This window comes from Leguminivora glycinivorella, chromosome 15 (assembly GCF_023078275.1).
Source record: "Leguminivora glycinivorella isolate SPB_JAAS2020 chromosome 15, LegGlyc_1.1, whole genome shotgun sequence".
Taxonomy (NCBI): Eukaryota; Metazoa; Arthropoda; class Insecta; order Lepidoptera; family Tortricidae; genus Leguminivora; species Leguminivora glycinivorella.
Window position 1 is genome coordinate 15,177,591 of NC_062985.1, and position 72,089 is coordinate 15,249,679.

At 37.6% G+C, this 72,089-nt stretch overlaps 2 protein-coding genes across 4 annotated transcripts; one reads left to right on the top strand and one right to left on the bottom strand.

Moving 5' to 3' along the window:
* Positions 1-6,708: 6,708 nt before the first annotated feature.
* LOC125233829 (pancreatic triacylglycerol lipase-like) lies at positions 6,709-18,604 on the bottom strand. 3 transcript variants are annotated; one of them, XM_048139959.1, is made up of 8 exons: positions 17,823-18,002; positions 14,063-14,132; positions 13,406-13,586; positions 12,851-12,999; positions 11,601-11,846; positions 10,724-11,066; positions 10,316-10,400; positions 6,709-6,727 (listed from the first exon to the last, which is right to left on the bottom strand). In XM_048139959.1, exons 1-7 carry the CDS (start codon positions 17,985-17,987, stop codon positions 10,355-10,357), a joined length of 1,200 nt encoding a protein of 399 aa, XP_047995916.1. In that variant the 5' UTR covers positions 17,988-18,002; the 3' UTR covers positions 6,709-6,727; positions 10,316-10,354. The 3 variants fall into 3 exon arrangements, with proteins under 3 accessions (XP_047995916.1, XP_047995917.1, XP_047995915.1); XM_048139960.1 differs by lacking the exon at positions 6,709-6,727 and adding an exon at positions 8,036-8,054; XM_048139958.1 differs by lacking the exon at positions 6,709-6,727 and adding an exon at positions 18,586-18,604 and having other exon boundaries at positions 10,266-10,400; positions 17,823-18,004.
* Positions 18,605-25,365: 6,761 nt separating this feature from the next.
* LOC125234219 (pancreatic triacylglycerol lipase-like) lies at positions 25,366-32,347 on the top strand. Its single transcript, XM_048140427.1, has 7 exons — positions 25,366-25,402; positions 25,789-25,921; positions 30,514-30,662; positions 30,892-31,068; positions 31,150-31,395; positions 31,554-31,896; positions 32,228-32,347. The coding sequence occupies exons 1-7, from the start codon at positions 25,366-25,368 to the stop codon at positions 32,271-32,273; spliced, it is 1,131 nt and encodes a 376-aa protein (XP_047996384.1). The 3' UTR covers positions 32,274-32,347.
* Positions 32,348-72,089: the final 39,742 nt, after the last annotated feature.

Sequence of the window (72,089 nt, forward strand, 5' to 3'; positions counted from 1 at the left end):
GCATTTGTAGCGGCCGCTCGAATTTGGGGATCAGTTATACCACGAATCACAATAGCAGCAGTTAATTCGTCGCTTAATCCAACTACAACCCGCAGGCGGAGCAACGAACGCCGTGCATAGTCAGCATATGTATCATACTGGTCGGAATCGGTTTTCATTACTTCAAAGAGAATATTGGCCGCGTTAGGCTTTTTAGGACAAAGGTTTAAATTCCCTTTTAAAATTGCTCCAGCTGCGGTCGTTTGTAACCCATTCGTTCAGCCAAACCCGAGCGTCCCCTTTTAGACAATTGCCGATACGAGATAAACATTCATTGTCAGACCAGTTGTTTGTTACCTTAGCTCGATCTACCTCCTCGCACCAGCTTTCTATGTCGTGTATGCTAGGGTCAAAGTTCGAGATATAATAAGAATGGTTAGATCTCACCGCGTTATTGATAGAAAGTATTGCGTTCACCAATGCTTCAGTTGTAGCTTGCTCCTCGCAGACTGCGCCCGTGCATTGGCGCTGTCCGCCACGTCGGCTGCCCTAAGCAGAAATCAAGTATCTGGGTTTTGTCAAATTTTACAGTAGAGCGAAAAAACGATTTTTTTTTATTTTTCCTGATTATATGCTTATTAATTAATTGATAGCCTTTAAAACAGTCGAACTTTATTATACTAGATATCATTAATAGTGTACTATAATTATTTTTTCAAAATTATTAACACAATCATTTTAAAATACAAAAACAGCTTTCTGCGTAGAATGCGATAAGAAAATTTTAAAGCTTTTCTACAAGAAAGCAAGTATCTTGAACTGTTTTCATTTAGTTTTGGTATGCTTGTTATTTTTAACTGTATCTAAAACACAAACTACAGAACGGATTTTCACGCGATTTTCACCAATGAATATAATGATTCTTGGGAAAGGTTTTGGTATATAATTTGTTGAGATCTTGTTTGAATTGGTTGAAATACGTCAATTTTTGCTAATCAAGTCGGTCAAAATTCTGCTGGCTGAGAGCTTTAATCGAAAACGCTGCCCAAACTGTTTGAGATATATTAAAACAATGTATGGCGAAATTGTGTATCTTTCATAGACATACAAAAAAGTCCGTAATAGCATATGTTTATCTTTTCAGGATAAATTACTATAACCATTTTTATGATAGCCCCGTGCGCAGCCGGGGCGGACCGCTAGTATATGTTTACAATGTATACATTTTAGATAGATGCCTTCAATGTAGTGTATGTCATGCTTGTGTAAATTAGGTTTTAATATAAATGCAATATTGGAGAAATCCACGGAAAAGAAGCTCTAGTTGTGTTTGAATGCAAGTTGTCTTAAGATTATGGGTTTAAGAGGTTTTTCTGTCACGAAGAGTTCAAAAATACTCATTAAACTTAATCAATTACTCACGTTATAGGAGACTATTTAAATAATAAAAAAATCCTCGAAAGGGATTTCTTGTGGAACGCACAATATTAATTAAGTACAGTAGGTAGGTGCCTAAATACTCGAAGACAGAAAAAAATAATGAAAGTTACCTATAGTCTTCCTTAATTATAATAATAGGGAACTGTAGTTAAAATAAAATATTTTGTACCATGTACGAAATAAAGCATTATGAGCAAATAAGTATGAGAAAACATGGACAGCAGTTATTTTTAAATCCAATTTCTACTTAATAAGTCATGTATAAATATATAAAGTAACTGAGTTGACCGTGACGTCACTCAATTCAATTTCATATAAATTCCATATTAGCAAGCCGTTCAAATTCGTTTTGACAGTTCTTAAAACGAAGCTGATTTGATTAGGAGGCAAGTAGCCTATTGATCAACTAACCAACATGCAATAATTATGTATTGTAAGTATGATCGTTATATGTATTTTCGTATTTTTGATAAAATAAGTTTCATATTAAATAAGACAAGATCCTCGTGCTTTTCCTGTTTACATCTGGTTGTTTTAATACTAAGGCAATTTCTACCTGAAAACCCAAGTTAATACATGTATAAGCAATTACAAGCTTTTGACATCATAACATAATGATAGACGCCGAAGTCAAGTAACTTCACAATCAATATCAATAGTTCTACGCTGAAGTCAAGTAACTTATCAATAAATATCAATATTTCTACGCTGAAGTCAAGTAACTTCGCAATCAGTATCAATATTTCAACTCTGAAGTCAAGTAACTTAGCCATCTAATATGAATTGCAAGTATCTTTCGTAAGATACTCGATTTCAAGATAGAAATAGGGTAGATACTTGACTTTAGCGTAGAATACCCCGTTAAAAAAAGATACTTGAATTTTTTAAAGTTCTGTATTTTGAAAAATATACATTATAAAAATTTCAAAAAAATACTGAAAGACGTATTTTGAAAAAATGAATCGAATGATGTAAAAAACCATTTTTTGGAAAATTTTGAGATACTTGATTTCTGCGTAGGGCAGCCGACGTGGTCAGGCGCGCGCGCCATAGAATGGCTGCGTCTATGCAGTGGCGTGCCCGACGGCGTGCGCCCGATGTCCCGGTGACCTAGGGCTGGCAGCGACACTGATTGCGGCAAGGGTGGTTGCCTTTCTAATGCATTCAAACGTTTACACAGTTTTCGCATTTTTTTTTGAAAATCAACATTTTACATCTACGGTCATCGCGGTACCGACTTTCACTACGATAACGACTTCTACTTCGATGACGACTCCTACTACGCGTACGTGATCGCCTACCACTCATTGTAAAAAAATAAGAAGTAACACTACAGCTGTTATTCGAAAATTTAAAATTGTAATCAAGACGGCTTGTGCAATATTACTGTAAGGCTAGGCGTTAGTTCTTAATATCCCGCTTTCTGATTTTAGCAAGGAGATCAGAAAAAACACATAAATTACGAAAGTAGTTTAAATTTATTGACGAAAGTACAAAAATCGATGCTTTAAATCAAATTCAACAGAAATAAAAGCGCGAACAAAATAGAGACGAATTTCGGAACAACCACACCGCACCAGTGTCGAGCTAAAAGTGTCGTCCGCCCGGGGAAAGCAATATGGCCTCCATCATTGGCGTGAAGTTCTTACGGGCCGAAGTTGCAGCGAATCGGAAGGTAGCTAAGCGCCATCTATTGGTTCAGCTCGAAATAACCATGCCCATAGCTGGTCTTGGACATATTAGCGCCATCTAGTAAGGCTTCTCTCCAATAATACATTATTTAATTCATAAAGAAGTCAAGGATGAGTATATGCATTTCACAAGCTTTGTTATTAGGGAGGCTTGGTCTGACTGTCAAGTGTCACTGTCAACCAATGGTGAATGACTAATTGACTACGAACCATAGACTAAGCCATGAAATTTTTAATATCTTTGCTACGAACTGTGATAAGTGTCACTGTCAAACTCAAGTGACATCCCAACTGGAAGATTTTTCAGCTATTTGACGTCACTTCCCCTTTAAACTATTTTTAAGATTTTTTACACTAAAAATACGGAAAAAAAATTAAAAAAATTATTTATGTGATCTACAAGCGTATATCTCGAAATGGTTTTCGATTTAGGGACATTGAAAATTTTGAAACGTTGTCAATTTTCGAAGTGTGGTCACTCATTGTGACGTCATGGCATGTCTTGCTATGAGTCAGTTGTAGGTGTCTTATCAGTTATCAAGGTGTTGATTATTGTGACAGGTAACATGACAGAATGCATATTATTCATAAAATTCAAAACTATTCGAACTATTTTCTCTTAACAATCCTGGTAGATGTTGTGACCAACATAACAGGATTAAGGAAAACGTTCAAAATTGTGCTGCTGCAATTTGATCCATTGAAATCGTACATTCAGCCTTGCATTAAATGAGGTAGTTCTAATTTTTTATACATATTGTTAGGGATGAAATAGTGATGTCAAATCCGAGTTTTCCACCTCGAAAGCCCACCGGGTCATTATTAAATACTTGAAAAACCATGACTTTTTTTGGTTTTTCTCATATTTCACCATCAAAAACTTTCTTAAGGGCTAAAGTCATTATGAACAATTTTAAGAATAATAAATTACCAATAAAATAATATAAAAAGGATCATTGTGGCCCCAGTAGTTTCTGAGATACGCTTAGTTAAAGTTTTCACAATTTCATAAAAACACAGTGTATAGTCATATACTGAGGGTGAGTTAATGTTATGTCCTTAAACTACTTAATAGGACATGGGCATGTCCTTAAACTACGACAACCAACGTTAGTAGGTCACGCAAGGGGCCATCTGATCTGCTACCACCCTCTCGCCGAAATCCAGGCACCAAACAGCCTTGCTGCGTTTCATCTATGTACAGTGCCAGTGCCTTTGGACGATGATTGGGTATCAGTTATGTTGCTTACAGCTAGTCATTTTGGATCCTAAAGTTTACCGGACCCAGTAGCTCACGCTGGAAGGTAGCGAGATCCGAGGCACGGTCTTGTCGGTGGCCGACCGCAGGAAGTTGGGGGCCAAAGCAGTAAACGCATGCAGCACCTTGACAACTAGTTTTCACCCACCCCGTAGCCTTCAACAACATGAAACGAAAAAGAAAAAAGAATACAAGTAAGTGTAAACACCAGCGGCACTTCCTCTTATTGAAAGTGCACCTCACCAACGTGCACTATATCGATCTGTTTCTCCACCATCCTGAAATCGAAAAGCTCATCAAAACATCATCCTCCTGGCTCTGCAATGTATCCAAAGCGGCGAGTTGGTATTTAGCTGAGCCGTCCCGCAGGTGGCTGCAATACTACGTATATGATCGGAGTTGAGCTTTGTAGAGCATGGAGAGTGGATCGACATGGATTTCACCAGACAGTGGCCGGATCCCAGTGGAGCTGAGACCGAAACCGTGTGCCTGTTTGGATCAGTTGTTAGCAGAAGGTCACTTTCCTGGTTTCCGCTGTACGTCGGTAGACACAGGCATGCGATCGCTTTCTCAGAGCCCAAGTAAATAAAAGGTCACCTCAAAGAAACAGAGGCGTTGTAGAAAATGCCGTCGCGGATGTACACACAGACCCCAGCATCTGCTCTGAACTTGTCCTCCAGTGAGTAGCCTGGGTAGTTGATGTATGCCGCGTCCGCTGGGTTTTTAATTTGCGTATTCGTCAAAAAGAATATGCGCGGCTTTTCGATTTCAGGATGGTGGAGAACCGGATCGATATAGTGCACGTTGGTGAGGTGCACTTTCAATGAGAGGAAGTGCCGTTGGTGTTTACACTTACTCGTATTCTTTTTTCTTTTTCGTTTCATGTTGTTGAAGGGTACGGGGTGGGTGAAAACTGGTTGTCAAGGTGTCGCGTTTACTGCTTGGATCACTTGAACTAATCAGGACAATGAGGAGCTCACTTAGAGATTGCCTCCTCCTCCCATCCAGTCACCATATCTATACGGTGGAGCTATTCGCGGATTTTTCACTAGGTGGCGGGGCAGCCTTTTGCATGTGGCTGCCGTACAACTGGACCTCAACTTCCTGCGGTCGGCCACCGAAAAGACCGTGCCTCGGATCTCACTACCTTCCAGCGTGAGCTACTAGGTCCGGTAAACTTTAGGATCCAAAATGACTAGCTGTAAGCAACATAACTGATACCCAATCATCGTCCAAAGGCACTGGCACTGTATACATAGATGAAACGCAGCAAGGCTGTTTGGTGCCTGGATTTCGGCGGGAGGGTGGTAGCAGACCAGATCGCCCCTTGCGGGACCTACTAACGTTGGTTGTCGTAGTTTAAGGACATGCCCATGTCCTATTAAGTAGTTTAAGTACATAACATTAACCCACCCTCCAGTATATCACTATACACTGTGTTTTTATGAAATTGTGAAAACTTTAACTAAGCGTATCTCAGAAACTACTGGGGCCACAATGATACTTTAAATATTATTTTATTGGTAATTTATTATTCTTAAAATTGTTCATAATGACTTTAGCCCTTAAGAAAGTTTTTGATGGTGAAATATGAGAAAAACCAAAAAAAGTCATGGTTTTTCAAGTATTTAATAATGACCCGGTGGGCTTTCGAGGTGGAAAACTCGGATTTGATAACACTATTTCATCCTTAACAATATGTATAAAAAATTAAAACTACCTCATTTGATGCAAACCAACCCCCCCTGAAACATACGATTTCAATGGATCAATTTATAATAATATATTGTATCACCTGTTACAAGTTAAAAGGTGAATATGCTGCTATAAGAAGCAATAATAAATTTAATTAATAGGCGTTGCCTCAATTGTTTCACTTTTAGGGTAAAAGTGAGATGATTTTTGTATTTTTCCCCTTTAGAAATTATTTCCGGTATCAAAATTATCCATTGTCCTTCTCCAAGCCTCAGACTATCTGTAGGTAGGTTATAAATAATATTATGTGCCAAACTTCAATAAAGTCGAATTACGTTTTAAACGTGAAGGGGTTATCTACACAGACAACATACCTTCTCATTTATTACGAATTATACTTTACGGAATTACGAACTCGGCGCCCGATAAAGATCGAAGGAAAATATTCTTTACGAGCAAAATATTGGGTTGGCACAAAAGTAATGACTAATGAGACACTTGGTTTACGTTTTATATTTTTTATTATTATTACAATACAAAAAGCTTAGTCGATGATGTAATCACCATTAGCATCTATGACTTCTTGCCAACGATCCGGCAAAGTTTGGATGCCTTTCGCCCAGAACTCTGATGGCTGTGCCTCGAAAAAGTTGTTCAACTCCACCTGTACATCATGGAAATCATTGAATTGTTTACCCCGCAAATGTCGTTTCAGGGCTCTAAACAAATGAAAGTCTGATGGTGCGAGGTCTGGAGAATAAGGTGGGTGGGGTATCGTCTCCCAGCCCAAGTTCTGCAGCTGTTAGCGAACGGTAGATGCGACATGAGGTCGAGCGTTATCATGTAGTAAAATTACAGTGGCTCGTCTTCGTCGTTTTTTCTTGATAGCAGAAGATAGTTCGGTGAGCTGTGTTGAATATTTGTTAGCGTTTACAGTTTCATTGTGTAATAGTTCATGAAACAGCATGCCTTGAGAGTCCCAGAAACAACAAAGCAAAACTTTTAAGCGGTTCTTTTGACTCAGCTTCGGTTGAGTTGGTGGCGTTTCTTTTCGAGGCAGCCAAAAAGCACGACGTGTATCGTTCTCATAATAAATCCATGATTCATCTCCCGTAACCAGATCAGTCAAAAACTCTTTACGTCGGGGTCGCAGCAAAAGTGATTGACAGATGGCGACACGGACTGGCGTCGGTAAGGATGTGCGGTACCCATCGAGCCAAAACTTTTCGATACCCAAGCTCATGCAGATGGTATTCCACAGCGTGGTGACTGCAGTTAAGTGCTTCCGCTAATTCACGAGTAGTAGCATCAGGATTCGACTGTAGTTCGCGGCGTAAATCGTCATCATTGAATGCAGGTGGTCGCCCTGAGCGTGACTGACTTTCAAAATTCAAATTCAAAATTCAAAATTCAAAATATCTTTATTCATGTAGGCCTAGTTACAAGCTCTTATGAATAGTTCATTACATATATATTATGATCTTAATCTAACCTAATTATCAGAGCAATGTATTGTTGTAAATTATTGTTCATAATAATATTGAGTCTATAATATACAATTTCATATAAAAATAATCGTTAAACAAAAAATATATAATTAGGTATATGTATATATAAAAATACATGTCTAGAATATTTCTAGGAAAAATCCAATGTCCAAAAAAATACAATATTAATTTCATCAACAATAATAATAATAATAAAAAACGTAAAAATAAGAAACCATTTCGAATAACAATTAATCCCACGTTGTTTTATCATTCATGTAGTCTTGTGTTGTATAATAAGCTTTGGAAATGAGTACACGCTTTACATGATTCTTAAATTTATTAATTGACAAGTCAGTAATATGATTCGGAAGTTTATTATAAAATCAAGGCTCCTGTCTCCTGATTTAACACGGTCAAACCATCTGGACACCGTGGCATGGCTTTTACTTCCAGCGCCCAATGCAGTGTTGATATTGTCAGCCGCAGCCCGCGCACTGTGGCCTAACAAGTACTCGTATAAGTAAAGTGTTCTATAAAGTATGAAACAAGATAGAATTGTTTTATGAAATTATCATGCATGAAATTCACAGCTGTGTATTCTTTTCAATACATAAACTCAATGTTATAATAAGTTTGTAAATTTTATAAATACTTGCAGAGATTCAGAAGATATCATTGAGTTTATGTATTGAAAAGAATACACAGCTGTGAATTTCATGCATGATAATTTCATAAAACAATTCTATCTTGTTTCATACTTTTAGAGCACATTTTATAGTAGTCGGGTTTTAGTTTTTGAACTTATTTTTTATTTAACTTGCCAGTGTCAATGTGCATGCTCTTCTCGAGCCCCCGGTATTTTAAGAGATGATGGTAAGAGACCGGACGGAATGACACTAATTCCGTGGAAGCTGGGACGGGTACTGGTGTGGGACGCCACATGTGTAGACACCCTAGCCCCGTCTCATCTCCACGGCACATCTTTTAAGGTCGGCGCAGCGGCTGAAGCGGCCGAAAAATTAAAGAAAACGAAATACAAGGGTCTTGGCGCCGAATACAATTTTGTACCTTTTGGGGTTGAGACCCTTGGCCCGTGGGGTCCGAACGCCTTAAATTTATTTAAGGAACTATCCAAAAAACTGTCAGAGGTCAGCGGTGACCGTAGGGCTGGCAGCTTCCTCGCCCAAAGAATAAGCCTAGCGATTCAGCGAGGAAATGCTGCCAGTGTCTACGGCACCATGCCTAAGGAGTTCCCCTAGTTTTTAATATTTTTAGTTTAGTTAGATATTTATTTTTAGATTAAGGCTTAAATTATGATTAGTATTATTGTTTTTATTTATAATTTTGTACCCAATAAAAATTTAACTTACTTTGGGGTTACTATTTTATTTATTAAATATGAGGGCGCCGAAGGCGCCCGGCTTAGGAAAGCCTGCCCGACACATTAAAGGGCGCCGAAGGCGCCGGGCTTATTACAGCGTGCGACACTTTTTTTTTATTTTATTTTTTATTATAAATGGGCTTACTCTTGACCACAGACTAGCCAAAGGCAAAGACGTGGCCTACGATGGAGTGAGCTCGCCCAGAAGATGCCTGTTCACTCTTGATTTGAAGGTTGCCGGGTTATATGAGCTCGGAAATATAGCCGCCGGCAAGGAATTCCACTCCTTGGCAGTGCGCATAAGAAAAGAAGAAGCAAAGCGCTTCGTGCGGATTCGTGGAATATCCACCAAGTAAGGATGGAGACCGGCCGTGCGTCTACGAGTCCGATGGTAGAATGGGGACGGTGGAATAAGTTCGTGTAGCTCTTGAGCACACTCCCCGAAGTGCAACCTGTAAAACACCGACAGGCGCCCGGCTTAGAACCGCGTGCGTCGGGCGTCGCCCGACACTTTAAGTTAGAGGGCGCCGAAGGCGCCCGGCTTAGGGCCGCGTGCGTCGGGCTTCGCCCGGCTTAGGGCCGCGTGCGTAGATGATTAACTGGCTTTCAATAATATATTTTCGTAGTGGAAACTCATTATGCCATGATGACGTAACATACCCTTCATCTAGGGTTTCCTACAATCTATGATACACGTCAGAATGTCAAAACAGTGTCAAACTACATCTAGTTGTTATTATGACAATTTGCTGTACGAAATTGAACTTTAGGTCGAAAAAATATTGCAAGTCTTTAATAAAATAATTAGTTCATGCAAATTAGTTCCTTTGGCAAATTCTTGTTTAACCGCAGTCGGAGAATGCATGGAACTATGGCAGAGCGCTTGCGGATTTGCAAATAGTCAATTTTTCCGAGAAATTAATGAATTATCCGGTGTAATCAAGTAAAGCTGGAAATAAAAGCTAACAATATATACATATTTGAAATGTGCTAATTAAGCCCTTTCAAATGATATACAACATGTCATCCTAACTTCATTTTATTGTTTTGCTTCGTTACTTTATGACCTCTAGAGGGCGCCATGTTTCGTTTGCGGTGACGTCATGTAGCCTATAACCAGCGGACGATTAAGACGATTCGAATGACATATCGTTTGTCAAATTCTAACGAGTAGGTACTTTAGAAGTTATGAGGGAACAGATGAACATACATACATACATACATACATACATACATACATACATACATACATACATACATGCATACATGCATACATACATACATACATACATACATACCCACATACATACCGGTCAAAATCATAACCCTCCTTTTGCGTTGCCGTAGTCGGGTAAAAAAACATTTATTTATCATTATTTACATTGCAGATCTTGTTTATCCTCAATTCTGTATGACAGTTTTAGAAGGGATAGCTTCGTCCAGTATCCAGGCGGTATTTTCCAGTCCTGTAGAAAAAAATAAAGATTCATTAACTTATGTGAAATATGCTGCAAATTGGGCTTTTTCGTGGCTTTCCCAGAAGGTGCTTGTTCACCCTTGATTTGAAACAGCTTGATGTGAAAGTTGCTGGGATAACTCATATGAATGAGCTGGTAAATACTATTCAACCACTGTCCATTCCATGTCTTTTATGGCATGTGCCTACTATGTGTCTCATATAATTAATTGTTTTAAATAAAACTCAATCTATTCTTTCATCAGTAAAAAACGAAAATATTAATTAACAATTTCATTGAGTCAAGATTAGTTGAAAAATATTTAAACCTACCCCCACTTTCTCAAATCATCATTGCCCATATGAAGAGCAGATCCTCTGCAGTTGTTCAAAGTGATCTGCAGATTGGATGAGCACTGTTGCCCGATGAGGTGGTTGTACGACACAGTCACAGCGAACAGTTCCCACGCCCTGTTGTGGTTGCAGATGTTGGTGAGGCATCGAGGCTGAGATATGCCGCCATTGGGGAAGAAATCTGCGTTGGCGATGGCTATCCCAATCCCAAGGCCACCAACGGTGTACCCGCCATCGGTATGGATCGCCTCGACGTAAACTCCGTCGTTGGGACTCAGACGGTTTCTGTTCGTATTCCATAGGGGGCCGGCAGGGTCTAGACCTAATGAACAAAAGTGTATTAGAGTTAGAGTAATAACGCAAAGTCCCTAAAGGTTGAAGTACAAGTTGTAATTCACTTACGTTGGGCTCTAGTGATTTCTATTAGTGTAAAAATTTGAGTCAATTCATTATTTGTGTCGCTTAATTTCAAACTTGTGTAAATCCATTCTGCTTTAAGGTTGATTATATGAAAAATATAATATTGATCTGAAAGATAATCAACCTTATAGCAGAATGGATTTACCTAAGTTTGAAGTTAAACGACACAATATTTAAGGAATAATCTGGAATGAATACTAAGTGTTCAGTTTTATACTGGCAAATTGAATCTTCGTTCAAGCATATAAATTATTATAATTTTGGGAGCCTAGCAATTTGAACCAAGAAAATGACAATAAATATTTGTTTGATAGTTTCGTGCGTTCGTTCCCCAAAAAATATAATAAACTCCTTACCAAGGGTAATGCAAATCAAAATAATCTGTGCAATTCAATCAAATTTAACTATACTTTCAATCAAACTCAATATTTCTTACCAGTAATACGGGCAACAGCTCCTCCTAGCGCTCTGCCGGCGTTACCGACCAGATGAGCACCCAAGCTGAATCCCACAAGATGCATAGAACTGTACCGGGCTCCAGTGACTTCATGGACGAACCGCAGGAACTGGCCAAGGCCCCAACCGACTGCAGGGATCCCGTTCACCGCCGTCACATAACCGCTGGTGGCGAGGCGGCGCCAGTCCAATACGATGACATTAGCTTCGCCTTTCCGGTGGAAAGCTGGAAAGCAATAATCATTTTCTGTATTTCTTTTTTTTTCGCGTTGGAGTCTGATAATCCAGATACCGCTGGAGTGCCATGGTGAAAACAATTGGCAAGAAGTAGTGCAAGACCGACAAAAATCGCAGTGTCTTGGACCAGAGGCCAAGTCTCATTTAGGTTCGCTTAGCCAACAGAGTAAAAACATAAATAGGTATAATATTGTCTTCGGTTACCGCGAAAGTGACTCATGAAATAAAAAACTATGGAAACGTATTATATCGCGTATAATGAATTTACTATTCATCCCGACGTTTCGAACACTTTACAGCGTCCGTGGTCAACGGGTGACTGAGGAAAATTACAATGTGAGAAAACTACCCACATACAAGAAATATTAATGAGCCATAAATAATATAGATTTTTAAGGATTTGTAAATTCATTATAAGCGATATTATCCGTTTCCATAGTTTTAATTCATAATTAATAGGTATGTGAGTTTAGTTTTCAAAAAAAAAAAACAGTTCAGGCAACACAATTTTACTCTGTTGGTTAAGCGAATATAAATGAAACTTGGCCCCGGATCCAACACACTGCGATTTTTCCGATCCTGCACTACTTCTCGCTAATCTATACACCGTGTTGTTTTTGTTTTCCGTTAAATTCGACACGTAGCTAGGTTCATTATCAGGAACCATCCTGTATATCACTTTTAGTTAAATTCGCAAAAAAAAATCATCATTTTCATATATAATAAATGAATTTATTAGTGTGAGAGACCCTTAAGAATACCATTCAACTTAGTGTCAAGTGATTGACGGCACATGTCAAAACAAATAACATTAGGAGTTGGTAAAGGTTGTCACACACGTGTTCAGTAATTATCTTTATTTTTTTAATAACTCGATAACCGTAAGAGTTAAGACGCTAGTTTCTTAGAGAAATTAATTGTATTTGATCTAAAGAACCTTCCCTTAAAGTTAACGGAAAATAAAAACAAGTTGTATTATAGTTCAAAACCTACCATTTCTGATGACGGGGTTGAGGTCTGTGTTCTGGTTGCTGAGCCATCCATGCGCGATGACTACCGTGGGGTGATTCGGGTTGAAATTGGAGTTCAGAATAGAGTTCTTGTCGTTGATGATTAGCCTCTGTGAGTTCGTCGGGTTCCGTCTGGGTTACAAAATATATAAGACATAAGTATTAATGTCTAATAAAATTGTCTATGTCTAAGAGTTAGCAATAAGGTCTACTATGAATTTATTCGGAACCCTAACTTAAGTATCCAATCCTCTTTGCATCGTAACTTGGAACCGATGATGGTACCAAGCACTACATGCTAGTAAATAGCAATGATGTTTATGTCTGTCCAAATGTACTAGCCACCAAAGTGTGCGATAATTCAGATAAATTTTGTGTGAACCATTGTTGTCTAAAGATAAATACTTGATTCAAAAATTAAATAAAGAGACTTGATTTGTAACATTGTCTTGTAGATGATCCAAACACGAAACACGCAACTTATCGTACAGTACAGGTTAGAAACAAAAATCTCTTTACGTATAAAATGCCAAGTTACCTAGTGTACAGTAGGTACAGGTTATTAGCCGGGTTCCTCTGGATCTCTTCAAGGAGATTGTGATCGACCTCTTCCTGGAAGTCCACAGTGTGAGGGACACCATTGCCATCCGGGAACTGGATGTACCGTGGGTAGTCGAAATCAGCCTGGTCTTCTGGCACGGGCACTGATGCAGCGAACGCTGAAAATAGAAAATCAATTTTGAAACCTGGTGTGTCATTAAACTATGTCCAAAGAGAGGTATTGTAATTGTGAATTTCTTCGCGATTTGTGTGGTAGTGTACCATATCACGAACAGCAAATGTCATTCCAGAACTAGGCCCGAGCCTATAATAAACTTGAGTATCTGTAGTACAAGAAGGTAAGGTAAGGTACCTTCACCTCTAAGAAATACTTGACAGCCTTTAGAAGGGTTTGGCGCGTGGCCTTGTTTCGGAGGCTAAGATACTCTGTGGGTTACTGAGCCAAACCAGATCGTTTATTTTTTTAGGCTACTAAATTAACTAAGGTCAGGTAGGAAAGAAAAGGTTGTAGGATTCCTTAGTACAAAACTGTAAAGAATCTCTTTATCCGACTATAATTTTCAAAGTTTTAACAATCAGCCGTTTATTTTTTATGAAAACCATATTTATTAAAAACATAGGTATGACAACGTACCCGCAAAAGTAAGAAGCACTATGGCGGAACGCATTCTGAGGTTTTTCGGCAGTGCGACTGAAGCTACCACCTGCAACAATTCTTTATATATAGGTACGGCTTTCTGATTTCTTATCTTATCCTGTATATATTATTTTTGTTGCAGTGTGAAATGGATTATAAGATTAAATTTGGCTGGAAAATTGGTAGTCGACATGACAAAGGCATTTAAAAGTTTGTTTATCTGTTTTAAAACCCCCCGGTCTTTCAAGTCTGGTCATTTATCGGTATGGCGATAAGCATGGAGCCAAACTCAGTAGCTCAGAGGTTCTCTAAGACAGTTTAATTTAAAAAGGTAAAATGAAACCAACCGACGATGTTATACATGTATGCACTAAAGTTGGACACCTAAAGACAATCTCGGTATGTAGTGGCGTTCGAGATTGGTAAGAGAAGCCATTGAGATTCACAAATATAAAAATTTCAATCGTGAGGATGGCTTCAAACTATCTAATGTATGGAATCCAGTGATTTGTTTGTGTAAAAAACCGGTGAAGTCAGAATTGAACAAACGTAGTGACACTGTGAGTGTAGTGTGTTTGGACAGACCATCGAGTGTGAATGCGACCGGTGGTAATGCTGAAGCCTGAAAGTGAACGCAGCCGACGCGCGCGAAGGAGGGTAGATCGCGCGCTGTCTATGCAACTTTAACATCCACCCGCCTTCGTCAGTTTTCCGTGATCATGATGCATGCAACTGCGTCGAAATATCAGGAGCTCGACAAAAATCAAAAAGGTAATCACGGTCTATATCCCGGTCAATATAAGTCTAATGAAAATAACCGTGAATCATTCAAAACTCCAATTAAGGCAAATCAAAAAGAGGGGCCTGACCGACTCACGGGGGCAGCCTCGGGCCCGGCTCCCTTAAGTTTTCCACTGATAGGTTCAGAGTCGTGTTCGAACGCTTTTTCCAAAAGAACGTCCTCACATAAATTAAAACATAAAAAGTCAATTTAAACTTGTATAATATAATCCATTGAAAGGACTCTTGCACCTGTAATAAAACATCCCCGATAGATGATACAATTTAAACTTTTTACTGACGGTAAACAATTGTCATCTTAGATAGCCCCCTGGTTGAACACACTGTTATTTAGGTACCATCGTTTTGCTAAAAACATATTCTGGAACTATCTACGACTAAAGGCTTAGCCAAGTGGTATCTTATCCATGCATTTTGCCGTGATTATGAACATAATAGGATAATAATCAAATGCTTGTCTCAAAAGGACCTGGCGCGTCTCTTGTTTGCGTATACGTACTTACGTAGCCACATGAACAAATGCTTACGATAATGTCGTTATCGTAAATAGCTATCTCTATTGGTCTTCCGACTAAACGACAACCGATGAAGTCAACGTATCTTGCACTGGTTCACCAGACGAGCAGAGGACAAACGGAAAGCAGGACATCCTCTCACTCGCTGGAAAGACGACATAGTTTCGGTTGCTGGAAACCACTGGCCCCGTCTGGCTCAAAATAGAAGCGACTGGCACGAGATGGAGGAGGCCTTCGTCCAGAAATGGCTGATCCCCAATTAAAATTAGGTTTAGGTTTACTTATATTCTAAGTCTTGAATTAATATAAATTTTCTTTCTTTATATGATAATTTGTAATGTGCATACTTTTTGGGGAATAAAGGCTATTTTTTTTTATCTGTCTTCCGTATTAGCGTGACAGAGCCAGGCTGCGTTTCGATCGGCGTCTAGCGGCAACGATTGCCTTTTCGGCTAGGCCGACTGATAGTTTATCTTAGGTCATAATCGTAAGCTAATAGTTATTTGTTATACAAGAGTGCAAAGTTGTATTTTAACGCCGAGTGTGGAATTGAAAAACGAGCAAGCGAAAGGATTCTATAGTTGAACCACGAGCAAAGCGAGTGGTTCGAGAATAGAATCCTGAACTTGCGAGTTTTTCAACACACGAGAAGTAAAATACATTTGCACTCGAGTGTAACACAAATCTTTTCCCCTCACTATAGCGAGGAAAGTACGACGCAAAAAACGCGTTTATCACTGCTTCCAGTAGTTCCACAGGTGGTAAATCATCTTTATTACTAGATTCACCTACTTTTATCAATTTTTAAGCAGAAAATCTGCCTCTATTCAAGGTCAAATTACTTTGTCCACTAGTGAATAAAATGCGTTTTTACCCGCTGGTATTAAAGGACAAAACACGTGTTTCCGAGCTAGTGAGGGGAAAATAAATTTAATTAATCTTTATATTATTATGGATTAAATATGATTAATTATTGACGGGTGTGAGAATAATCAGACCCAAAGACGGATCTAAAGTACAAATAAACATTATTATTATTTGTTTCTTCATTCCATAACTTGGGACAATGAGTTCTGGATCTTGGGGGTCGTACTCGGAGCTGAAGCCAACATTTACAGCGTTAAATGATTTTAGATCTAAAATCTATACATACGGAGACGGTGTCCACTAGATGCAAAGACTATTGTCGTGCAGCACTATTGTACCACTCGACTTTTTAGCCCCTAACGCATAAACGACAAGGTATTATAAGATGACTTGTCTGTCTGTTTGTTTGTGTGTGTGTCTGTCTGTGGCATCGTAACTCCCAAATGGATGAACATATTTAGATTTAGTTTTCTTTGTCTTTGAAAGCTGAATTAGTCGGGTGTTCTTAGCTTAGCCATGTTTCATGAAAATCGGTCCACTATATCGGGGGTTTTTCAAAATTAATTTAATATAATAATTTTGTGGTTATTATTGGTATATCGATTGTATGTTACTTCGTGTGTGTGTTATTTCGATTAAGAATAAAATTACGATCTCATTCGATCGTAATAGGTGGAAATCAATGTCCTATATCTTTATTTCCATGGCATGTCTTGTTTGTATTAACAAGTCCTACCGTGGAACTTAGTAAATTTGTGTAATACGCAATTTCTAATATTTTCTAGCTGCCAAACCGAATATCGCGCCAATTCGCTGTCCCAGACTAACAAACCGAAGAATTTAGATAACAAAAAACACTGCGTCTTCGTATTTCTTATATTTATCTGGGTTTACCATGAAGAGCTAAAGTCGTTCAGTTCAGGTTGACAGAGAGGGATGGAGCCATGTAACTGCTATAGCTGTGTCCCTTTCTCTCGACCTAAACTGAACGTCTCTAGTACTTCATGGTAACCCCCCTGTTCAATGAAATTACATTATTGGCTTTCTGAGTGCGTGTGCAGGGTTGTGTGTTATTTGGTTTACGAGTTCATTTTTTCCAATAACCAAATATATTTTGTATTTGGTCTCATTACGTGTGTGCTGTTGTTTTTTTTTTTTTCATTTATACCTACATACCTCTATTATGATTTGAACATCGAAAATGTCTTTTTTTTTGCTGTAAACGGGCTTACTCATGGCCACAGACTAGCCGAGGTGAAGACGTGGACTACGATGGAGCGAACTCACCCAGAAGGTGCCTGTTCTTCCTTGATTTGAATGTGGCCGGATTATACAGGTATGTATGAGCTGGGAAACAAAGACGGCAAACAATTCCACTCCTTGGCAGTGCACTTAATAAAAGATAAAGCAAAGTGATTCGTGCGATTGGTGGCATTGTTTAGATGACGATATAATATTTGACATTCCGAAGAATACCAATCACGTTTAAACTTAACGAAAAAATTACATTATTTTTCTGTAGCGTTTACGCTATCCAGTAAGTAATCTATTCACTATAAATATCAATAACTTACCGACCCAGGGCCAGTGTATGACTTTGTTCCGATTGCTGTCGAGACGGCTGGACCGTGGTGTGCCGAGGCCAAGAAGCTTGTTAGGGAGATAGGCCGTCGGCTGAGGGAAAAGGGCTGTGATCCCCGGGCTGGATCTTTCTTGGTCCAGCAAATATCCTTAGCCATTCAGCGAGGCAACGCGGCTGGAATTTTTGGGACTTTTGGGCCGGGCAGAGAACAGGTTGCGGTTTAAGTACATGGGGTTCACAATGGGTATTTAAATTTTTATGGGGTTAACATGTTTTTTATGTTATATACGGATTTTTAGTTTGATGCCTTTTTTTTGACGAAGCATGTTGCGGATTTTCTATATGTGATTTGCATTTGCATTTTTGTGAGTAGCTTGTTTGGTTTGTTTCAATAAAAAAATTATTCAATAACTTATGGTAGATGCATCTTATAGATACTTATCGACGAAGCTATGCGATACATAATCACTGTTGGTGGCTGGCTATATAATTGATTATTTTTATCACTTGAATCAATGCTTTTTATCTATATGCTACTGCCATGCAATAACAACGGGGGAGTAAATCAATCAAAATTAACCTTATTTTGCACAATATAGGACCCTAATTCATTATTTGTATTTTGTTTAGTGCGTTTAATTTAGTAAACGCATTGTGGCACACTTCTTGAGACGCTTTCATTAGGTAAGTAAAAAATAATATTAAAAAAGTTATTAGAACAATTATGCCTGTCCATATTATTTGATTTTATTCACCAATACCGATGAAACCAACGATAAAGTGCGCGTAGGTACTTTACTTATATGTAGGATATTTTCAATAACATTCTAAATTGAAAGATTATTTCCAAAGTACATTTAATAGAGAATGAATATTGAATGAATATTGGTTATTTTATTGAACTATTCATTTTATTATTTTCAATTCATAATGTAATTTTTGACGATCATGATGAGAAGATAAACATAACTTTGGCATGTAACAAATTTATAGTGTAATTTTTATCATGAAATAAAGAAATCTAATCTAATCTAATCTAATATTACTTAAAATTATTCAAAATGACCTCCATTATTTTTAATACAGGCCAATAAACGCCGCGGCCAGTCGTCTATCGCAGCGCGCACCATATTCATGTTTACCATTTTGCCATTTTATGCACACGCCAAAGTGGCGCCTCCAATAGTTTATCTCTCTTTACAAGTAGGTACCTAATTTGTATTATACATTATTTTTGACTGATTATTTTTTGGCGATTATCGTATACGATATATCGTATGATTAGGTTGATTGATGAGGTTGTTATTTAGTAAATAAATACGTATGTAATATCAAGGTATTATCTAAATGCAATTACACATTACAAGAACATTCTTATTTAAATAAAAAAAACAATCGTTTATGAACATAACCTACTTACAAAATAAAACTTAAAGAAATGAACTGAAACTACCTAAAAATAAAACTTAAAATAATAAACTAAAACTACCTAAAAATAAAACCTAAAATAATACTGTTAATAATACTGTGTGTTGTATAATTGTGTATTACTTGTAAACTATGTGAGGTGTGCAATAAAGAGTATTGTATTGTATTGTATTGTATTGTATAATAAACCTTGCCCACGTGGCAAGGTACCCATCACGCAGGCAGCATTCCCGCGCTGTATTGCGATTGCAATCTTTTGCGCGAGAAAACTGCCGGTTCGAAGGATATTCTTACACAAATGGTTTTAATTTGACTGTTAGATCTACCCTACTAACCCTACCGGGATTCGAACTAATAACTATCGGCTTCGCAGGCAGGGTTTACTATCCCCTTGGCCAGACTGGTCGTGACACAGGAAGGCAGTTTACCATAATAATAATAATGTTTTCACCACCCCAACTAGTAAAGGCTCTCTTTGCTAGTTATTCGAAAACAGATAGCAAAATTGCATTTATCCACAAGAGGGCAAAGTAATTTCATACAAATTTTAACTTGATGTCTTAATGTGGCTGGTAGAATTCAGCTATAAATGATGATTTTTATTTATAAATATTGATTTTTATTCATAAAAATTGAATAAATTTATGGATTTGATTTAGTTTGGTGTTTTATAGTCAGTATTTTGTTCGTGAGTGTGATGAAAAATTTTGTGTTTCACTCGGTGGCAAAAATTTTGCATATAATATTGGAATCTTTGTTGTTTACCTCTGTAATAAAATTTATTGTACCTAATGTGTGTGTTCCTATGTACATTTCTGAGGTTGTGCAATAAAGTGGATTTGCATTGTATTGTAATCTTTCGCTTGCTCGGGTATCAAAATTGGCACATGCGGTTAAACAAGAACTTTGCCCCCTTGTGAAACAAATAACTATTTCCGCTATAAGTATTTGGAGCTTTAGCTGTTACAATATTTTCGATGGTGACTGTACATTTAGGATTAGTACGAGTACAGCCAATAACAATTATAACTTTGTTAAAGATATAAATAGATAGATAATGTCTAAGAAAAAAACGTAGGTACCTCAGAACTGAAAATGTATGTTCGCTTAGATTACGCCTAGATTATATGGCGCTAATAATTAACAATTTGAATATTGTATCGCCGCGCTACAAGTACATGCCGGTGGCCGCGAGTTCGCGGCCCATTCACTGGTGACGACCTTTGCGCGGCGCAATAGAATTCAATGCGGCTACTCGCGTGCGGTCCCTTTGTTAATGTAGGTAAGAATTTATAATGGCGGCATTTTGTGAACATCAAAGGAGTGAGTGAGCCTTTAACTTTTAAGTCTTTACTAACTTCTTAACGTAACTTCTTTTTTACTTTTGAGTCCCATAGTTAAAAAAAATACCCTGAATAATAATGCTATCGATTAGCATAATAAAATAGCGAAGGTTTTCTAAATTTTAGTTAGTTGGAGTCCTGGCCGAGGCAAGTAAGTTTTAGAAAAAATAGAAAATCTTCAAGGCCCGACTTATCTTTCCACCTTGTATACTCTTTTTGGTACTACTGTTTCTAAAGAACTGTGCCGCGGGGGTTCGCTAGCAACGTTTTTCACCGGCAGCTTATCCTAGGTCTCATACATAATTTCCAGAAACCTTGCTGCCGTGCCATGACAAAACACTGTAACTCGAGTTACAGTGTTTTGTGGTAATACTGTCCAATAAGCTTATCTGGCCCTATTCTATATATACATGTTAAGAGTATACTGACTTTCTATCAAAAACATAGAAAACCTTCATTGTAATATGCACTGTAACTCTTAAAACCTAAAGTCGTCATTTGACAAAACACTGCATCTCTCGATACAGTGTTTTGTCAAAATAAAACTCCCCATTTCTTCAATCAGTGACTAAAGTTACAGTGTTTTGTCAAAATAATCCGACGAGAAATTTTGACTGAGTGTTTTGGTTTAGGTATTTTTTTAGTATAAATCAGGATTTCTTAAGTGCAGCCTGCACGTCGTTTTATTTAGTTTGTGTGGATATCAATAGACTATTAAAATGAGTATGTAAAGAACGGAATAAATTAAATTAAAACTTTCTAAACATTGCAACAGAGAGTGTCATTCAAATGTGTCATCGAATTTTGCCAGATTAAAAAGTTTTTTAGAAAATGAAAGTGATAAACTACCCCTGAACGCCAAAACTAATAAGAAAAGTATAGATGATTATGTTGTATCAAACAAAATAAACTGTTCTACTGATTATGCTGCTCAACAATAGCCGATGGAACAGGTACGTAGGGTGTTCAACAAGTCTTGACGTGTCTGCAAACGCTAAGCGTACAGCGACAGTTCATGTGTTCGTCATTAAGTGTCGTCAATTACAGGAATAAACACATTTATTTCAGCTCCCTAGAATTAATATTATAGCCCAAAGTAAAATTAGAAAAGATAGAGAACATGTCGTTGAGCAAACGAGACTATCGTGTTATTATTTACTATAACTTCAAGCGCGGTTTATCTAAGCAAGAATGTTTTGACGAGATGTGTTCTGTTTTTGGTCCAGAAGCCCCATCTGTGAGGACTGTGGAACGATGGTACTTACAGTTCAAACGTGGGGATTTTGAGCTAGACGACGACCCGCGACCGGGAAGACCCGCAGAAATTCAAGTGCCAGAAAACATAGCTCGTGTGGAAAAATTTATTAGAGAAGATCGCCGAATCACATATCGTCAGTTAGAAGAACTCTTAAATATTCCTGTATCCTCTTTGCACAACATGATGACGAATCATTTAAGTGTAAAAAAACTTTGTACCCTGTGGGTACCCCACACCTTAAGTGAGCACCAAAAACTACATCGCGTACAATGGGCGCAAACTATGGTGAAACAATTTGACAATGGCCAATCCAAGAGTGTCAGTTCAATTATCACGGGTGACGAAACCTGGATTTATTATTACGACGTGCCAACTAAATCGCAAAGCAAAATATGGGTCTTCGAAGACGAAGAGCAACCAACACAAGTGCGGAAATCGAAGTCGGTGAAAAAAATAATGATGACTGTTTTTTTTAACAAGCAAGGATTAGTAAAATCAGTGATGCTTAGTGGACAGAAGACCGTTACAAGTCAATGGTATACTGAGATTTGTCTGCCTCAATTATTCGAAGAACTGAGAAATCGACGACCGAAGTCGGGACTCGCCTCGTGGTTTCTACACCACGACAATGCACCAGCTCATAGAGCTGGCGCTACTTCGCAATTTCTGAGGGCATCTGGCATTAAAGTACTGGAGCACCCTGCCTACAGTCCTGATCTTGCACCCTGTGACTTCGGATTATTTCCATACGTGAAGAACCGCATGAAAGGGCGCAAGTTTTCTACGGACGAACAGTTGGTTGGTGCGTTTGAGGAAGAATTAGAATTAATTAATAAAGGAAAGTGGGAGGGTTGGATAAATGAGTGGTTTGTGCGTATGAATAAATGTATTAATTGTTGTGGGGCTTATTTTGAAAAAATATAAATATATATGATTACACGACAAGATTTATTGAACACCCTACGTAGGTATGGATATTGAGTACTCAATACCTTCGCCTTATCAAGTACATCCAGCAGTGACTCAATTAGACGAAAATATGAACCAACCAATATCAGATTGTCTTACGGAATTAACTACAGTGCCGTCTTTAGTTATTCCTATTTAAACAGCCATCACTCTGCTTAGCAACATGTCCCTCACAACTCAATTTAAGTTTGGTAATGACGAAACCCACGTCTTGCACCTTGGTGCGACGACGGATCTTGGCATTCCTCACCCGATCTTGAATCTTGGTACCGAGCATGGCACGCTCCATACACATACTGCTCCTGATTCCTGAAGTACCCGAGTCTCAGGTTGAAGTTGTGCCAAAGAAAAAACAAGCGAAAACGTAGTCCCACAAAATGTTAAAGCAACAGAAGCAGAAGCAGCATCCCTTGCTTGTTTGCTTTATTGATTTACCTACATATTTATAAACTGAAATAGATGTCACATACTAGTATAAAGTTACTTATTCATAAGAAGGTATATGACAACTATTTCAGTTTAATTTAATAGTGTACACATAGTACACACCTGGAATTCTCTTAGGAGTAATATGGTCTGCTATGACAAAACACTGTAATTCATGCGTTACAGTGTTTTGTCAATGCAACTCGCACATATTACTGATAAAGTATATTACGACATAACACGTTTATGCTCTAAAATGCATGAAAGAAGTATAAATATTGCATTATTTTTAAATGGTCACTAATAGTAACATATTATCTGTAAAATGTCCAAATTTCATTACAATCGGATGAAAAATAACGACTCTGTGGCCAATTAAAGAAAAAAAAAGTTTTTTGCGATTTCTGGAAAATAGGTGTTTTTTAGATACAGTGTCTTGTCATCGCACGGCAGCTTGCTCAGGACGACCCGACAGTTTAGCCTGAATTGGACATCCGATTTAAAACCCTTACGAAGACACATAACTCGTCGGATCTTTCGAGAATTTTTAGAGAAAATGAAGTTTTCACGCCACGCAGCTTTCTTGAGGGAAACTGCTGGAAAATTTTACGATTTCATTTTAACGAACGAATTTATAGTGAAACCCGTTAAACTGTATATCAAATCTAAATTATCGGTTAAGTAGTGAGAGGTTATTTGAGGAGAATAAAATGCATATAGTGGATTTTTTAATTTATAGTCTGATTGTATTGAATGTCATCTGGGTCAATCCGAGGCAAGACTCATGTTGCAATGCAACATGCCATAAAATCGTGACTCATCACGATTTTATGGCATGTTGCATTTATTCACGATGCAAGTTCAAGTGATAATCTATCTCTAATAATAATATAAGTGTTACTTTTCCGATAGATAGAGATTTCATTTGCAGCTGTAGTTCAAATAAACACTCAATGAAGTCGTGACTCACGTTATTTTTATTAGTAATACTTACATCTCTCGCCGCAGGGTAAAAAAAATTGAAGCCAATTTTGATCAATTCACCTCAAGTTAAAATTTAACCAATCATCAATTAAAGGTGTGGTGCCATATAAAAGAGCATAATTTCTTCTTAATGGTTCTGAGGAAAAAAAAATTTTTCTGAAATAGGCAGCAAATTTCTTACACTTTATTTTTCTTGTACGGACTTATTATAGTTATTGTGTTTGCTTGAAGTAAAGTTTCATTACTCATCATTGTTTTGTAATATTATCTTAAATTAAACCAAATGATATCAAGAACAACTCACATTGCGACTATTTAAGAATTGCTTGCTATCAGATTCACGTCAATTCAATAATCACTAGCACTAAAACATTCACGTCCATTTCCACATAAACTATGTCTGTTTCTGTTTAAAAAATTAAAAATATTAATATTTTTGTGTACACTCATAGTCACTAAACAACAGCTCTCAATAAAGTCTCGGCAGGCCTAATATGTTTTGCGCAAACAAGTTTTTCAGTTAAGCGAGGTAATTCATTAATTAACGTATTATGATCTCAGTCATGTAATAGCGATTGATAAGATATGGTTCTATTATAAAACTCGTAATGTTGGTAATCTAAAATCTATTTAGATATAATTTGCAAGGTTCTGCAGCCAAAGAGTAGCTTAGGTCATAAGCCAGAGATTGCAAGGGCTTAAATACTGACAGTTACCCTGCGGCACTTCATCTATGTTGTGCCGCAGATATTTTATTGTTGGTGGTTTTGGACGATAGTCTGTCCTCCACTGGCTAGTCCATAATCCCCTGGTTTCCCGTTCGCAGCGGCACCGCCTGCTTCCTCAACGTAATACAAAACAGGTCATAATGCTGGGTGGGTCACTCCATGTAGGTATGACTGTAATGCCCCTATTTGATCTGGGATTATAAAATAAGTCTCCTTGCCAATAAGCCCATTTTGCTACATGCTCTTGCCTGAAACTCAAACTTGCGGAACCCTAATATTTAGATTAAAACAATTTGAAAACATTAGTGATATTAATCAGAAAATCACCTTAGTTATCGGTTAGTATAAATAAGTAGAATCAGATGACGGTTTCCGTTGTTTTAGCTGGTTAGAATTAAAATGCGGACAGAGATAGTGCTAATCGCAGCTTTAGCAGGTACTTGATATTTTCTCGGCAAAAGAATTTTACACATGTGTTTGAAAATTCCGTACAGCCTAATCGTAAATAACTAAGATTACTTTTAAATGTTGGCACGGGTCAAAGCAAGATGAAGTATGCACACCTACGTACTAGTTATATCACTTTATCTAAAAGGCCCTTAAAAATAGCCCTTGAAGCTGTAGAGCGGTTTTAGATATCTGCCGCAATTACTCGTGGAATCAATTTTCCTTCTTCTTTAGTCGTTCCCTCAATGCTGAGGATCATGACATCATGACATTCTGTTGAAGACTAGGTCCCTCCATAGGCGTCTGTTCCTCGCCAAGCCTCTCTTTATGTCATTAATAACTCTGTTAAAAAAATCATTTAACTGTAAATTCCAGCTTATGCTGCGGCAGTGCCTGTGATTGAAGACCAGGTCCCCGAATATTCGAGGTTCATCCAGTTCCCTGATGGCAACGAAGCTACTCACACCGTGGACCTCGAGGAAGAACCTGACTATCAACAAGTCCTTGAGTAAATTCAGAGGAATCCGTCCAATAATCAGTATCAGCTGTACACCAGGTAAATGGTCGTGTAACCAATTTGATATCTTCTTGTGAATGCTTACCTTCAGTATGATGACCTTAAAAAAAAAAAATTTTTTTTTAAATTTAATCTGTTTATTTCTAAGAAACGTGCATGCATTTATAATATACTTAACTGCTAATCTTAAATTGAAAAGATTATTTGAGTTAAGGAGTCTAGTTACATATGAATTGTTCTTTATTTTATTTATACATAATTAAGTTTTTTCGTTTTTAATAAGTGTTTTTTCAGTATATAACGAGCTTGGCTACAGGTTCGACTTTCTAATGAGTCTATCAATTCATTTGGGAATCTATTCAGTATCCGCGGTAATGTGCATTTCCATACTCTTCGCCCGTACTCATTGTTAGTTTTTTCGATCTCGTATGTTGGAATGTTATCTAAGTTACGAAGCCGCAGAGGTCGTGTTTTTTTCCGTAAGTATTTTATGTTCTTGTAGTATTGAGTTATAATAGCTAAATCTATCTTTTCAAAAACAGTTAACACCCCGCAGTAACTGAATAGATTCTCATAGTTACATTTATGTTTATATTTAATTTTTGTAGGTACAATAGTCTTAAGGATACGTAATTGTAGGTTATATATATCGTTTAGGTAGGTTTTGTATGACCTACCATAGCTAGCCAGGCCATAACTTATGACAGAATCCGCCATAGACATGTATAGTAGTCTTAATGTATTAAAAGGGACTTTGTTTTTTAGAATACATAGCTTAGATAATATAGCCCTAAGTTTATTACATACTCGGTGGATGTGTGGGCCCCAATTAAAATTATGGTCTATAACTAGCCCAAGGTAAGTATGTTCTTTTACAATATCTAGGTGATTACATTTACAATTAGTGCTAGGCATGTGTAGACATTTGTGCTCGTGGGCCACGATCTTTGGTGTGAAGTAGTTTTTTTTGTATGGAGAGTGAATGTGCATCATTTTGGTTTTGGCGTAGTTGAGTGTCAGACCTAGGTCGTGAGCCCATTTGCACAATATATCAAAATCATGCTGCATCATGTTTTGTGCAGTTTCCAAGTTCTCATGAGCTGTAATTAAACATGTGTCATCTGCAAACTGGTATACCGAACCATGCCGGAAGATTTTACACATATCATTTACATATAGCAAGTATTCCGTTGGAGATAAAATCGAGCCTTGGGCGGTGCCGCATAAGGTCGGAATTAGGTCACTCTGTTCGCCCGCTATGGTTACGGCGTTGTGTCTATTAGCATGATAGTCTTTGATAAGTTCCAGCATGGGTCCCTGTATCCCATTTTGTTCTAGTTTTTTGTATAGTTTAGTGTGAGCCAAAGTGTCAAAAGCTTTGCTAAAGTCAATCATTACCACAAGTATATGATGTTTCTTTTCCAAGTGTTCGTTAATTTCATCAGTAAACAATGATAACAATTGGGATGTACTTTTATTTTTTGGAAACCAAACTGTCTTTCGTGAATTATGCCATTAATTGATAAGAATGAGTTTAGGGAGCAACCTATATATTTTTCTATGATTTTATCTATACATGATAAGATTGTTATCGGTCTATAATTGTTAGTGTCAGCGTGACTACCTTTTTTATGAATGGGTCTTACCAACCCTACTTTAAGTTTGTCAGGAAAAACGGAGTGCGTTATACATAAGTTTATAAGGTGTGTTAATACTGGGGTCATATGTTCCGAAATGTATTTTAAGTCTTTTGCCCTTATTTTATCGTATCCCGGACTTTTTTATCGTCTATCTGGGCTATTATTTTTTGTGTTGTTTTTTCGTTAATTTTCCCCAGGCGAAATGTTAGGTTAGGGGTGTTTATGTACGATTTCTCGTCAAGTAATGGCATGTTACATTTAGTTATCACATTTTCGACATTTTCTTTAAACTCCGTTGCAAATTTATTGACTAAGTGTTTCGCTTTTAACCTGAATGACTTTAGTATTACATCATCAATTGCTTTAACAATTCTCCCTGTAAGTTTATTTATAATTTCCCACATTTTTTGGGGATTTCGGTAATTTTGACATATTTCTTTCTTTGTAAAATTATTTCGAGCTTGACATATTTTCCTATTGGTTCTATTCCTATATTTTTTGTATATTAACTCATTTTCCTTGTTACTTGGGTCTGCTAAATATATTTTTAAGAGTTTTTTCTTGTTGTTACACATATTTATTAAATTATCGGTTATCCAGGGGTTATCCTGCCTTTTGTTAACACATATTTTAGATTTGTACGTACATTTATTATATATTGATTGGTATTTGTTAATTATGAGATCTACTAATTCGTTCGGGTCGTCGCATTGAAGCGCCGCGCTCCAGTCAATTTGACTTAATTCTAGTTTGACTTGTTCGTTATTCAGCTTGTTTACTATTTTGTAGGTACATTCGCTCGCTTCGCTGATAAGAGCTAGTCCGGTTATGAAGTGGTCGGCCGGCGCATCTCGCACAACAGCTGATCGTAGGGAGCGCGCATACGCCCCGTACTTGCCAACGTCACGAACGAATAAGTGATCTATGCAGGATTTGGATATTCTATTTTTGTTAGATTCTATTCTCGTAAATTGTGATATACAACTTTCAAATCCTAATTCGTTTAGGCTGTTTAGGTATGAATTTACAACACTATTCGTGCACGAAATGTCAATATTCATATCACCTACTACTATACAGTCAGAGTTAATGGGATATTTTGAAATTAATTGCGAAAGTTCACTAATAAAGTTTGACTTTGGAAAGTTTGACCTGATATATCAGCCAAGATGCAACACGGCTATATACAAAAATAATGCATATAATATGTGTATTCTACTGTATAATAATGCTCCCAATGATATAAGATGTTTAAAAACAACTGATTTTCGGAAGAAAATGAGAAGTTTTCTGTTAGAACAATGCTTTTATAGTGTAAAGGAATATATTGAACATAATAATATTAATAAGTAGGTAATCAATGTCTAATTCAAATTAAATTATATTCAATGTACCGTAATAAATAATAATGATAATTTTCTAATGTAATCCTAATGTTATGTATTAGTAGCTTTTTTTTTGTTTCTTTAATATTTGCACATCGTTTAACCACGATAGAATACTGTGACTGAAAATTCTTACAAGAACAACCTGTAACTACAATTAAGTATTCTTGCAAATAAATGATGATTGATTGATTGATTGATTGATTGATGATACTGAAGGTAAGCATTCACAGGCCAGCATATGTAGCTGGACGCACTCGAGGGACTTTTTAAGTTTTTATCACTTTTATACATATATACATAAATATAATCACGCCTGTATCCCATAAAGTCTGTGTAAGAATTTCCTATAATATAAAAAAAAAGGGGTAATCAGAGCACATGAACTACTAAGTTTCAGTGCTACTCTTGGCAAAAAGGGGTTAAAAGAAATCCAAATTGTGACATTGCAGTGACAGGTTGCCAGCCTCTCGCCTACGCCACAATTTAACCCATATCCCACAGTTGACTTCTACGACACCCACGGGAAGAAAGGGGGTGGTGAAATTCTTAACCCGTCACCACACGGGGCACTTTTTGTACAAATAATACTAAATGCGATACATCCGATACGTGCGATGCCGGCTTGTGGACGCTTACCTTTAATAGGGACCACAAAATGAAACATAAACCAAAACTATCATGTTGTCCCTGTTTCACGACATGAGAGCATCATTATACGCGCATATAAACATTGAACTTGGCACTATTGCAGTAGGTAGGTTGTGCAGCATTTCATGTGTAGACCGTAGAGAGTTTAGAGAGTGGAGTTTTTGAATTTTGCTTAAATAGTTAAATAAATATGAAAGTGGGGTTAAAAGTACTGAAAAATGACAAAAAATATCTACAAAAGCTATTTTGAATTTTGTACATATTGTTGTTTCTCTTCCAAATTCCTATGACCTTTCTTGACTTTACGTACACGCGTACGAATAAATTATACCAATCAATCATCAAAATAACCAAGTGCGTCATCTATTTGATATCATATCGCAACCCCTGGCAAACTAATTATATCAATATAATTCTTGATTTACAAACAGATATCGATTTTTAATCGATTTCGAGATGTTACCAGTTTGATAATTGGCACATTACCCAATTATGTCAAAAATGTACATGGTCTTCAGTATCACGGACTGTTAAAAAAAGATGTATAATTAAATGTGTAATAAATAGCATATTATGATCAATATATAAACTCGTGCCGATCTAATTGCTCGTTCTTGATATACAAGCATGTCATCCACTCCATAGGTATGTTCACCCTTCTTAATATAAGTATACTTACCAAATTAATGGTAAGGGTAAGCCTACTAGGCTAAGCAAACAATAAGTGTCCCCATGCCCCCAACGACCAAAACAAAAGAAGATCGAGGTCTGATGTTAAACAAGGAATGCCCTTAGGACCTACCAGTACATCACCAGAAAGATCGACCAAATCCGTCGTTGAGGGCACTTCTTTTTTTAACCTGCTAGACCCATTATCAATTTAGGTACTTTATTCTTATTCTTACAGACGTAACCCAGAGTTTTTGCAATCGTTAGTCATCAACGATGCGCAGTCGATTCTCAACTCCAACTTCGACCCAGCTGATCCCACCGTGGTTGTCACTCACGGGTGGCTGAGCAACGAGGAAAGCAATCTTAACCCTGTTATCAGAGACGGTAGGTTTTGATACTGGTTTCTTTTACAGAGAGTATGGTTAAAAAGGTACAGTCTGCAACCAAGCTGTGAATACAGACAACAAAGTGCCAAAAATATGTATATGTTTACCTTGTAATAACGCAATGTACAGGCAATAAAGTTTTGTCTACATATTTTTGGCACTTTGGCTGTATTCATAGCTTTGTTGCTGACTGTAGATGAAAGTCCAGAAAGTATAATGCTACACAGTCACTTCCCATCCTCCTCAAAATTTGCATCAACATTTTTGGTGGCTTCAATTTAGATTACATTTAGGTCTTAATAAGGACCAATCCTTTTTTACGTCACGCGCTATTTTTAGGCATACACAACCGACTATAAGTAAAATAAAGGTGACAGCCAGCTGCACAAAGCACAAACAAAGTGGTTAGTTCACTTACGACATAATCTCTCTTTCGACATTTAAAATGTCCAGTGTCTGACAATGATAATGACTTGTATTTGCAGCTTACCTCAGCAAAGGTGACTACAACATCATCGTTCTCGACTGGAGCCGTCTAGCTCGACGCAACTACGTCACAGCGGCAAGGGGTGTCCCAGACGTCGGTCGCGGCCTTGGGCAGTTCCTCCGATTCCTGCACAAGACTACTGGAGCTTCGTACGGATCTATGCATCTGGTCGGGTTCAGTTTGGGAGCCCATTTGGTTGGCAACGCTGGCAGGGAGCTGGGAGGCGCTGTTGCTCGAATCACTGGTAAGTGATGTTTTGAACATACTTAGTGGTTTAGTAACGGGTTAAAGACCTCTTCAACTCCTAAAACCTTTGACGGTGATAAGTAGATAATCAGTCTTTTTTATGAATAAGGTGGATGGTATACCTAAATAAAATAAGTGTCAATCATTCTATTTCAGGTCTAGACCCCGCCGGTCCTCTCTGGTACACCAGCAGCAACCGTCTCGGCCCCAACGACGGAGTATACGTCGAGGGCATCCACACCGACGGCGGCACCACCGTCGGCGGCCTCGGCATCGGCTCTGCCATCGCCAACGCCGACTTCTTCGTCAATGGCGGCTCGTCCCAGCCCCTCTGTCTCACCAACATCTGCAACCACAACCGCGCCTGGCGGTACTTCGCTGCCACCGTCTCGTATGATCATCTGACTGGCCGCGAGTGTTCGAGTTTAGTTCAGCTCAATTTGAACACGTGTAGGGGACAGTCCCTTAATATGGGGAACGCTGATTTGACGAAGTCCGGGTTAGTATAGCTATACATATATACAGTAACTCGCACCTGTATCGGGGTAGGCAGTGCACATGGCACTGCTTAAGTTTCAGTGCCACTTCAAACGAAATTGTGATATTGTGACAACTATACACCTTCAAATTTCATACTTAGCTTTTGTTTACTGCGAAATTCTGCATACCTACATTTTGTTTTGCACACTTAAATGAATTATCTACAAACAGCGTTATCACCAATACGATAAACTAAATAAAAATTAATTAGAATGAAATGAATTCTAGTTCAAGTGTCTAAAGTTGAAGTGAACAAATTGAAGTTCTAAAATGTGTTTGTTTGTTTCTAGATCTGGCCGATTCAGAGTAAACACAGGACGAAGATATCCCTACTAGACTACTGCAAAAGCAATGGAAGAATCGAGAACAATGATCTTAAAGTTTGACAAAATAAATATGAAATTTCGTTACATCTATTTTTATTTTGTAATCATAAAATGCCACGGAAATGTCACACCAAAATGAAAGCATTTATTTAATAGCTACGAATTTATGAAAATCCTATTTTTAAACCCCTATTTTTAACTACCCAAGCGACGGGGTGTTATAAGTTTGACGTGTCTGGATGTCTGTCTGTCTGTCTGTTTTTGGTTTGTCTGTGGCACATCGTAGCTCCCGAATAGATGAACCGATTTCGTTTTTTTTTTGTTTGAAAGTTGAATTAGTCGGGAGTGTTCTTAGCCATGTTTTATGAAAATCGGTCTTCTATATAGGGTTTTTTTTTCCAAAATTTTAATTTTGTGGTTAGGTTATGATCTAATGCTTCAATCCATCATACAAAGAGGCGAAGAGAATTTATATACGCTTTTAGCCAATGTCAAGTTTTGCTTTGAGCGGGTTTACTTATCGCAAAAATGAGGTTATGTGTATATCAAATAATAAGGTTTAAGGATATTAGGTACTACGTACCTACTCGATACGAAATGTCGAAATATAATGAACGCAATCTTAACCCTTAAATGCATAGTGATGTATATATGCATCATAAATTTTCGACTATTGACAGCATGTCAAAATTCAAATTTGAAGAAATCTTTGTCAATGTCATGTATTTAAGGGTTAATGCTAAAAAATGGGTGTAACTGGTGTAAGTACATGTCCAGAGGGTGGATCCATCACGTTACCTGTCCGGTAACTGAATGGAATCACTACGGGTACGCGACCCCGGACTGCTCTAGCTGCTAGTGTCACACGCCCCTCTGTCTCTGTGACCCTAGTATCCCAAACCCTTGCCCGTAATATCCTTTCCTTTTCCTTACCTAATCTTATCTTTCTATACTTCTAAGCGAAGAATTCCCAAGGAGGGTTGATGTCAGGCAGGCGGCCGATCGTAAAAAAGACATGCCAAATCCCACACAACATGAGTATTAGTGCAACGGATGGAATATGTGATAATGCTAGGGCGTACCACGCAGGCGACGCGCAGGCGCAGCACCCGGCGGCTGTGGGAAGTGGACGAGGGTTGCTGCACCGGGGACGGGGGCAGCGTAAGAAGCTAGTCCGGGAAGTAAGACTGAGGATTGCAAGCTGGAATGTAGGTACGATGACTGGGAGAGGAAGAGAGTTAGCGGATGTTTTGGAAAGAAGACGAATAAATGTAGCATGCCTGCAGGAGACGAAGTGGAAGGGACAGAAAGCAAGAGAAATTGGGGCGGGTTACAAGTTTTATTATTGTGGAAGTGACGGGAAAAGAAATGGGGTGGGTGTAGTTCTGGATAGAGAACTCAAGAACAAGGTGATGGATGTAAACAGAGTGAATGATAGAATGATTGTCGTGAAATTGTTGCTAGAAAACGTGATTGTGAATGTAATAAGTGTTTATGCACCGCAGACTGGGTGTAATAATAGTTTGAAAGAGAAATTCTGGAGTGATTTGGATTTGTTAATTATGGGAATACCAGAATATGAGGAGATATACGTGGGTGGGGATTTTAATGGACATGTGGGAAGGATGAATGATGGATATGAAAGAGTGCATGGGGGGCGTGGTTACGGAGTCAGGAATCAGGAGGGTGAAGCTCTACTGGAAGCAGCCTGTAGCGTTAATTATTTCTTAGTAAATTATAAGAATTAAAATAAATATATTCTCATATATTTACAACATTTAATCTTGTCGTTATGACAAATAAATAGGAAATGATAAGTATCGACGTCGATACTGTCGATACTATCGACTTTTCCAATCCCGCGTACTTGTTTACGCGATATCGCCGGCGCCATGTTATAACGGTGCCTCGGCCCCGAGAAGAGATCAAACTGCAGCGCGGCGCGCACGTCGCTCGTGCACAGATATGGGCCGCGCCCTTGAATCGTCATGTGTGAATTTCTAATAGTTATATGAAACCATAAAACACATAGTTAATTTATAAAAGGTGCATCTCGTTTGTTACGACACTTCATTACAAATCAAGTGCATATATTCCCCCACTTTGGGGACTACTCGACGGGCTCACTACTATCACGCCCGCAAACCTTCACCCTGCCTGGACGCCTCTGCCCACTCGCGTCGAACGCCGCGTCACACGCCACTACCGACGCCAGGACGCCAGGACAGTAACGCTCAGCTACGCTGCGATCCATTTGCCATCACCACCGTAGGCCTACGACCCACGTCCCTAAATAGTCCTAATAAATAGATTTAACACTTTGTAGCCTAGACTTCTTTCTCAGAACTGCCCTAGATACCTATCGCTACAAGTGGCGCCTTCAACTTGGTATCAAGGTGGTTTCTGTGGTATTTTGGATCGTTGAGTAGTTTGTTTTGTGTGCGTGTTGTTTTGTGAAGTCTTGTTTTTTATTTTAAATTGTGCTTAACAACTTGGGTCTAGAGATTGGACACGGCAGTTATCGATATCGATAAAACCGATATTTTGTAACAATACTTTAGACACTAGTTGCATTTTATTTTGCCTTTCTGTAATTTGTTTTTTCTCTCTATCACCATCCATTTTCTTATCTTATCTTTCGGTGCTATACGATTTATTTTCTTTTTCTCCTACTTAATTCCTTCTATCTTATTTTATATTAATAAAAACAAGTCACTACTTTCACTTTCGCTCTCTCTGTAACAGAACGGAGTAGTTTAGAATAACCCTAATAATTATACGTGTGCAAACTTACCCAAACGTTGTAAAATACATTCTACATCATGACATCGGAAATAAAATTCATGTCACTCCAAAAGGCGGAGCTTGCGTATGAAGTAGAGATTAGAGGGGAATCCCCCGCTGATAATGTGATGGATTTACGTAAACAAATTACGAAACTCGTGCGGCTTTATCCTTCTGATGATATTTTATTGTCACCATTTGATCCTGCAGTAGATGCAGCGGCAGTGGAGGAAAGCTTGTCAAAAATAGCTAAAAACATAAAGTGTTTAAATGAAAACTTTGACAAAAACCTTTTAGCTCGAACTAAAAATACAATGAATCACATTTTCCATCGCTTGAACCGGATCGATTGCTCATCCCAGCCAGATTCATTAACCGCGTGCAACGAATGCTTTAAACTATTCCAAACTTGCAAATCAGCCTTAAACAACTTTGATACTATTGCTGCGGGTTCCACTTCTGAAGATACTCCGAGCCTCATTACGGTAAATTGTGAGCGTGGTTTGTCCTCGGAGTTGTCAAAACTAAAATTTAATGGAAAAACGTGCGTAAGGTCCTTCATCCGCAGTGCATCTGATTTTATCAAGGCCAGGTCGCTATCCTCAAGCAAAGTTTTATCTTTCGCAACCGAGATATTCACCGATGATGCCCTACATTGGTTTAGAAGTATAAGAGATCAAGTTGATTCATGGGAAGATGTCTGTGTTAGGCTCAAGGAGGCCTTCAGTACTCCGAACTATGATTATCGCTTCAAGGACGAAATCAAGGCACGTACACAGGGCCCGCGGGAAAATATTACAATCTACCTTTCAATAATGTCGGGCATGTTTTCACAGCTTGATAAACCTCTGCCGGAAGAAGAAAAGTTACAGATATTGCTTCACAATATTCGTCCTTGCTACGCCAACGTGCTCACTTCTTGCTCGGAAATAAAAGATGTACAACAATTGCAGTCCGTGTGTAAGAACTACGAAAATGTTCAGTCTCGTATGGCTCAATATCGAGAGCCCCCCAAAGCCACGTCTGAGACCCTAGCCCCGGACTTTGCTTACTCTCACGCCTCTACTTCTACTAACGCGTCAAATAAACCATTTTTACAGAGACAGCCTTTTGCAAAAAATTACGACTATAAGTCTCGATTCTCTAACTACGCAAATAAGCCTAATACTATTACGAATATTACACCTGTCGACGCAGTTGCTGCCGCTACACCAGTTTATGCAATCAATGCTAGGCCGAAATTTTGCCCTCGCTGTCGCGTCGACACTCACTCGTTGAGGAACTGCACCGCAGAACGTGTTATTGTATGTTTTCGTTGTGGTCACCCAGGAGTTAAGTTTCACGACTGCCCTGACTGTCAGAAACAATTATCTTCCTCTACACAGGAACAAAAAAACGCATGAAGCAGAATTGTAGTTACTCCGAAGTTAACGACTGGACCGACTGGTTGAAATTTATAAAGAATTTTTTTCGTGTCTATAAAGTAACTTCAATTCTGCAATCACAAACACTAAATAACGATAACAGTGTTTTTATCGATGTTAAAATACAGAATAAAAAAATCTCGGGACTATTGGATTCTGGTGCCGCTGTAACGATTATCGGTAATGGTTTTCACAATGATCCAATATTCTCGCAATTTACAATACTCAATCCTGACGATACTAACTTGGAGTCAGCTGGTGGGCACAAATTAGAAAGTATTGGTTATATAAATCTACCCGTTCATTTTGAGGGACAGAATCACATCCTTAAGGCATATGTCATGCCCATTGTCAAAACGCACTTTATATTAGGTATAGATTTTTGGCGGAAGTTTAACTTATGTCCGAAATATATTGCCTCTCTAAATATAAGTGAAACTTCTAATTCTGTTTCTGAGCCCACTATTCCCCAGGAAGTTAAGCATATCACATCCTATCAACATTTACATCCTAATCAGCGCTCAGTTGTTGACGATTTAATAAAGAAATTTAAAGCTATATCTTACGAGCAGAAAGGTTTAGGTCGAACCGCGATGATAGAACATCATATACATACAGGTAATGCGTCCCCTATAAGACAACGTTACTACCGTATGTCTCCGGAAAAGACTAAAATTATTAATGAACAGGTAGACGAAATGCTACAACTGGACGTGATTGAACCCTGTGAAAGTGCCTGGTCATCCCCGGTACTAGTAGTCAACAAAAAGAATGGTAAGCCAAGGTTTTGCCTTGATAGCCGGAAACTTAATTCCGTTACAATTAAAGACGCTTACAGTCTTCCGTATATGTCCGAGATCCTTGACAATCTTAGAGACGCGAAATATTTAACGAGCATCGATTTGTCCAAAAGTTTCTGGCAAATACCTATAGCTGCAGAAGATCGCTGCAAAACTGCTTTTTTTGTACCAAATAGGGGGACATTTTCCTTTAAAACAATGGCTTTTGGCCTCACTAATGCCCCTGCCACCCAGCAGCGGCTGGTCGATGCCCTATTTGGACCCGAATTTGAGCTCAGGGTATTCTGTTATTTAGACGACATTATTTGCGTAAGTAATAGTTTTGAAAGCCATGTTGCCTTATTGTCGCGTGTGTTAAACAAACTTCAACAAGCTAACTTGACAATAAATTTTGAAAAAACACAGTTCTTTAGGGACAGCTTAAAATACCTTGGTTACGTAGTCGACTCTGAAGGACTACGCACTGACCCCGAGAAAGTGGAGGCAATTAGAAACTACCCTACACCCACTACAAAGAAGGACGTAAAAAGCTTTTTAGGAAGCGCTTCATGGTATCGCCGATTTGTTCCGAATTTTAGCACCATCGCTGGACCCTTAAATAGCTTGACCTCGGGTAAAAAAGGTGGGTCCCCCTTTGCCTGGACTGAAGAAGCTAATGCTGCTTTTGAAGAGCTTAAAAATAAACTTACCTCTTGCCCCGTATTGGCTTGCCCTCATTATGACCTTCCGTTCGAGGTACACACAGATGCAAGTAATTACGGCATCGGCGCTATGCTCTGTCAAACGATTAATGGTCAGGAACACCCCATAGCATATATGAGTAAGTCCTTGACTGGCGCAGAGCGTAATTATAGCATTACGGAAAGGGAAACCTTGGCCGTCTTGGTCGCTTTGGAGCACTGGCGCTGTTATCTTGATAACGGTCAGACTTTTACGGTGTATACGGATCATGCAGCTTTAAAATGGTTCCTTTCACTCAATAACCCAACCGGGAGGCTGGCCCGTTGGGGTATTCGATTATCCACCTTTAACTTCATTATAAAACATCGTCGGGGCGTGGATAATGTCATACCAGACGCCCTTTCTCGCGCTTTGCCTGTAGCTGCTATTACAATGACCAATCCCTTTTCGCGTACAACTGATCCGTGGTACATAAATAAATATAGCACTTGTCGCACGTCTCCCTCCAGTCTTCCAAACTTCACTATTAATAACAATGTGCTTTACAGACTCTCAAAAAATAAGTGCTCACTAACGTCGGAGTTTGCTTGGAAAGAAGTGGTTCCACGTGAGTTGCGTGATCAAATAATCAATGATAATCATGCAACCCCAACTGCCGGCCACTTGGGCATACATAAAACTTATCACCGTTTGGCCCTGCGATATTTCTGGCCGGGTATGCATTCCGACGTAGTTAAGGTTGTTTCGAGTTGCTCTGTTTGTCTAGCACACAAGCAACCGAACCATACTACGTTAGGGGTCATGGGCAGACCTAAACAATGCTCACGACCCTTCCAAATGATATCAATCGACTTTATTGGTCCTCTTCCTACAAGTAGAAAACAGAACACATTTCTACTCGTAATAGTGTGTTGTTTTTCGAAATATTGCCTCGCATTCCCACTACGACGAGCGAACGCGGAAGCAGTAATCAAACATCTAGAAGACTCGGTCTTTCTTGTTCATGGAGTACCTCAGACAGTGTTCTTGGATAACGGGAGTCAGTTTATAAGTAAAAACTTAGATTCGTTTTTTAAAAAATATAAAGTGCCCAACGTTTTCTTTACCCCCGTTATACTCCCCAGGTAAACACGGTGGAACGTCATAACCGTACCTTAATTACATGTATTTCTACTTTCATAGAAAACGACCACAGAGCTTGGGACGTTAACTTGCCAAAAATAACCTTTGCTATCAATAACTCACGAAGCGAAGTTACTAATTTCACGCCTTCCTTTCTTGTTTACGCGCGAGAGTTAGTAACGTGCGGTTCGCACTACGTAGATAACGACCTTTCCAATGAAGTAATTTTTCTACCTCGCAGTATTTATGCCGAAAATGTTGGTCCCATGGCAAATATATTTGATGAAGTCCAAACTCGTCTTTGGCAGGCTCACGCAAAAAACACCTCTCGCTACAACTTAAGACGCCTACCAACCGAATTCAACGTCAATGACATAGTTTGGAGAAAAACCTATTACCAAAGTGATAAAGACCATTATTTTAGCAAGAAGTTGGCACCGAAGTTTTTAGAATGTAAAATAGTACGTAAAAGGTCTCCTCTAGTCTACGACTTGCAAGATACGTCCGGCAAAGATTTGGGCACTTGGCATATTAAGGACCTCAAACTAGTAAGACGCTCAAGATAATAAATGAATTTAGTACAAATACATATATAAATAGAGCTTAGTTTAGTGTTTAGTGTACCTATCGGATTTTTTAATTAAGGTGAGCAAAAATCCTTCCCTAGGGAGCGGGGTAACTGTAGCGTTAATTATTTCTTAGTAAATTATAAGAATTAAAATAAATATATTCTCATATATTTACAACATTTAATCTTGTCGTTATGACAAATAAATAGGAAATGATAAGTATCGACGTCGATACTGTCGATACTATCGACTTTTCCAATCCCGCGTACTTGTTTACGCGATATCGCCGGCGCCATGTTATAACGGTGCCTCGGCCCCGAGAAGAGATCAAACTGCAGCGCGGCGCGCACGTCGCTCGTGCACAGATATGGGCCGCGCCCTTGAATCGTCATGTGTGAATTTCTAATAGTTATATGAAACCATAAAACACATAGTTAATTTATAAAAGGTGCATCTCGTTTGTTACGACACTTCATTACAAATCAAGTGCATATATTCCCCCACTTTGGGGACTACTCGACGGGCTCACTACTATCACGCCCGCAAACCTTCACCCTGCCTGGACGCCTCTGCCCACTCGCGTCGAACGCCGCGTCACACGCCACTACCGACGCCAGGACGCCAGGACAGTAACGCTCAGCTACGCTGCGATCCATTTGCCATCACCACCGTAGGCCTACGACCCACGTCCCTAAATAGTCCTAATAAATAGATTTAACACTTTGTAGCCTAGACTTCTTTCTCAGAACTGCCCTAGATACCTATCGCTACAAGCCTTAGCCTTTGACTTGGCTATAGTTAACACCTACTATCAAAAGAAAGATCAACATCTTGTCACATACCGTAGTGGTCAACACTCTACCCAAATTGATTACTTTCTTTTGAGAAGGAGTAAAATACTTTCGGCTAAGGACTGCAAAGTTGTACCAAGTGAGAGCTTAGTTTCCCAGCATAGGTTACTGATTCTGGAGTTGAAGCATAAAGTAGCACGTAAGCATAATAACCTAAAGCCCCCACCTAAAACGAAGTGGTACAAATTGAGTGACAGGGAGTTGGCTGATGAATTTAAGAAAAGAATGGTCGATAAGATGATAAAAATGAATGATATGGCAGAGATGAATGAATGCTGGAATGAAATGGCTGTAAGTTTAAGAAGTGTGGCGAAGAATGTACTTGGTGAAACAAGGGGGAAAGGAAAGATTGATAAAGATACATGGTGGTGGAATGATGATGTGCAAATGATTTTGAAAGAAAAGAAGAATGCTTTTAAAGAATGGAAAAGTGTGGAAGAGGGTAATGATAGAGAAAAGGAAAACAAGAGGTCAGCTTATCTAATAAGTAAAAAGAAGGCCAAGAAAGCAGTTGCAATCGCGAGGGCCAAGGTCCAAGATAAGCTCTACAACCATTTGGAAAGCCCACAAGGCCAAAAAGACCTTTATAGAATAGCAAGAGAGCGGGAGAGGAATGCAAGAGATATCAATCACATGAAATGTATGAAAGATGAAGCAGGAAAGATTTTGACGGATGACAAGAGCATAAGAGAACGCTGGAAGAACTATTTTAATAAACTTATGAATGAAGAGAATGACTGGACAGGTGTGCTAGATGATGCTAAAAGTAACATAGGTATGGTGAAAGAGATTACTGTAGAAGAAGTAAAAATGGCAGTGCAAGGTATGAAGAATGGGAAAGCGGTAGGGCCAGATGATATACCAGTGGAAGTATGGAAGGTTCTGAAAGCGGATGGTTGGAAGTGGCTGACTTTATTCTTTAATAAGTTGTTGCAAGAAGAGGCGATCCCTGATGAATGGTGCAGCAGTACATTGGTGCCCATTTTTAAGAATAAGGGTGATGTACAGGATTGCAACAACTACCGGGGAATAAAGCTCATGTCACATAGTATGAAGATATGGGAAATAGTGGTAGCGAGACGAATAAGAGAAGAGAGTGAGGTAACACAGAACCAATTTGGGTTTATGCCGGGCCGGGAAACCACGGACGCCATATTTGCACTTCGCCAACTGTGCGAGAAATACAGAAAAGCCAAAAAGAACTTGCACATGGTGTTCGTGGATCTGGAAAAGGCATACGATAGAGTTCCGCGTAAGGTTCTGTGGTGGTGTATGAGAGAGAAGGGAGTGCCAGAGAAGTATGTGCGGCTTGTTCAGGCGATGTATGATAGAGCTAGTACTCACGTCAGGTCTGAAGCTGGAGTCACCGACAAGTTCAATGTGGCGGTAGGTCTACACCAGGGGTCGGCTTTAAGTCCGTATTTGTTCCTCCTGGTTATGGATGCTCTGACATCGGACATACAGGAGGAAGCACCCTGGTGTATGCTGTTTGCCGATGACATTGTTCTTGTTGGGGAAAATGCGCTTGAGGTCCAGAGCAGACTGGGAAAATGGCAAGAAAGACTGGAAAGTGTGGGACTGAAAATCAGCAGAACCAAAACTGAACAGATGTTCTGCGATTTCGGTGGTCTATCCAGTTTTTCCCCTATTGCCTTAGATGGTGTATACCTACCAGTCTGCTCCGACTTCCGGTACCTTGGGTCATTATTCCAAAATGACGGAAGAATCGACCGTGACGTGAAAAATAGAATAAATGCGGGATGGATGAAATGGCGACAGGTCTCAGGGACAACATGCGATCGACGGATGCCCCTTAAACTTAAGGGGAAAATCTATAAGACGATTGTGAGGCCTGTTGTATTGTATGGATCTGAATGCTGGGCGACAAAGGTGGAGGATGAAAGGAGATTGCACGTAGCGGAAATGAGAATGTTGAGATGGATGTGTGGAGTGACCAGAATGGATCGGATCAGGAATGAGTATATTAGGGGAAGTTTGAAAGTTGCGCCTATAACGGAAAAGATGAGGAGTGGCAGGTTGGCGTGGTACGGTCATGTAATGAGGAGGGATGAGTGTCATATAGGCAAAAGAATGTTGGAGATGAATGTTGATGGATGGAGAGGGAGGGGTAAACCCAAACAACGATGGATGGATTGTGTGAAAGAGGACATGAGAAAGAAAGATGTGAGTGTTGAGATGACGAAAGATAGGGGAGAATGGAAGAGAAAGACATGTTGTACCGACCCCACATAACGTGGGATAAGGGTAGGAGGAAGAAGAAGAAGAACTGGTGTAAGTACAGTCAACCGATCTGAATCCTAGGCCATTGTAGAACCCTTTCACAGTAAAAGTCAAACTGACTTCTATAGCAAATAAAGCACGGTGTCAATACTACGGGGTTCTAGAACGGCCTAGAATTCTAATTGGTTAAGTGTACGTATAGGAAAATTAACAAATCCAAACATTCTAAACTTCCAGTTCTTATTCAGACTAAGAAGTGCTAGGCTGTGACTTTCTATGTGGTCGCGGTCTTAAACTCCGGTTTGTACCAACGATAGTATTTTCGAATTTTTTGTATGAAACGTCATTTGATATTTCCGGTCACTATTCGGTGAGGGAAAATATCGTGAGGAATCCGGACTAATCCTTTGGTTCAAACAACAAATTAGATTTTGTTAAATGTAACTAGTACATTCTACAAGTTACTCGTCATTTGAATCAAAATATATTTGGATCAATAGATCGATTTTATAAAAGCAACATGACACACATTGTTTTAAGCATTTGTTTGGCTGATTCAATCAGATATCTTTTAACAAGTTTGACCTTGTTGTTCGAACAAATTGGACTTGTATCATCAATATTGTTATTTATTCCGTTTACTAAAATACTTATGTTTGAAGCGGATAAACCCGCAACAAGTCGAACTTGTTAAATTCACAATGCAAATGGGATAGCGCAAGGAAGAAATTCAGATTCGTATTTAGACATCAGCAGTATTTAATTTCGGCGCGACATTGCATGCTGTCAACAAAAAAGCGCTGGTGGCCTAGCGGTAAGAGCGTGCGACTTTCGATCCGGAGGTCGCGGGTTCGAGCCCGGCTCGTACTAATGAGTTTTTCGGAACTTATGTGCGAAATGTCATCGAAGAAAAACATCGTGAGGAAACCGGACTAATTCCAATAAGGCCTTACCCTTCGGGTTGAAAGGTGAGATGGCAGTCGCTTTCGTAAAACTAGTGTCTACGCCAAATCTTGGGATTAGTTGTCAAAGCGGACCCCAGGCTCCCATGAGCCGTGGCAGGCTCGTGGCAGGTGGCGTGCTCTCAACTGTATTGCTCCCGCAAATGTCAACGACCTCGTTTTTGCATTCTTACCGGAGTACTTTGTAACTTGTAACTAATCTTTTGTCAATTATTCTATTAGTCGTCATTGTCCCTAAGAGGTTATCTTATCTCACAAACATTTTAAGTGGTTACTTATATATCTCAGTGAAACCAATTAATTACACATAATCAAGACATTGACGTCGATTATAAACTTTATCGTTTATTTTGGATATATGATTTAAAAATACCAAACATGGATTGAATTTCTTCGACACATGGACACGACGACCCCAGTCTCCCTTTACTTATTATTTTGCAAACCACTTCTTTATTATGCGATGACAATTTAAGACTTAATGATGGAGAAGTATAATGTATATAACAAGTATACACATTCATGTGTAAACATTTTAATTTAATTATTCTTTGTCAGTACAAGGTACTATTTTCTTTTAATTTAATTCAAATCTGAAAGAAAATCCACAGCTTAGTTAACAGTCAAACTCTGGATGTCCACAGCCTACGAATTATACTGAAATATACGGGAAAATGGTCGTCTTTACTTTACATCCACTATTTTGTACGTTGCCGAACCAAAAATAAAATTGTGTGTAGGTAATCATTTTAGTTAGTTAGTTATAGTACATTACGATACAAGTGCATTAAAAATGGAAGTACGAAACTAGATGCGGTAAATTAAAACTTTGATAGAAGGGAGTGTTTTAAATCGACACGAGTTAAGAATTTCCTTTTTGCACGTGTATCGTACGATGTTTTTCAGTACAGATGGCTCTCCGAAGTTTCGAGATAACGTACAATGAACCACTCCTAGCACTATTGCGTAAAAATGGCACCATCTGTACTGAAAAGGTAATTAATAAAGTTCTTAGCCTTCAAAATCAAAGTCTATACACAAATTAAACTAATTCCGATCGCAATTCCCAATTTTCCCAAGCGACCCGTTTTGATTGAACCTACTCCAGGCAGACACGTGCCTAGGACAGTCTCCAAATATATCGCCAAATATATCGCAACCGGCAAATCTCTCATAAATATCGAAATACCCCTCTATTGTCAAGACGCTAGAGTTTTGTTCAGATATTTCTGAAAGCTTTGACAGCTCCCATATATCTGATGAATTTGAACATTGTCTTAGTTATCGGCGTTCGCAGCTACTAGGTTTCTGCCAGAGTTTGATTAAGTACTCCTTCCTTGGTGGCTATTGTTTCTTAAGATTGAAAAAAACTGCACGCTAACTTTACTATGAACGCTTGGGATGGACTAGATACTTATGGATAAATAAATAAATATTATAGAACATTCTTACACAGATTGACTGAGTCCCACGGTAAGCTCAAGAAGGCTTGTGTTATGGGTACTCAGACAACGATATATATGTATAATATAAAAATACTTATATACATAGAAAACATCCATGACAGGAACAAATATCTGTGCTCATCACACAAATAAATGCCCTTACCGGGATTCGAACCCGGGACCGCGGCGTAGCAGGCAGGGTCACTACCGACTAGGCCAAACAGGTCGTCAAGGATGTGTTCTTTCTTCATTTAAATTTTGCAAAAATATAGGTACATGGCAAAAATCCTTCATCTTGCTATTTTATTTAACTTCATTTTACAAATAAAATGCAAGTTTCTATCTCTAATTTAAGCAGCGTCTATTTATATGGCCTGGTGTATACTTATAGTGGTGTAGGTACTTACCTAACTTATTTAAAAATATTTTAAGCGGGTTACTCACGTGTTAAGTCGATATAACGTTCGACATGTTTCGATCCATTTCCGAGGATCTTTCTCAAGAGTAGCGACCCCGCCTTTACATGTCGAGAACGCGACGCATGCGGAAATGGATCGAAACATGTCGAACGTTATATCGACTTAACGAGTAACCCGCGCTTAAAATATTTTTAAATAATATGTTTGAGTCTCACTGGAGTTTTATAGTTAAAACTTACCTAACTCTTTAATTTTAGACCATAAATCGTACGTAATAGACGTAATACCATAAATGGGGGATGTGACTAGGTTAATCAACAGTGACAGGTTCACACAGCGTTTCAATAGAAACGCACCTAGCCCAGACACAAGACCGGACGAGGCGGCCATGTGCAAGACGAAATTAATCATTCCGAGTGGCCAGAGCCGCAGCCTAGACGCCTGTCTGCCCACTGACGCGTCCGGCCGTGAAGCGCGCACTATTACCCGACAGCAAATGTGACGCTAATCGTATAGCGCTGGTCGCATTCCGAACTTCGACGCAGGTTTACTAAATATACTTACCTACATCAAATTACTTCACTAGCATGCCATGTATGCCTTAACATAATCTTGAGAATGTGTTCTCTTCTTCTTCTTCTTTGTCGTATCCTCATGACTGAGGGACTTGACGAATGTGGACACTCTTCACCAGTTGTATCCACGCCACTCGATCCTGGGCCCGGTGCATGCTAGCCTGCAAAGTGGTCTTTGTCACAGACGTTATTCTGTCTGCCCAACGCGCGCCCATGCTTCCACTTCTTCGTTTCCTTGCCATGCGTCCCTTGCTGGTGCGGTCCTGCTCAGATGCTGCTGCGGTGCTGCTGAGTATAATTATTAATCATTCCGAGTGGCCAGAGCCGCAGCATAGTGGCACGTTCAGTCGTTAAGCGCGCACTATTACCCAACAGTAGCAAATGTGACGCTAATCTAATGCGGCTGCGAGTAGATTCATTTGCAATCCTGAAACAAGTTTTAAATTTTAAAAAAAAGTTTTCATTGTCTTCGTCTTTCGTGTATGTCTTTAAGGGCCACTTGCACCAACGAAAATGGAGGGTTAACCCACCATTTTATATGAAATTTGAAAGATGACAGCCCACTAACCCTGAGTTAAGTGGTTGGTGCAACTGGGTATGGGTATCATAGAGAATGTATTTTGACAATGGGTTAGTAAGGTTAGCTGTCAGACCCTGTGTTACTTAGTACACGAAGATGATTTTAGAATACCTTCCCCCGATTTCAAGTTTATAAAGTTTGGCGTTTGAAGATTTAGGAAAAACTACAATACAAGCTGCGAGAAAATGGTACGTAATTTTTGACAAGCTTTTATTATGATGCCAATCGAACCCATTCCTATCCAGGATGCCTGTATGGGACCATAAAAAATACAGCTAGAAACACCTCAAATCGATAATAATTTTTCACATTGAATTTTTATATTTAAACTCAAATCAAAACTTTTATTTTTTACTTGCTCTTTTTTTATGCCCATCGATGCAATTCCTCTCCAGGATCAATAGTTTCGTGGAGGCCAACCTTCAGTAATAAATTAAAAAGCCAAAGCTACAAACCTTTTCCACTGAATAAATTCACAATTATTTTGTCACCAGTCACTTCTGCACAAAGTTATATTCCAAGTAACTGTTTAAAAAACTAATTTTCATAAAGTGAAATACCGGATGATATTTCAAATCACTCAAATCGCTATACAAATCTAGTTCTCGGCAACATGATTATAGGTGTTTAGGAGAGATTGGTTACAATATTGCCTCCGCAATCAATCCAGGGCCGTCCTCCGGGAAATTCCTGAGAGGATTGTGTGCCGTTCCGACCAAACACTACAGAAACATGTAACACTGAAAGTTCAATATTGAATGCAGCGTGAGAGCAGCAATTAAAAAGTGGGGGTTAGTTGTACTTGTACCGGGTGGGGCTTGTAACACGAGCAAATAATTTAAACACAGATTAAGAAATGGAAAACGATGTCAATTTAGTTTTTTTATTCATTATTATAAATGAGTTTGCTCTTGGCGACAGACTAGCCAAAGGCAAAGACGTGGCCAACGATGGGACCACGTCGCCGTTGTTCGATAACTTAAAACAAAATTAGATACCATTTAGATTTTATATATACAAAATAAATGTGTCATTGTAACTGTTTTTGCCTTTTACGTATGAAATATAACAAAATTCGCAATGGATATTTTCATCTTACAAAAAAAAACTTGAAAGTGAACAAAATGAAAATACCTACAAGTTATTTATATAAGTCGCTGAAATGTTGCTCAGTTTGAAAAGTAAAAGCTAAAGTTTAATTTTTTGCTCGTGCTGTTACGGACCCACTCGGTAACGGTATAGTGCAATTTTGGGAAATCGATGACAATTTGGAAGCACAGTCAATACGATATGCTCCAATTGGCAAATGTATCTTTGTTCTCTGTGATTGATTCGTGTTTTCCATTGAGATTTTTAATATTTGGCTAGTACCAAATTCTGTGTGGTTTGATGTAAGTACTATGTTTATTTAGTAAACTATTAAAGATAAATAAGATATTTAATTTTAGATGGAGATCCATTGAAATTGTTTTAAGAGTTTGACTGGTAGAAAAAAGCTAATACTTACACAGCTTAACCTACTGATAATTTAATTAATAGTATTTTATACAATCGTGATATAATACAAAGCTTATCAGTCGAGTACCATGTTTAGGCCACGAAGCTTGCTGAGTGGCCTAATAGTACGGTACGAGAGTGAAAAGCTTAATTATATCACTATTGTATACAATACTTTTTCTACGAGTCATCATCTTCATCATCAATGGACGGAAATATCATCATTCAAGTTAAAATTAATGTTAATAGCGTCGTTCACCGTTGTATCAACCTCGAATTACCTAGCAACCAATTGTTAGTAATAACCGTCTCTGATTGGCCGATAACGCGACAGATAAAAGAAAATGTGTTTCAGATGCAGAAAAAATTGCCAGGTATCGCAAATTAGTATAGAAATTGTATGAAGTTCTATTTTTGAAATTATTACAGTTAACTAAAGTCAACTATAATGAGATATTATAGTTGAGTCGGAACTGCCAATAGAGTATCCAACACTGAAAAGTTAGCACTTATAGTTTAGTCTGTGGTGTCCTAATTGACAGATTACAGTCGACGAGTAGAAAAAACATATTTTCATTACATTTGACATTAACCCAGTGAGTTACACAAAGAGTTAAACAATTACGAGTAGCACTTTGTCTAAAGCACCGTTTCCGAAATATATATTTTGAATACATTTTCGATACATTTTCAGTAATTTAACTGCGCAAGAAAACATCATTAATATTTGATTAATCACTATAGGATATAGTACCTATTTTATTCGTTGTGAAAAGTTATTCCCAAACTTAGGTCTGTAACAATAATAAAGCCTTTTTTTATTTCCCATTAAAAATATAGGTATCGTGTTGTTGTTTCAAGTTTGTCCATTGGGTTCATTGGGATTGTAGGGTGTAGGCCTCCAAATTCTGCCACTCGGTTCTGTCTTGTGCAAACGGTTTGTAACAATAAGTAGTAGCCACTATTATTTAGGCAATTCAGTTTTTATGGATAATTAAAAAACTAATTTCATTTAGACAATAATGAAGTGTTCATTTATTAAATAGGTACTTTGGTTACGTTACTATCTAAGCCGTCCCGTAAAAGACCCGATTTAAATAATGCTAAACGAAAATTTAATTTTGCCGCTACCGCGCGGCCTGTGGCATTTGTATGCAAAAGACTATTGTCTCCTCTAGAATATTACGCTAGACTATTTGCGTATCGCCGTCAAATACTAATAATTTTCGCCACTCCAATTGTAAAAAGTTCTCTTGATTCTTCGAAAACGCTTAGCAAAATTGCATTTTCTCCGCAAGAGTGCAAAGTAATTAATAGGTACTTAATACAAAATTTAACTTGGTGTCGTATGCTGGCTAGCGAAATTGACGGTTTAATGACGAGTTGAATCGTAAATGTTTAATAGATTGATGGATTTGATTTAGGGCCCCCTCACATCTAGCGTCTCGAGAGCGTACCGTCAAACTGTATGGAAAACGACGCCGCGTCGGCTTTGCCATAATGTTGGCCCGACGGCGACGCTACGCTCGCGAGACGCTAGATGCGAGGGGGCCCTAAAATTTTCCTTGTAAAGTAATACTAGTAGTGGTAATCAAGTAGTCAAAGTAGTCTAGTAGTCTATCTCTCCATCCCTTCAATTACCTCCATTTAAAAAAAAACTTCAATTCATCGCTCCGTTTAGCCGTGAAAGACGGACAAACAAACAGACACACACACACACACACTTTCCCATTTATAATATTATACCTCTAGTATGGATTTGTAAACGTGTGGTGAAAATTTTTGTGTTTCACTCATTGGTAAAATTTGTTTAACCTAGAAACACGCCTTGAAACCCTCGCAAAGAAGTTGCGTTTCGTATTAAATAAATAAATAAATAATATAATATGTGTGTGTCTGACTGTCTGTTTGTTTGTCCGTCTTTCACGGAAACCTTTTGTCTCTTTCTAACCCCCCACTTCCCTAATATGTGGGGCGGATGTATTTATGGAACATTTTTTTTTTTTATGGGATAGGAGGCAAACGAGCAGACAGGTCGCCTGATGGTAAGCGATCATCGCCGCCCATGGACACCCGAAACACCAGAGGTGTTGGAGGTGCGTTGCCGGCCTTTAAGATGGGTGTACGCTCTTTTCTTGAAGATTTGAAGGTCGTATCGGTCCACCGCACACATTCCGCAATTTTAGAATTTAACGCGAGCGAAGCCGCGGGCAAAAGCTAGTCTAATATAAGTACTAGCCTGCCGTTTTTTTCCGAACGAAACATTCCTGAAGTATTTATTTAGTCCTTCGGAGAATTATATTTTTTTCCTTTCAGACTCAAGTTATTACTTGGTTACTTAGCAGGACTTAGTAATTAATAACTTTGACAATGTGAAGAACGTCTAACAATTACTATTTTTGGTAACCTAGATGCCTAATTCATAAAATTAACGTGTACCTATTATAAATTATAACATTTATAAACAACCAACATTGTACAGTGACCTGCAAAAATGCATGGCGAATTTATGAACGAATTGAATGAATTCATTCATAATTGGATGGTGATAAGCAATAATGTGTCAACCCACAAAAACTAAAAATATGAGATTTTAATGCCATGTTATAGCTGGATTTTTAAATTTCTATTTGCAAAACTGACCTTTTCATTTTGAAAATTTTCACTATCCCAAAAGTAAAAAAATAGGTTAACACAAATCCTTTATCGTGTGTTGCCTGTTTTGCATTAATGTGTCAAGAACCTTAACTTATTATAGTAATTGGCAGAAGACATATTTAAATTACAATAATGTGTTATGAGGGTTGACTCAACGATTTTTTTACACTTGACTCATTCTTGCAAAACGCAAAAAATGACATAGTTACCCACTATGAGACTTGAATGATTATTCCAAAATGATATTTTATTCGTTGTTTTATGCTACGACCTGTGTTATAAAACATAAGTCATTATTGTTAAATTATATTCGGTTCATAAATTGTTCGTTTTTGGTGTAAGTACCATGACACTATATTGTAAAATATAACTGTTCATATTAATTTATGTTTGAATAAGTTATGACTTAGTCCATTAGTATATTTTTGCACATGAATGGTAAATTCAGTACGAAATTGAACATTTTAAGTCATGAATATACATATTCGTTATTATAATTTGCAAACATTTTTTACAAGTACGTGTTTATATATAAATCTAATATAAGCTACTATTTTTTTATAATTACTAATTACATTAAGACGTGTTAATGTATGCATAAAAATATTGTTTGATTTTTGAATACTTACTGAATGGTAGTTTATTATTTTGTTAAAGATATTTTATGTTTTGTTCTTGTACAAGTCATGAGTTATTCATAATTTAAATGACTTAGTCTATTTCTTAGCGTAAAAAAATATTTTGTTGTATATTTTAGATAAGTAGTTTATTTTTTTTAAAGATGATTATTTGGTTTTTGTAACGATTTTTTGTTGAAAAAGCACAGATAATTTAAATATTGGTCTAGAAATGATCGTTACTCTAATAGTTAATTTATAGTATTTTATTCAACGGGCGTTTAAAGGAGGTCAAGAAATATGAGTGGCGTACTTTCCACGAGTATTTTGGAGTCAGTTAAACACCATTGCATACAATACTTTTACAACGACCATGCACTTAGTTTTTAATAGTTTTTTTTTAATAATTCTCGCGAAATTCACACTGTTTCCTGTATTGCAAAGGTTTGCACTGTCAGCTCAGCTGCCCAAAGCCTTCCCGCGCACGCACGCAGTATCGTTAATGCAATGCGTTGCCATGATTACAGAACCAAACAATGCGTTTTCAGTTTTTTCGATACGCACAATCCTGTAAATGACGAATAACAGTTCGGGAGTAGAAAAATCATTAAAAGGTTTGGTTAATAAATAATGTATTGATTTCTACATACCTAATAACATAAGTGACCATGACTGATATGTTACTTAACACTTATAAAGTTAAAAATATGCATAGGTAGAGTATTTTACAACAACAATTTATGTGCTTTAACATGTTTATTTAAGACTCATAGATATTTTTAAACAATTAGCAAAAGTGGGTTAAGTATCATAACACAGTCTTGAAAGAGTTTGACGTCGTCGAACAATTCGCAATAAAAGAAAAGGGCATTATTTCGTCAAATTGAAGTTTGTTTTGAAATTAAGCTACAATAATCACTACTACTGAACGTATTATAGCTGAAAAACACAACAATCTATATAAAAACAATTTTTTTTAAGAGAAACACAAAAAAATGAGAAAAAATCTTTAGACGCCATTTTCTCAAAATGGTTGGCGTGTGGGTTGACACATTGTTGCTTATCAGCATCCAATTTCTCAATGCAATTTCCCAGCTCGCTGTATATAGTAATGTAGAAATTGCAGAACATTCCCAAAAAGCGGAAACATTCTTGAGAATGTTCGCAGAACATTCTCGCAACATGCAATTTATTATTTAAATAAGAGAATATACTTGAAATAATGTTTAAATGGGCATAATATAAAACTATATGTTATTATAGGTATAATATTGTCTATTACAGTTAGCTATTTTGTTGATAAGTGATAAGTTACCTAAATTCTCATTATAAGTTGCTTAAATTCTCATTATACTTCAGGGAACATTTCGACTTTCAGACTTCACTTTAGTCCTGACTTTTTTAAATTAGGTACCGAACTAATATTTCTTGATGCCTGTTTTTGGTCATGCCAATATAAGTATATACAAAAAAAAAACAAAAAAAAAACAAAAAGATCGCTGTCAGGATCGAACCTGAGAACATCGGCAGACGAAGCCAGTGCACTACCACGGGACTACGTCTTGACTTGCTGAGTTCGACGAAATTATGGTATAAACTACGAAGTTACTAAGTATTCTGATAAATTCTCGTTCTCGGGAACATTCTCAGAAGTTACCGAAAATTCTCATGAGGAATGTTCTGCAACTTTGGAAACTTCTCGACCGTGCATTGCTAGCTGTATATCGTCCTCAATAGGTATTGAGCTAACTTGAATACTATAAGCCCGAGCCTTCTCACGCGCGATTGCCTGTGGCCTGCTTAACAATTTATATCACTGACAACTGTGTGTATTTTTCTTATGGCTTTGATGTGAAAATGTCAATTCTCAACCTGCAATTAATTACCTACTTGTTTATTATCAAAGCTGAGAGACGAACAAATTGGCGATTACTCCAAAGAATATGACGATAATGATGATGATCTATATCAATTACTTATATTATTTTATTATTAATATTATAAATGCAAGCCCATTTATGAAGTATTGGCCACAGACTACCCAAAGGCGAAGACGTAGCCTACGTTGGAGTGAGCTCACCCAGAAGATGCCTGTTCAGCCTTGATTTGAAAGTAGCCGGGTTAAATGAACTCGGAAAGCAGTTTCACTCCTTCCGCCAGAAAGGAATCCCTCCTTCCTCCTCCGCCAGTGGCATAAGAAAAGAAGAAGCAACATCAAATCTCAAATCAGAAGACAATCAAGTACAATTCGTTGTATCCTCTTGATCTGTTTGAAGTGCACTCAAGGCGCTTCACAACCGGTATATCGGAACATCCTGTTTGAACTCACCTCCTATTGCAGACATTATACAACTGTTGTATAATTACAGTATAACTAAACGTTAGAAGCTTGAATTTCGCTGCGTACTCCGGCTTATTGTTACAATTATGAGCTCTGACGCGCCCCTGGGAAGGATGCAGTATAAACACTTGTCAGTTGGCAGGATTTCGCCTATCCTCGTTAACCCCTATGTAGTCTGTCTGACGTAGTATCAAGTTATCAACAAACACTAAAGATGATTAATTCATGAATACGCGTGCTTTGGTTCGATTTGTTATGCTATTGGAGATTAGATTCTGACAATTCTCCCGTCATCGTGATTGACATGATCTATAAGTAGTTAATATAGACAAATGCTTACCCAGCACATTATATAGGAAGTAAGAAGGCTTATATAGTCTACAGTTCACATTCAAATATCTCCTTAAATATTTCCCAACCTGACCCCAAGGAGGCTCCAAATAGTGAAAAGAAGTTACCAGCCTGTCCCGTACGCCACAATTTAACCCATATCCCACAGTCGACTTCTAAGACACTAGACACCCACGGGAAGAAAAAGGGTGATGAAATTTTTAACCCGTCCCCACACGGGGCCTAATAATTGTTTGTAACAGCTCTTTGATCAACATGACGAGTGTGCAAGCCGCCACCGTGTAAATGAGCATTAGTGACGTCGCTATTTACGACGTCACCGATTAATTACATTCCCGGCTGCTGTTGATGGCTCTGTGTCTCGCGTTATTGCAATGTTGGCGCAAATTACCTCGTGTTACAGGCTGCTGCTGACTAGATCGAGCAATGGAACAGACTGGTCACCTTTTACTCCACACTTCTTTTTGCATATTTGCGATTTAAGGCTGACAGCAGTGACAACGCACCTCCAACTTCTCTGGTGTTTTGTCCACGATGATGTTTCGTGTCCATTGGTGGCCGATGACAGACAGAATAACGTCTGTGACGAAGATCACATTGCAGGCTAGCATGCACCGGGCCCAGGATCGAGTGGCGTGGAGACAACTGTGAAGGGTGTCCACATTCGTCACGTCCGTTAGCCGTGAGGATAGGACAAAGAAGAAAAAAGAAGAATTTAAGGCTGACAACCCTTCTGTTTCATTCAAGAAGGTGTATCAAGGTGTGGCGTTCAAGGTCGACGCTGATTGTTTACCATCAGACATGTCAGCTCGTCCAACTCCTAAAGGAAATTAAGAGCTAGTGCAACCCAAAGAAACTAAATAAATATTGGGGGACACCTTACATAGATCAACCTAGCCCCAAACTAAGCAAAGCTTGTACTGCCATTTAATTTTGATGCAGACAAAAATGGACTATGTTACCTTACTTTTTTTGTAACAGAATCGCGAGGTCTTTCGATTCTGATAGGAGAAAAAAAAAGTCCCAAAGGTTTCCATACATTTTTCAAACCTTCCATTCCGTTACCGCCATTCAAAATGTGTGAAAAAATGGTAACGAAATGGGAAAAACCCTTGGGACACATTTTTTCTCTTATTAAGATTGAAAGAGCTCACCATTCTGAGTGGACTTTGAAAAAAAATGGCCCATTTACACTCTTAGGAATAAAATAAGAGGTTGTAAGAAAACGACATACTGCAGTGACAGGTTGCTAGCCTATTGCTTGTACCACAATTAAAACCATATCCCATAGTTGTCTTCTACGACACCCACTGGAGGAAAAGGGGTGGTTGAGCTGCCACGCTAATATGCAAAAGTGTTGCCTCTCATAGGGACAAACATTCCAACTATGTTAGGTAATATAGGGAAAGGTTATATACAGGCATAGGTATATAATATTGTAATACACGGTGAAATAAAAAGGACCGTTCAAACTTTGCATAGTGACTTTTGAGGTCATAATGAAAAACTTTTATTATGGAACCAATGCTGAAAAGCAAAAAAAATGTTTGCTGTTTCATACATTTCGACTGTCATGATGCCGCTCATTTCTATAGAGCAGCCAGTTTTTTTTTGCGATTTCAGCAATGGTCCCATAATAAAAGTTGTTCATTATGACCTCAAAAGTCACCGTGAAAAGTTTGAACGGCCCTTTTTATTTCAACATGTGTAACGAGATCATTTTACAAAGAAGACGTATAACTAACTCAGGAAAACTGAACAACATACAGAGTGGGGCCTGTAACAAAGGCGAAGAATTGAACTCTAGGCTATTCTCCTTATATTGATCAACATTTGTTCGGCGACTTTTAAAAATAACTTGTATTTTGATTTTTATCACCCTTGAAAGTTTTTTCTAAGAGGTAATGTATTGCGAATTCTGTTAAGTCTAAAGTGTGATAGACAACGTCAATGACAACAATAATGGCGTACATTGAAGCTAATATTTATTTTGTATGAAAAATTAAAAATTTAAAGACTTCATAATTTTTAAAAGTCACTGAACAAATGTTGATCAGTATAAGGAGAATAGCCTACAGTTCAATTCTTCGCCTTTGTTACAGGCCCCACTCTGTATATCATTAACGTGTACCTAATTATCCTCACACACATTTCTCTTATTACTGTTATATTAATAAACGAAACATATTTTATTATGTTGTTAAAAGTTAGGTTCCACGATTTTAAAAATAAAGGAAAATGTTGTATGTTTGTTTCGCATAGTGATTTTATCATAATTGGGTGAATTTCAACAGGTTCCAAATTTGCCTAATTTTGGTGGTATTTTTTATTTTTGTAGTTTATGACTAAATTATGTATGGATTATACGTAACTAGTCCCAATGTATATTGTGTAGTAATGCCCCCGTAATACACATAGTATTTTTAGAGATATTATGGTTTTAACAATTTGGTTGCCACCAAAATTGCGTACACCCACCAAAATTAGGTTTACTGGCCACCAAAATTGTTCATTCACGCCAAAATTAGATATTTCTGCACATTAGTAGTATATTTATATTTAATCAGTTATAAAATGAAACAAAGACAGATGTTTTATGATCCGTTTTATTATAGTGATTATCTGATTATAACAAAGTCGCTAAAATCGATGTGTATGAGACTATACTAGAAATAAACTATAATTTCACTTTTTGTAATAGAAAATAATTCACTTTTAGAATGGCTAACCAAAAAAATAAACAATCGAGAGAGGAGTGTCCTTGAAAAGAAGAAACTTGCTGAGCGGAAATGAAAAAGGAGAATTATGAGTGATCCCGAGAAAGCAGCAGATTTGCGAAGAAAAGAAAGGGATCGGTATCATCGTTAAAAAGCCCAAGGTAAGATTTTACCTCTAAGCAGCATGCAGCCTCGTGAAAGACGAAGAAAAAGGAATAGACAGAATTTCAGAGCATATTATAAAAGAAAAAAAGGAAGGCTTTGTAATGACCACAAGTATTAGCACCAGCAAGTGGGATTCCCACTTCGCCCCTGCCTGGTCCTTCTACGCCACAAAATCCTTGTCTCAGTCGCTCTCGTTCTCCGAGTCCTGAGCTTGACACAAACATCTCACGTCGGCTACACTCCCAAGCTGTCCATCGCAATGTGTCCAATAAGCCATAGTTTCTGTGTTGTCAAATTCTTTATAGTCCATAATTTTATTTTTGCAGTTCAAACATTTCCGTTGCAAGTTACAGTAATGACCTCACAACACAAACTTTTCGTAATGTGAATAGTAGGTACTGCTTTTATTGATGATATTTTTCATTTTATAACGTAGTATAAAAAAAAAATTCGAAGGTATCAAAGAACTAAAGCATCACAAATGTATACACTGCGAGAAAGAAGAAGACTTTGACTAAAGAAAAAGAGACTCAAAAAAAACAAAAAAGATATCTGAATGCGTCAATAAAAAAATTACACCAAAGTTATTTAAAATCAGGCTATCCTCCAGTCAGTTAGGTACGTAACTTTCGCTAGAATGAAACCCTTTTGGGTTGTAAAAGCAGAACTGACTAATCTTTACACCTGTCTATGTCAAATACATGCGAACATGGAGTTGTTAGAATCCGCATTAAAAATGAAAATTATCCTCAATAAAAGCAGTACCTACTAGTCACATTACGAAAAGTTTGTGTTGTGAGGTCATTACTGTAACTTGCAACGAAAATGTTTGAACTGCAAAAATAAAATTATGGACTATAAAGAATTTGACAACACAGAAACTATGGGTTCTTGGACACATTGCGATGGACAGCTTGGGAGTGTAGCCGACGTGAGATGTTCGTGTCAAGCTCAGGACTCGGAGATCGAGAGCGACTGAGACAAATATTTTGTGGCGTAGAAGGACCAGGCAGGGGCGAAGTGGGAATCCCACTTGCTGGTGCTAATACTTGTGCTCATTACGAAGCCTTCCTTTTTTTTCTTTTATAATATGCTCTGCTCTCTTTTTCTTCGTCTTTCACGAGGCTGCATGCTGCTTAGAGGTAAAATCTTACCTTGGACTTTTTAACGATGATACCGATCCATTTCTTTTCTTCGCAAATCTGCTGCTTTCTCGGGATCACTCATAATTCTCCTTTTTCGTTTCCGCTCAGCAAGTTTCTTCTTTTCAAGGACCTCCTCTCTAGATTGTTTCTTTTTTTGGTTAGCCATTCTAAAAATGAATTATTTTCTATTACAAAAAGCGAAATTATAGTTTATTTTAAAGTTTTTCGTTGTTACTGGTATTTAATCAACTTAGTCAATTATTATTGTAAACTAAAAGTATAAATATATGACAGCAAATAAATAAAATACTTCGTTTTAGCTCAGGATACTCGTAAGTATCAATTTTGGTGGCATTAAGCAATTTTGGTGGCTTTCCAATTACCACCAAAACCACCAAAATTGATGCACCAAAATTAGAACCATTGCATAATAAAATTTTTAAAAATAAACTATTTCATTCACGTCACTTTCAAGTTTATTACTTTTTAAAGTAACCATAAACATGCTTTAAAAACAGTTCACGTAAACATAACTACTTGTTTGTCATTAGTTAGATATACCACCAAAATTGCATAAAAAAATATTTTAATACACCAAAATTAGGTACTTACGTGTTTGCTGGTCAGATCCAGTGACGTACGACACGTACGTCATAGTTCAGGGCCAGAACAGAACTAAACTAACAGGCTACTACACGTTTCTAAGCCTTGTTGCATTTCGTTCGACCATAAAGTCATTTTCAATATTTACCACCAAAATTTACAAATTTACCCGGACAACTATTAATGCTTAGTTTAAAGTATCTGATTATGGACAATTCCTTACTATTATTTTATAATAACATACGTACACTAATAACGAGGAATAATTTGTGGTGTTTGAGTTAAATCAATGGATGTTATTGATGTACCATACAAATTAGTCAAGCAAAATGGATTCAGGACACTCCACCAAAATTATAATTGCGCCATTAAAAAAATTCTAAATAAATATCAATAGCTTTTATAACAATTTGCGATTTGGCTTAAGATAATAATATGTGTTAGGTTTTCAGGAAAAAAATAGCACTATGATACAATTAGTCCACACTGTCAATTTCAGCTCCGCCGCATTTTTTTTGCGCTGAGAAATTCACCCAATTATAAAATAATTCATCAAAATATCTATCTCTAAGAATTGCTGGTACCTATTTCCTATAGAGTTGAGGTACGTACGTATCGATAATAATTACGACTAAGACCAACGGTCGAACTAGTTTCGGTTCTACCTCAGAGATGGCAGGGGGCGCCAAGCCTTCGGTAATTGTGTCATATACTTGGAAATTTCGACCCTTGCTTTCGTGATCCGATGACCGAGTGGTTTTACAGGCATCCGTCCGGTTAACGGAGTACGCTGGTTCGATTCCAGCTCGGAACACTTGGAGGCCTTGGTCACTTTTTCTTTGTATATGACATTTATTTAATGTTTAAGACCAATACAATCGATATACTATCAAACCAACTGAATCATGACATGAACCACCATAAGCTCATTTTGCCAAACCGTCTAAATGTAAGTAGATCGAAATTCGCTTGCAGATAGATTAGGGTTCTTGGTGACAAACATGTTATCATTTCATTAGACACGGACATGTGTGTAGTGACATAATTTAGTTGGTATATAAAACGACCTAAGTGCATTATAAATGCATTATAAACGATAGACCTCATAGTAGTTTTTATTGCAAACCATGTCATGTACATACCTAGATGTTACAAATTATGGATAGACACACGGCGGGTGTAGCATTTTCCTTATAACTATCGTATGTCTTTTACCGTGTCGTTTTTATCGTATGTTTTATTGTATGTCGTATGTTTTTTTAGACGGTTTGGTATGGTTACACGACAATGACGGGACCTGGTAAATACTCTCATAAGTTATCTCGCTTCTTGCTTATCCAGTTCTCACATAGACTAAGTCTACGTCTACATTTCTCCTAAGAAGCTTGTACTCAAAGGTAATAAAGGCCTCAAATATACCTACTATGTCGCGATTCCCGCACAATTCAAATAAACGCAGTTACTTGGTGCTTTGTGGTGTATGCTAACATCAGATGGGAACCTGTTATTTGAATTTGAAGGTGATCAAAGTAGGTTTCCGCTGGAGCATTGGCAATGCTTCCTGATTCTGTATTCTGTCATATATTGGTAAGTATACACGGTGCTCGTGTGAGCATTGTGAGAGATTTTAACCAAGCATTACTAAAGCCCAAAAAAGATTTTTTAAGATACAGATATAGAAATTGTGCTAAAAAAATATTTTTTTTTTTACTATTATAAATTGTATTTTTACATAAAAAGTAAGAATTATTCGTAAAACTTGCACTGAGTGCAAATGAGTTTTGACTTTTTTTTCTGAAAACTTCATTTTGAAAGATTTTACTTCTCACTTTTTCACGTCTATGAATGAGACAAGTGATCTCAACGATATTCTCCATAATGTCATGAACGTCGGTAAAAAAACTCTTTTGTACTGAGAAACATTTTTTTTTTTCTATTGGTGATAAGTGGAAGGAAAGGACACGAAAAGCAGACTCCAAAATCAGATGGGAATAATAATGCTGAGGAGAGAGAGAGAGAGAGAGAGGTGATAACTCTGAAACTAGGCGAAATCCAGAATAGTATTTTATGACATTTTACCATTTTAGTCTTAAAATGGGATCAGGAATATGCTGTTTAAATCTCTCGTAATATTCACCTTATTACCTTTTTTAGTCTATGCTTATTATGCATACCAAAGATGATTTATACATAAAGGATTGACAATCTTCATACTAAGAATATTACCTCAATTTTTCAGCGCCACCTATGACTACACTGATGATGCCTACACTTTTTTTTTAAATATGTATTGACATCATGATATAGGTATTAGAGCAATATGTCATTTGTTCTTATAAAAAATAGAAACACGCAAAAATATTTGGAGAAAATATGAATTTTGCCACTTCCAGGCTGCGAACAGTACCATCTAGTTTTATCCCTAAAAGGCCCACACATTTCAGCCCCTCTAGCAGAACTTGCCTTGTCGCGCGCGAGTCTATACTTGAAGTCGCGCTTGATGTATGGACTCGCGCGCGACAAGGCAAGTTGTGCTAAAGAGTCTGGGGTACACTTTTTTGTATGGGCTTTGTCAATCCCTTGATGCATACTATGTTCTTAACCCAGTCAGTTCTGTGTGAGGGGCTAAGATTTTCTAATCCCCTTTCCTGCTATGGGTGTAGTAGAAGTCGACTTTGGCATATTCGGTCAATTGTGTTGTGGGCGTTGGGCTGACAACCTGCCACTGCAATATCACAATTTCGGTTTCTTTCTTTCAACCGTATTAAAAGAGTTGCAAGAAACGGGTAGTTTCATGAGCTTTGTCTACCATTTTTGTGTAGTGTGAGTGCAACACCTCACTCACACTGCTTCACCTTACCCTATATATAAGAAGCTACTCTGTAACATAAGACACAATAAACCTATATCTCATACAAGTGAGTTGTCCTTTAGTCCCCACATCACATGGCGACCCTGCCAGTGCGGCCTCGCGCTGCACTGGTGGCGCGCGCGCCGGCCAAAATGAACATTAATAAAATTATTTATATCGTTGAACTGTGACATCAAGTGAAAATAATAGTGAAATGGACAATAACAAATGCAAATTGGACGATTTTATAAAGCTAAGTGCAAACACCTAAAGTTACTGTGTTAACTATATAATATGCCCCTCCGTGCCGTCGCGGGTAAAAAATTACGTGTCCGGATTATTAGAATATTTTGCGGAATACTATTTGCATCTGGACAGTATAGCGAATTAAACAACAAGTGATATTATACATTATTATGTAAAAATGTACTGGACGAAATTGCGACGTGCAATTTTTGTGACGAAGAAAGCTGCCGGGAGTTGTTCGTGTCGCTGGATAAGGTCCCGGTCTACGATTGCTGTGTCATGTCCAGGTTCCGTGCAACCGGACTCGCCACCAAGCAGCGCACAATAAAAAGATCAGTGTAGTGGACAATTTTTGAAAAATGTGAGCTGATGATACATTTCGTGTTTTTCTGTTTTTTTTTTTTATGTACTTGAATAGGAAATAAAAGTAAGTTTATAATTGTACATACTTACGTAGATTTGACACGTAAATAATAAAATAATATTTGGGTAATTAGGTATCATGCAAAACAAATTCAGCATTGTGTGTAAAGTAAAATATTAAGAGAAAAATGTATCGAAATAAGTTTCATTAGTATGCCGCGCCACGCCGCTTGATGATGGAAAGCTAAAATATGGTTAAAAGTTGATAATTATGGTTAATACAAATGTAGCTACATAACTACGTATAGGTATTTTTGAGTTGAATCTGATTAAATACAATGCAAATTTCGATTGACCACGACATAGCTATTTTATTTTAATTCAAGTTTTCTTTCAATATTAGGTACATAATGTTTTGTTTAAAATTGTCCAAATACATTGCACAAGTTCCGTACAGATCATTTCATCATAACTTATTTAGTCACGATGCCACCATGTTCGGTAGGTATGCGCCGCCTGTTATTACAGATCAAATTTCAGTAAACATTGTGTCATTATTATACACCTGTTTAGATCCTTTAGGTACAATATGAATTTCACCATAACATTTCTTGATAAAATAAAGATTCACTTTTAATACTTACCTATGTATGATTTAATAATTTGGTTTAGTTAATATTAATAATTAAGAGAATAATGTTATAATTAGACTATTAGAATTTTTTTTAAGATGACGGATATCGTATGAATATTTGTAATTATCGGATATGACATATTTTTGTAATAATGGATATGAAATTAAAATGTTAAATTATAATAATGAATATGAATAATGTATAAAAAAAAATAGTAACGGGAATATGTATGATTTGTTTTACAGTGTAGATATAGGTGTGCTATGGTCAGGTTTGCTTGAAAGTTGGATTTTATGGTTGGAGGTTTTAAGTTTGAAATTGAATGTGTGTACTAATGAGAAGATACGGAAAGTAATATTATGTTTATTTGAGTTTTGAAATTAAGATGGAATAAGAACGAAAGAGAATGAAATTGTTCGATTAAAATATGGTATTTAGCAGTGTTTGGGTAAACTGCAAGCACATAAGTTTTTCAGTAAACGATTGGCCTGATCAACTAAGAGTTTTTGAATTTCTTATGTGTTGAAGGTTTCACGGTGTTGAGTAAGTGTTTGGATTTTGAATGTTTTTTTTTCGTGAGAGGGTAATGTGAAAGGAATAAATTGAATATGTATAAATAAATATGCCTGTCGCATCAACGATGGCCCGAGAGGCGTCGTTGTGCGATTAGGTTAGCAAGGGTACGCCAGGATACAAGGCAGGCACGGAATCCTTGGCCGTCTGACCATGATTTGGTCGAGTATCAATCGTGGGGACACCTTGGACACGTGGAAGGTGATGATGATGTAAGGATGTGTGTTAAAAGAACTGCCTGTATGTGTAAAAAAAAATGTATGTGTGCGCGCTTAAAATAAATATACTTGTATCCTGAGCTAATAAATAAATAAATAAAAGGTCGGCCGACCAAGTAAATGCGTTGTGTACCCTTGCCAAGTATTGCACGCTTAAGATGCACAATTAAAGAAAATATTGTGATGAGACGTCCATAAAGTAAATGACTTGCAAGTGATAATGATATGTGGTACCAAACAAAAAGAATCTATTGAAATACCTACCTGAACTGACAAATACACGTGGTGTATTGACGAATACACCACGTACCTACTTTAAAATTAAGTTATACTTATTTTAATTTTACTTTTGGTTAGGACTTGAATTATTTTTTCACGTTGATTTCAACAATATAACTACCTATAAGTAATGTTTTAAAGTTTTAATATAACCTTAGTTTTTTTTTTTCGAGTTCCATTTTGTCATAAAAGCGCTCATAAATTGGTTTCTACCTAAAATTAAAAAAAAAAAACGTGTTTTTTTCTCATTATTGTTAACACTTTAGGAGTATACAATGTTTTCCCCTTAGATTTATATTGGAAATTACTTTGTAATTAATACTGTTTATAGTGTGTATTTGCTATCAAATTACATTTCTCCAAATTTTATAAGTACTTATCATTTGAATTAAGTACAAAAGTTTTTTAATCCATCATTAAAAATGAATTTTCTAGTTTAGTTTAAAAATGTATTTAAGACAGTGCATATGTTACAAATAACATTTGCTAAGCATTTACTTTTTTCAAATTTAATATTTCTACAGTGTTTTTTTTAGTTCATATTTGTCCTTTTCTTTTTCATGATTTTATTTCTGTAAAGTTACCTATATGAAAAATGTACAGGAGAATTCTGATTTAATTTTCCGAAATTTAACAAGTGTTTTTTTCGAAAAAATACGTAGGTTCAATTTTTTTATATAGGAATAAACAGTTAAGTATTTGATTTTATTTAATTTGAACTTTTATGCATTGTCTTTTTTTTCTTTAATTTACTTTATGCTTGAAAAAAAAAAGATTAATTTCAATATTTAACAATAAAATTAATCTTTTTTTTCATTAAGGAGGGAGATGTAGTGTGAGTGCAACACCTCACTCACACTGCTTCACCTTACCCTATATATAAGAAGCTACTCTGTAACATAAGACACAATAAACCTATATCTCATACAAGTGAGTTGTCCTTTAGTCCCCACATCACATTTGATAATACAGGCGTGAATTTGACGACCGGTCTGGCTGAGTCGGTAATGACCCTGCCAGCTACGCCGCTGTCCCGGATTCGAATCCCGGTAAGGGCATTTATTTGTGCGATGAGCACAGATATTTTTTCCTGAGTCGTGGATGTTTTTTTATGTGTTTATATAAGTATGTATTTATTATCTATTTAAGTATATCATCGCTTAGCACCCATAGTACAAGCTTTGCTTAGTTTGGGGCTAGGTTGATCTGTGTAAGGTGTCCCCCAATATTTATTTATTATAATTTATGTATTTAGGTATATTCGTGATAAGATGTATTTGCCATGCTTATAATTAACTCACAACAAAGACACGTCAGTAAACTGATAGATCTATCAATAATAACACAATCAGACTATTAAGACCCCTGCCCCCCTGCCCCTGCTCTGAATGCCTCTAAGTGCATTATCCATCAGCTTTGAGTTTGAGACAGACAAAGCTATACAGTCTTGATTGGCAATAATGTCAATCAGTGTTAAGAATTGACTGCATTATAATATCGCTTTGAAGACTGGCTGGAAATGAAGCCATTATAATTCAGTCCATACAGGTTGATTCTAGACTGGCATGTATGAATTTAGAAGATAAGATAAACACATTTAGACATGACGATGACTTAACCTGTACGGAGATGTTACAGACATCAGATAAAATAACACAAAGAACAAATGGCCCAAAAGTGTTCACCACGAAATGTGACGTTATCTGGGTAAAGGGTGGCGTCGTATTTGTACACAAACATCGCTTATAACGCCGTCAGCGCCATCGACAATAAGGTTCCTTTACCCAGATAATGTCACAAGTCACTAATTAACCCTACTCGGCACTGACGAGTAAGTACGAGCAAAGACATATGTAACTCCGTATAGACGGCTACAGTAAGAAAAAAAACCGGCCAAGAGCGTGTCGGGCCACGCTCAATGTAGGGTTCCGTAGTTTTCCGTATTTTTCTCAAAAACTACTGAACCTATCAAGTTCAAAACAATTTTCCTAGAAAGTTTTTATAAAGTTCTACTTTTGTGATTTTTTTCATATTTTTTAAACATATGGTTCAAAAGTTAGAGGGGGGGGGACGCACTTTTTTTTCCTTTAGGAGCAATTATTTCCGAAAATATTAATATTATCAAAAACCGATCAAAGTAAACCCTTATTCATTTTTAAATACCTATCCAACAATATATCACACGTTGGGGTTGGAATGAAAAAAAATATCAGCACCCACCTTACATGTAGGGGGGGTACCCTAATAAAACATTTTTTCCATTTTTTATTTTTGCACTTTGTTGGCGTAAATGATATTCATATTGGTACCAAATTTCAGCTTTCTAGTGCTTACGGTTACTGAGATTATCCGCGGACGGACGGACGGACGGATGGACGGACGGACGGACAGACAGACATGGCGAAACTATAAGGGTTCCTAGTTGACTACGGAACCCTAAAAACGTACCTCAGAACCATGTAGAAAAAGGTAGGGTGGCCTAAATGGCGTTACGCCTTTGGGGGACGCTCGACTAGGAGCTAATATTAATATTTGACATTCTAACACATATCAAGCTAAGAATATGGGCCAAATTGTCAAAACTGAGGTTTAAAAGTTTTAAGCTTGTGTCGAGAGATGGCAGTCTATGCACTGTGATTAGGTACACATTTTACTTTGACAGTAACTCTCTAATAATACTTGATCCTCTTTGGTACGAGTATGTACCTAATACTTACACCGTTTATTGCACACCACAAAGTTAGACACAGAAAACTAACAGTTAGTTAGAAGGGGTGTCAGATAAAAACTGCAAAATGAGAGGATAAATTGGTTACCTAATGGCTCTTGTTTGCAGGATCGCTTTAAAGACTTAAATTTGCAATATTTTTACACCAAGTTCTTAATCGCACTTGCAAAAAATGTGTAAAAATAGTTAGTCATGGTAATGTGAGGGTAATTACGAATGACAGAAATGCTCAGGTGATTTCGAAAGGGGATATGATGGAAATAATGGTGATTTTATGCGACTTTCGGAATTACCCTAAAGCACCTTACAAGAAATTTCATAACTATTTCGGTTTTTTTTTCTTTAACTCCGTGATCCGCGATGCGTGCAATCTTACACTTACTGAGCAAGTGTGATGAAAATTTTTATCGTTAAAATCACAGATGTCATATAATACCATAGATCAAGCAAACGTATCTACTTAGCGTGTCAAATGAACTCAGTGAAATCCACTGAGTTGTCCGTCTTTACTCGCAGCTTGCAGCTTTCGGGCGTCAATTTTTGTAAGTTGCAGTCAACCAAAACATAAAAAATGCCTCGTTACGTGATATTCAATTGCAACAACACAAAAATTATGAACAATCAAGAGCCTGAGACATATTTAAAATTACAGGCAAGAATCAACTTCAGTACAAAATTTGACACGCTCGGCCCCTATACAAATATATGAATTTGTTTCTTCTATCTAAATTAAGTTCTGTGGTTAAAATGCTACATCTTCAAGGTAACCTTTTGGTTTTTACTATTACGACAACAACTTTAATATCTAACAGCAATCGCAACATTCTCAACTCCAATGGGCCATTTCCTCTGCCATCCAGCCATTATACAAAACTTTGCTGCACTAAAAATGAACGAAATAGTATCGAAACTTCCACCGAAAAAACACCTAGAACACGGGAAGTGGGTAAAATGAAGTGGTTGCAGACACCGGATAAGCGAAATGACTTTCCGGTCCCGGGGGGATCGTAAAACTCAACGCATGCATTTAATTTCGGGAGTTATTTTACTACAGTACGTGAGAATACAGGGTGGACTTTACATTTTTATCAGGGGGAGTTCCGCTAGTGCCAGTCTCGTTTTCATTTCGTTACGGCCTGTATAAAGTTTCCGTAAATATTGTGGTGGCTGTTAGTTTGTGAGGAAATGATTATGAGTATGTGATGCGAAAAGTTGAAGACCCAGTGCACAAAAAAGTATAAGGCATGAAAAAAAATGATATTCTTTTTTATTTTTGTGAAAGTAAGGTTTTCTATTCCATAATTTATTCGACAGACATTTTAATTTTATCACATGTATAAATTGAAGTCCCTAGTCCACCCAGTATGAAATACAGAAAATTTCTCATTTATACGTTACCTTAGTAAGGTATAAATCTTAAAGGCCGGCAACGCACCTCCAAAACTTCTGGTGTTTCGGGTGTCCATTGGCAGCAGTGATCGCTTAACATCAGGCAACCTGTCTGCTTGTTTGCCTCCTATCCCATAAAAAAAAATGTCCCTAAGTTCTAAATATTCATGCTTAAACCACTGATGACAAAACACTTTTTTAAAAAGGCAGACAGGGTGATAGTTTTAGGCCCTTGGAAGGAAAACAATAATATTTATTTTTCGAGTCATCCTAATAATCAACGTTTTTGTAGTAAATTATGTAGTTATTGTATCAAGAGCCACTTTAATCAACTGTTTCTCCTTCCCCTTCTTGGGATAGTAAGGTATCCGCGGACGGTCTGCTGCATATTTCTTTTGGATACTATGCTATCGTAGGACGGTCAAGTGGCTAAGCAGATAATCGTTAAAGTATTCGATGAGTTTTTGACGTTTAAGTAAATAGCCAACTTATTTTATAAGGGGGCAAAAAGGTTTTTATCCACTAGTGCCCCTATTGCAAGCAAAATATTTCAATATTAAACTACGACCATAGAGAGTCGTTTGAAAAGTGGAATTCTAACGAAGATTGAACAAATTTTGACTCAGAGTGAATATGTATGTAATGAAAATGTATGTATCCAGCAATTGACGCTCCTATTTAGTTTATCCATCCATACATTTTCCCTTATCGAGTAATGCCGTGTAAAACGTCAGAAACACAGTAGAGGCTTATGTATGGATACAAGTAAAAAAATGTAAATGCCTTTCAGAATTTAATGATAATCACTCACGACAGTGGCAGTAAAGATAAACAGGCTGAAGACAACTTAAGCGCTTGCCACGCTTTTCCAGCCTGTGATTAATCTCTGCATTTACTCACACATCTTCATACCCTCTTGGCTGGAGCCTTTGTAAATTCAACATAACGTGAACACATGAAGGTCTATATTCCTTAGCAATTTATAGAAGAGATACGAGCTTTGTATGGGATGTGGTAGATTGTCGACATAAAACTAATGAGAAGCATTTTATTATCGATATTAATAGCTCTCTTAGCTCGGCATTAATCTGATATTAAAGCAAAACCTACAGTGATAATTCATTTCTGGTCTCGCCAGATATTTTATGGTACATCTGAAATAAATCTATTCAAATTGTTCATATTTATTTGGTTGGGCGACGCAACGGAGTGAAATTTGATTGGTGTGTATTGAATGAAACTATGATTAATTCATTGAGAAATAGGTACTGTATAGTAAAAATGTTAATGTTTAATTTAATAAAAGGTGTCTACTTGCCTATGTATGAGGTTTAATAAAATGTCATCTCAAATATGATAATAATATGTGCGCTAAATGTATGTTCTTAATACTTAGATAGGCATAAAGGCTTTGACGTGTTAGTTTTAGTTAGCGAGACAAAATAAATGAAATAAATTTTAAGTCTAAGTACCTACCTATTAAGAAAGACGAAGATTTAAAATGGGCTATCCATACTAATCCATACTAATATTATAAATGGGAAAGTGTGTGTATCTGTTTGTTTGTCCGTCTTTCACGGCAAAACGGAGCGACGAATTAACGTGATTTTTTTAAGTAGAGATAGTTGAAGGGGTGGAGAGTGACATAGGCTACTTTTTGTCTCTTTCTAACGCAAGCGAAGCCGCGGGCAAAAGCTAGTCATTCATATTTTTAATCAAAATACGTAACAAATTTAGCTTACAATTTAGTTTTTGAACCAGAATTTCATTTGGGAAAGGGGGTTACCTTTTTAAGTTTTCACAACACATAAGAACAAGACTAAGAAAAGCGCCCAACAAATCATGTTCCCGTATAAAGCCTCGCACACACAAAGGGCCGCAAACACAGGTGTGCGCTGTTTGCCCGCAGCAAACGTCCTCGCGGTGTTTGCTCTCCGCAGGTGCTAGTGGCTAATTACATTGACTAGCACTAAGCTTTCGTGATTTTGACTACAAAAACACTCCGGTTTACACATTTGTTTTATGCTAAGGTGAATGTTAAACCAATTTATACTGAAAAGATTTTTCAGTCTTATACATTCAAGATCGATTTGTAAATTGGATATTTTGTATACAAGAGTGCAATAGCCCTAACCTAATTCCAATAAGGTTGAGTTTACCCTTCGGGTTGGAAGGTCAGATGACAGTCACTCTCGTAAAAACTAGTGCCTACGCCAAATCTTAGGATTAGTTGACAAAGCGGACCCCAGGCTCCCATGAGCCGTGGCAAATGCCGGGATAACGCAAGGATTTATCATCCAATGAAGAATGCAGTTGCGTAGATAGATACTGAATAGGGATTGCAATCCGGTCTGATATCCAATCCGGCCGGATTGGCCTTGAGGATTAAAAGTACCCAAATGGTAACTTTTTTGTATGTTTTCAGCATAATATGAGAAATATGATGGTATTTTGCTTCACGATTAATAAACCAAAAGTTGAAAGCTTAGAAATCAACATTTTTACCAGGTAACAAGTAAATTTTACTAAAATAATCAGTCGCAAATAAAATTATTTCGTTCTTTTTAAACTTTCATAGGATTACAAAATTATTTTTACTGTATTGTTTTATAGTAATACTAATACCTATAGAGCTTTTAAGATACAATTAAGAACGGACATTATAACATTACCTACATGCATTATGAGATAACTATTTAAAAAAAGATAATTATGTTTTGTGTTATTTTACAGTTAACTTTTCTCACACGCAAAGAAGAACTAAAAAAAAACTACAGTAGCAAAATTAAAGTCATCAAGAGTAATTGACCTTAGTATTATTTGCTATCGCTGAAACCACAATTTATTTATTTATTTAATCAAAAAAGTAACACAGCATTACAGTTTACACTAAGGCACTATGAAACTACAAAATACAAAACAAGACACAAACGATAAATAATACAAAAAATAACACAAATTAAACATTAGTTTTGGGCGACGACGTAACAGCGTGGCTCCGTTGCGTCGTCTGACTCGGAGTAGGATTCGGCAGGTTGCCCCGGAACCGCCGAAATACCACACCCTTCGGCCAGAAGTCTGCGCTCACGATGGTGTCCTGCAGCGTGCGCGGCACGCGCACAACAAATGAATGAATCTTACTGGATACCTTTTAAAAATGTTCATATTTAAGCTTTGAATTGTTTTTTTATGATTCTTGTAGCAATGTGCTTATATCATGCTGAAAACGTTGTTGTTCTTGTAGTCCTACGTCACCACAGAGATGCAAAGGGCCTTCTCATGCTCGCGCCATGCCTTCCTATCTTCAGCTACCCTCGTGGCCTCGCTCCAGCTCGACCCGGTCGCTCGTAGTTCATCCTCAACGGACCGCTTCCATGAGTTTACAGGGCGCCCGGAGCCAAGGCTCCTTCCAGCGGCAGGCGATTTCCAGCCGAAAGAAATGGTTGCGTTATTTCGTTAGAGGGAACTCTTGGAATTGTGTGCTACCAATGTACTTTTTGTGTCGCGGTTTCCTCACTAATGGGTGTTTGCTGGTATATACTGAATAGGTCTTGATTTCGGATATTGTTTGGCCAGAAAACGCGAAGGATCGACCACAGTGACATGTTAACGAAAAGTTTTGTCGTATGGCCCTTTGTCACTCTCCACTATTCCACATTTTGCATCCAAGCAAACAATTGCACAGATTTCACTACAGATCAAAGACGGAAAGTTTGACACGTCATTTGAGCACATTATTTTACTTCCAAACGGCCTAGTAATGCAAAAAACGTACGTATTAAATTATTTTTTTATTAGAAATCAGACCGGATTGCAATCCCCTGTTGAGCTACGTTCAAATGTTAGCGTAAATGTTATTTTTTTGCACTATTCTAACATATTAAATTACATTACCGGATCCGGTACCGGATCCGGCGAATTTCACCGGATCCGGTAGCATGAAAAAAGCACCGGATCCGGCCGGATTACCGGATCCGCCGGACCGGATTGCAATCCC

What these genes read in the sequence shown, in the direction of transcription:
- LOC125233829 (XM_048139959.1), bottom strand. Translation starts at nt 17,987, where the DNA reads ATGGCTAAGGATATTTGCTGGACCAAGAAAGATCCAGCCCGGGGATCA. An exon ending in CATACACTGGCCCTGGGTCG is followed by an intron (nt 14,133 to 17,822) that starts GTAAGTTATTGA and finishes GAATTGTTGCAG; the next exon opens with GTGGTAGCTTCAGTCGCACT. An exon ending in GATGATTTGAGAAAGTGGGG is followed by an intron (nt 10,401 to 10,723) that starts GTAGGTTTAAAT and finishes TTTTTTCTACAG; the next exon opens with GACTGGAAAATACCGCCTGG.
- LOC125234219 (XM_048140427.1), top strand. Translation starts at nt 25,366, where the DNA reads ATGCGGACAGAGATAGTGCTAATCGCAGCTTTAGCAG. An exon ending in CACAAAGCACAAACAAAGTG is followed by an intron (nt 31,069 to 31,149) that starts GTTAGTTCACTT and finishes TTGTATTTGCAG; the next exon opens with CTTACCTCAGCAAAGGTGAC. An exon ending in GCTGATTTGACGAAGTCCGG is followed by an intron (nt 31,897 to 32,227) that starts GTTAGTATAGCT and finishes GTTTGTTTCTAG; the next exon opens with ATCTGGCCGATTCAGAGTAA.